The 72,089-nt window shown below is 37.7% G+C and overlaps 4 protein-coding genes across 4 annotated transcripts; 2 read left to right on the top strand and 2 right to left on the bottom strand.

Moving 5' to 3' along the window:
* Positions 1–1,894: 1,894 nt before the first annotated feature.
* Positions 1,895–13,684, top strand: eif3ba (eukaryotic translation initiation factor 3, subunit Ba). The gene is made up of 19 exons (XM_079587341.1): positions 1,895–2,568; positions 2,964–3,156; positions 3,405–3,524; positions 6,771–6,828; positions 6,939–7,067; positions 7,181–7,338; positions 7,736–7,867; positions 7,970–8,036; positions 8,115–8,161; positions 8,814–9,024; positions 9,113–9,185; positions 9,272–9,394; positions 9,489–9,567; positions 9,655–9,793; positions 10,641–10,766; positions 10,861–10,938; positions 11,039–11,147; positions 13,027–13,139; positions 13,226–13,684. Exons 1-18 carry the CDS (start codon positions 2,466–2,468, stop codon positions 13,125–13,127), a joined length of 2,046 nt encoding a protein of 681 aa, XP_079443467.1. The 5' UTR covers positions 1,895–2,465; the 3' UTR covers positions 13,128–13,139; positions 13,226–13,684.
* A 495-nt stretch (positions 13,685–14,179) lies between these two features.
* On the top strand, positions 14,180–20,930 carry chst12a (carbohydrate (chondroitin 4) sulfotransferase 12a). Its single transcript, XM_079613430.1, has 2 exons — positions 14,180–14,339; positions 15,811–20,930. The coding sequence occupies exon 2, from the start codon at positions 15,858–15,860 to the stop codon at positions 17,172–17,174; it is 1,317 nt and encodes a 438-aa protein (XP_079469556.1). The 5' UTR covers positions 14,180–14,339; positions 15,811–15,857; the 3' UTR covers positions 17,175–20,930.
* Positions 20,931–31,350: 10,420 nt separating this feature from the next.
* LOC307003083 (neuropeptide FF receptor 2) lies at positions 31,351–35,079 on the bottom strand. Its single transcript, XM_079621198.1, has 2 exons — positions 34,927–35,079; positions 31,351–34,183 (listed from the first exon to the last, which is right to left on the bottom strand). Exon 2 carries the CDS (start codon positions 34,009–34,011, stop codon positions 32,722–32,724), a length of 1,290 nt encoding a protein of 429 aa, XP_079477324.1. The 5' UTR covers positions 34,012–34,183; positions 34,927–35,079; the 3' UTR covers positions 31,351–32,721.
* Positions 35,080–37,164: 2,085 nt separating this feature from the next.
* On the bottom strand, positions 37,165–42,059 carry grifin (galectin-related inter-fiber protein). The gene is made up of 4 exons (XM_079610144.1): positions 42,016–42,059; positions 39,976–40,055; positions 38,002–38,164; positions 37,165–37,912 (listed from the first exon to the last, which is right to left on the bottom strand). The coding sequence occupies exons 1-4, from the start codon at positions 42,025–42,027 to the stop codon at positions 37,748–37,750; spliced, it is 420 nt and encodes a 139-aa protein (XP_079466270.1). The 5' UTR covers positions 42,028–42,059; the 3' UTR covers positions 37,165–37,747.
* Between the last annotated feature and the right edge of the window lie 30,030 nt (positions 42,060–72,089).

Genomic DNA, 72,089 nt, shown 5'->3' on the forward strand with positions numbered 1-72,089 from the left:
GCCTGGTTATAGTGTTTAAGCAATCGAGAAAAACTGTAATATGCCTGCTAGGCATGTGTTGGGCTTTCAAATACACATCCAAAAGTGATTTTCCCAGAATAAAGAAGTGAGAGAAAATGTCAGCTCTGACATTAGCTGGAAAAGATGTGCCTACGGGAATTTTACTGTTAGTAATCTATTCGCAACTGCAAAAACTTTGCTGGAAGGACACGAATCTGTGCAGATGGCCAGAGTTTGTACAGACAGAACAAATCATCTGACTCTTGTTTGTATGACTGGGAAATCTCTCACCAACCCAACAAAACCAATATGAACTTCAAACACCTTGTAACAAGAGCGCCCCCTATTGGTTATGTGTAAAGAAGTGTCTTTTTTTTTAACGACCCCCACCTTGTCCTATAAATCTCTTTGGTTTTAGAACATGATATTCAATATTACAAGGGAATTTAAAAATACAATGATGCTTGTTTAATTCATTTTTGTTTCTATAAAATTGTTATATTATGTCCAATATCAACTTCATTGTTTTTGCACCTCAGAAAAGAATAGTTGACCTTTCATTTGATCATTTTAATTTATTTATAAAGAAATTCATACTTTTATTCAGAAATGATGCATTGAATAATTCATGAAAGTAAATTAAAATAAAGACATTTATAATGTAAGAAAATAATTATATTTAAAATAAATAGGCCTGCTGTTCTGTTCTTTCAAGCTTTATATTCATCAAATAAATCTTTCATGGTGTGTAAAGTAAAATAATGGATCATGGTTTCCACTAAAATATTAAGCAGCACAACTGTTTTCAACATTGATAATAATGATAAATGTTTCAAATCATTATATCAGAATGATTTCTGGAGGATGTGTGACCCTGAAGACTGAATAATGATGCTGAAAATTCAGCTTTGCCATCAGAGGCATAAATTACATTACAATTTAAATGTCAAAAACATAAAACAAATTTTTTATATTTTTTCAAAAAACAGTATAAAGAGGAATGAGTTACAAGTAGAGTTGATTTATTTGGTTCAGGTCCTGAAATAATAGCTTTTAACAACCAACATTGTTGAAAATAAATTACTGGTATAGGTTCTTTGAGGAGGTTGCTCTGTCCTCCTTCTACCAAAAAGTATTTATGTATCAGAAACTTTTAAACAAGTGTATCTTTACACCCCAAAATATACCTATATGGAACAGCAGCTTATTTCACACAGATGTGAATACAATTCATTAGATGTTGAATTGTGGTTTAGGTCCACAGTTCATGAAAAGAGTAGCATAAGATATATATTTATACTCCACTGTGCTTATTCAATACATAACAATCCCCTATTGTGTTTAATAGTTTCCGTGTGGTGTGTTTCTGACTGCCACGGGTAAGTTTCAATCAGTATAATCAGCTGGAAAACATCCAAATAAAATAGCTTCTTAAGGTTTTGGTAATGAACAAAATCATGTAGACATAAATTGTGTGTTGCTGTCATGCCCTGAGGATGTATTTGAAAAATTACTCTCTTGTAATGTTTCCAGCCCCTCAAAGATTAAAGGGTCTCATTTGTAGATCATTAGTAGGCTTTACCCTCAGTGAATTTTAATGTTATTGGAAAACTCTTGTGCACCATAAATCCTTATCAGACTAATTTACCATCAAATATTATCTATCTATCTATCTATCTATCTATCTATCTATCTATCTATCTATCTATCTATCTATCTATCTATCTATCTATCTATCTATCTATCTATCTATCTATCTATCTATCTATCTATCTATCTATCTATCTATCTTACTATTTAATGTGACATGCGAACCTTTTATGCACCCTTAGTATACTGCAGTATGCTATAATGCAGTACAGCAGTATACGTCCTTATAACCTGCTATTCAAATGCGCTAAATGTGTCGTTTTACTATGAAATGTGGAATGCTTGACCCCTTATGACAAACGTGGTCTGGTCTTTCCATTCGCATATCTCTCTGAACATCCTATTACTAGGGCTTGCAAATGAAGTCCCAGTTTGACATACAGCTTTTTGCAATTGCATTGCAGTAGTGAAGTACGCCTATTCAGATGGGATGTCTTGTCACATGAACAGGAAGTTCCGAGAGATAAGCACAGGGAAAGACCATGTTTGTTATAAAAGGGGTTAAGCATTCCACATTTCACAGTAAAACGACACATTTAGCACATTTGAACAGACGGTATGGATTATAAGGACATATACTGCTATTCTAATTTAGAAATGTTATATTCCTCCTAAATTTGTGTTGTACATGAATACTAAACAGTCACCAAGAGGCTTCACCCGCTCTCCGTACACATGGTACGGTCCTTCTCTCGCTCGCAGTGGTTGGCGCCGGTTGCTTTGCACATGGCCGAGTGAGAAAAATCTCTGGATTACTGCAGTAAAATTTACCACCGACTTCTCACCAGCCCGGACTGACAGGAATCGATCTCTAAATGCGAGATACGGAGAATATGGAGGCCGAAATGGAGTATGACGACGGAGAAGAGCCTTCGTTCAGCGATCCGGAGGATTTCGTGGATGACATCAGTGATCAGGGTAAGAGAGGCCTACGCTATATTAGCCCGCCTGCTAACAGGCTACGAGTCGCACACTAACCCCTAAAGCTGAAAATGTCGGCCTGGAACTAACGCGAACACCATTGGGATTAACTGTTTAGTAACATTTGATGCTGCACTATTACCCTGTTTAAGAATAAACGCGTTTTATTCCGGTTAAAGCGCTCTTATTAACGTTCAGTATGTGCGCGAGCATGACAAAAGCATCGTAGCAGCTTTAGGGAAATAGACGCGCGTGTCACACACAGCATTGAGTCCGCAGCTGTTTTGAGCTTGATTCTAGAAAGTTCATTGCAGTGCTGTAACATTTGTTTACCCATACAGCATGTTTAAGATGTTGACAGGGTCTTTATTGGGTGGTTTATCTGTATGCAGAGCTGCTGGAGGATGTTCTGAAGGATAAACCTCTGGAGGCTGACGGCATCGACTCGGTCATTGTGGTTGATAATGTCCCTCAGGTTGGACCAGAACGCCTGGAGAAACTCAGGAACGTCATTCACAAGATCTTCTCAAAGTTCGGCAAAATCACCAATGAATTCTATCCAGACGCAGACGGAAAGACTAAGGGGTAACGTTACGTTAACTTTTGGTTTGCTTGAGTGATGATATCGTTGTCATATGGCGAATATTATACGTCTATTGCTGCTTGCCCTACTGTTTTAAATGGATATGTTTATATAAAATAAATGCACTGATACTGTACTTGTATAACCTATTATGCTTATACTGACTTATGATTCTTTATTTGATAAAGCAGGGTGGTATTATGTCAGTCTTTGGATTATAATTCATTATCAATGCGCTTCATCTTCACAGGTACATTTTCCTGGAGTATTCTGCACCAAGTCACGCTCTTGAAGCCGTCAAGAACGCCGATGGCTACAAACTGGACAAGCAGCACACTTTCCGTGTCAATCTGTTCACGGACTTTGATAAGTATGTTGTCCTTAATTGTGCTGTTATTGTGACAACATTTGTTGCAATCTAAAATAGTGTTCGACAATACTTTTTTTTTTTTTGGCTGAATCCAGTATTTTAGAGGTGATCGATATTAGGGCTGCAACGATTAGTCGACATTGTCGACAACGTCGACAATAAAAAATTGTCGACAAATATCTTTGTTGTCGAGTAGTCGTTTGATCTCACGTGACCAATGTATGGGCCTGCAATATCGCATTTTGACCGCTACGACGCTGTAGCGCTAGAGTGTAATGCAGCCGTTAAATGCTTTTGCGGTAGAAGAAAAAACAGCGCGAATTACATAGACAGTAAATAAACGGCGAATTATGGCGGAGTGTAAACGAGTTCGGACCAGTAAGGTGTGGGAAAGTTTCACAAAACTGCCAACTAAAAATGCTGTCATGTGCAATACATGCAAGGCTGAGCTTGCGTTTCACGGGAGCACAACATATGTTGGAGCACTTAAGAGAAAGCATCCCGGATCAAAAGGAGCCGGTGAGAGGTGATGTTCAATCTCCAGGTGAAGCTAACTAACTAGTTGTAAATCTCTTTATTAGAGAATGCAATACTACCATTAATAAAAGTGATAATATTAAAAATGATAATATAAATACAGTAATGTGATTATTTATTTTGCATAGAATAAAGCTTGATCGAGCTTAGGAGTCAGGGCTGTTTTTATTATTGTAACACTATTAGGTAAATACGTTAGCTATTACATTAATATAAACACAATTAACTAACATGAACAAAAATGTTAACAAAAATGAATAATGTTACAAATGTGCTGCTCATATTAGTTAGTTCATGTTAGTAAATACATTAATGTTTACAAATTAAACTGTTACCTTCATGTGAATTGCTTCTAGATTTCAAACTAAACACCCAGTAAAGATGATGACTAAATAACAGTTTAACCACTAAGAGAGTTAAAATAAAATGTTTTTTCTTTGCAAAAAAGATCTTTTCTTTGCATTCCTGCAACATCCACTCCAGCAGAACGGATCTTCTCAGCTCCAGGAAACATTTGCTCACAAAAAAGAGCAAGCTTGTCACGTGAACATGTTGATATGCTGACCTTCCTTCATTTTAATTTAGCACTTATTTGAAAATCCAAAAAAGCCAGTGCAGAAAGGACACGAGTTACTTACTGCTTTTCATTAAACTAACTGAACACTTGGTTTTAGAAATAAAGCTCTTAATACTGCTGCCAAGAGATATTTACATTCAAACATATTTTTGTCTGCAATGCAGCTGATTTATTTTTGTTGACCTGTTTAGTTGGAGGTTCATTAAAGTTCATTAAAACACCATTTCAAAAGCTGAAGTGATTTTTTTTTTTAAGATTATAATATGTTTAACTCAATGTTTTAACTTATTGAAAAGGCTGAATAATCATTCCAAACTTACTGATTAGTCGTCAATATAATCGACGATTAGTCGATTAGTCGGTCCAATAATCGTTAGATTAATCGATTATCAAAATAATCGTTTGTTGCAGCCCTAATCGATATAGAAGATGTCACACTATTTAATTTTAAGAGAGTAAAGGCCCGTTCACAACAAGGACGATAACTAAAATGCTAACTATGCAGTTTCTTCAATTTAGACTGATTTTTAAAACTAGAGTTCACAGAATTATAATGGAAATGGCACAGAAGAACGATAATGTTGAGACTATTTCAAAAATGTTTTTCTCCAGCTTATGAGCAATGAATCATTGACAGCCAATCAAAATCCATCTTGCTCGTTAAAGCTTAAGCATTTAAAGCCTCAGACAACAAAACTGCAGTGCGCCCATATAATAAACGGCACATTTACATGCCCACCAATAAGATAACTCACAAAAACAGCTTATTATATAATCTGTCATTCCGGTATACATGCAAACCTGTAACGAAATGCAAGTAAACAGTGTTTACAAGACTTTATTAATAAATCAAGGTATTTCCGGTAGGCATTCAGGGTATTGTATAATAATTTGTGTATCTGACTACAAATACTCCATTTGTTATGTTGGTTGTGATATTAAATAAAGCATTAAAAACAAAAGTGTTCCAACATGTAAGCGGGAAACTTTCGGACATATATTATATTATATAATACATATACGTATATTATCCTCTCAGATGCAGCAGTTTGACTGAACCACTTCTACTTCGGCTGCATGAGATTACAACACATTTTTATCATTTCTTTGGTCAAAAAAGAGACCAGAGTTTGTGATATATTTTTTCGCTTAAATCCACAGTAAGGAATCTTTCCTATCATAAATCACACTTCAATAAGCCAACAGAATGCAGGTTAATGTGTTTACATGCCGTGTTTACATTGGTTTATGCTTAAACCGTTTATGACTTTATGCTGATAAAGGAAAAAGGGGTTATGAATGTCCCAGTACAGTGTCTATATCCCAGCTGTGTGAATAAGTCTGGCTGTGTTCAGGGGTGGAGAGTGTTAAGTGGTTGTAAACAAAGTCACAGTTGTGGTCTTTGGTGAAAAATGACCGACCGTAAGAAATGAATGGGAAATCAACAAAAATTCTGAGTACAATCTACAAATCGGCCACAATGTTGAAAAAAAAAGTGCATAGCAATGAAGGGGTGAAACTCTGAAACCTCAAGAGTGCAAAACACACACACACACACACACACACACACACACACACACACACACACAATAAGAGGTTGAAATGAGATCAGATCCAGATGGATTAAGCTGTGATGATGCATTCTTGTTTATTTTTATTGAATTTTAATGTTACTTGTGACAAAATGCTTTGCATTCAGATTTGACATAATAATAATGCAAAAACGTGAACACTTCAAATCAAAAAATTTTATTATAAACTTTGACAAAAAAGTAGTATTCGAGAATTTCTAAAAAATACATAAACCCACATCTCAAAAGTAATTTTGTCCAAAAACTTCTAGAGGATTCAAAAGCCTCTCCATAGAGAGCTATACAGGCATCTAGTGGTAACACCATAGAATTACATGTTTTCTTTTATTTTCGCTAAACACATGGCGCTAATCCGCCTTCAAAAATTTGATTAAAAAGGCTTAGTCTATATATCAATCTGAATACTGCAAAAACTACCCAAATGAGGAGCACCAATTCCTGATAGAAGCCCTGCTTCTGACACTTATCGGCCAAAGAAAACAAATGTCAGCAAATGCATGATATTGACAAACACTAATCTCAAATTTCTCGTTTCTATAGGTACATGTCAATCTGTGATGAGTGGGAAGCTCCTGAGAAGCAGCCCTTTAAAGATTTTGTGAGTAGTTATTCTTAACTTTTCTGATTGTGTGTAATCCAGTGCTGGCTATCCTGTATGCGTTTAAATCTGATATGCTTCTTGATTAATATTTGGTGTTTTGGTCTCAGGGAAATCTGCGTCACTGGTTGGAGGATTCTGACTGTCGTGATCAGTACAGCGTGATCTATGACTCCGGTGAAAGAACAGGCATTTTTGCTAATGATGTGAAGGAGCCGATTGAAGTGGAGGAGAGAGCGGTGAGTTAAGAGTTTCAACTTTTTTTTAGGAGCGTTCACCCATTAATCTTTAAAATATAACCATGTGACCATGTATATTGTATTCAGTATCTTTTTCTACACTTTGCTTGTAGCGCTGGACCGAGACATATGTGCGCTGGTCTCCAAAAGGCACCTACCTGGCCACATTCCATCAGAGAGGCATTGCTCTGTGGGGTGGTGAGAAGTTCAAGCAGATTCAGAGGTTCAGTCATCAGGGGGTCCAGCTCATTGATTTCTCTCCCTGTGAGAGGTATGTCATATTCCCGTGTTGAAATGAGTTCTTGTATATAAAAAATACAATTGAAATCTATTGTACATAATGTGTTCTCAATTCACAAAAATGGAAAAGCATAATAAATTATTGTTATTATTATTACTATAGTTATTATTTAGAGATTTCGGAACTAACACCTAGAAACTAACTCTTGTTAAAAACGCACTTGCACAATTTAGTTTATGGCGATAATCTGAGTAGCCAAATAATGGCAGTTGAATTGTTCAATCACTACTCCATTTATGTTTAAATGCGTCTTTGAAAAATGTTATGCTAGTTTAATGTTTTATTAAGCAATACATTGTGCATTTAGATGATTCTTTTATTTTTCATGCTATTAAACACACTTTTTTTATGTAATTGGTGTTTTCAGATATGTTGTCACGTTCAGCCCGCTTATGGACACTAAAGATGACCCGCAGGCGATTATTATCTGGGATGTTCTCACAGGACAGAAGAAAAGAGGCTTCCACTGTGAAAGCTCTGCCCACTGGCCAATTTTCAAGTAAGTGTGGTTTGAGTTCATTTTCATGGCACGAGTTACTAATTTGTCTAATTATAGTCGAACTGGAATATAATTACTTAATCTAAAACTTGTTCTGCTCAGGTGGAGTCCAGATGGGAAGTTCTTTGCCCGAATGACGCAGGACACACTGAGCATATATGAGACTCCTGTAAGTATCTTGTGTCAGAGAGACAAGTTTGAAAAATCCATTTGTTTAATTACCAAATCAACTTTTCTCCTTTTGTAGTCGATGGGTCTTTTGGACAAGAAGAGTTTGAAGATAAACGGAATTAAGTGAGTAAAATAAAACAATTGAGAAAATAAATACACTGTCGTTCAAAAGTTTGGAGTTGAAAGTAAGGATTTTCAATGCGTTTGAAAGAATCTCGTAAGCTCACTAAGTCTGCAATTATTTTATCAAAATATAGTCAAAACAGTAATATTGCAACATATGATTTATGAAGAATCATGTGACGCTTATTCCTGAATTTAGCAGCTATTACTTCAGTGTTAAGTGTCACATGAGTCTTCATAAATCATTCTAATATGATGATTTGCTGCTCAAGAAACATTTCTTATTATTATCAATGTTGAAAACAGTTGTGCTGCTTCATACTCTGGGGAAAACCATTATTTTTTTTCTTTCATGATTCTTTGATGAATAGAAAATAAAAAAAACAGCATTTTTTTTTATATAGATTTTTTTGTTGTATTATAAACATCTTTACTACTGTCACTTTTAATCAATTTCATGAATCCTTGCTGAATAAAGGTATATATTTCTTTAAAAAATAAAAAAGCACTATCCCGAAAGTGTAAAAGTTTTGTATATTTTTAAAAGGCTTGCGCCATATCTATCACTGTTCATTACACTGAATTATTTATTTGTTTGATGTGTGTTTTTTAAAATGTATATTTTAATGTAAAATGAATGCAATGTCCATAGGGATTTCTCCTGGTCACCTGGTGATAACATCATTGCATTCTGGGTTCCTGAGGATAAGGACATCCCAGCAAGGGTGACACTCATGCAGCTTCCATCAAGGAACGAGATCAGAGTCCGCAACCTGTTTAATGTTGTGGATTGTAAACTTCACTGGCAGAAAAATGGAGACTATCTCTGCGTGAAGGTGGACCGAACACCCAAAGGAACGCAGGTATAAAAGCTGTCTTGAATTTGCACTGCCAGGTTAAGCTTAAACATTTCCTTTTCATGGATTTTTCTCAATTCTTTTTGTACTTCAGGGTGTTGTCACCAACTTTGAGATCTTCAGAATGAGAGAGAAGCAGGTACCTGTGGATGTGGTGGAGATGAAAGGTAAAGCAAGGATTATGTTGCCGTTTATTCTTTCTGACTGTCTTTTACCCCTACTCTTGGTTCTGATTTATCTACCCATCTTACAGAGGGCATCATTGCTTTTGCTTGGGAACCAAATGGCAGCAAATTTGCTGTGCTACATGGTGAATCTCCCAGAATCAGTGTATCTTTCTACCATGTGAAGAACAATGGCAAAATTGACTTAATAAGTGAGTGTTCACATTGTAAACGCATTTCTCTTGACAAGTAGTTTTTAAGATATGTGCATGATCTAAATATTAACCCCAACATGTATTGTTTCAGAAATGTTTGACAAGCAACAGGCAAACAGCATCTTCTGGAGTCCACAGGGGCAGTTTTTGGTCTTGGCTGGGTTGAGGAGGTCTGTACTCAATAAAATTTGTGGTTTTTGTATGCATTTATCTTTAAAGTGGTTTAATTGTATAATTTGACATGTTTCGTCCTGCAGCATGAATGGAGCTCTTGCTTTTGTGGACACGTCAGACTGCACAATGATGAACATCGCAGAGCATTACATGGCCTCAGATGTGGAATGGGATCCCACTGGAAGATATGTTGTGACATCTGTCTCCTGGTGGAGTCACAAGGTGATTTAACTGATTTAGATTGAAAAATGGCTAAAATAACAGTTGCAGTCAAAAAGTTTGAGGTCAGAAGGAATCGAATAATACTGAAAAAATGGCCACAAAACAATAAATCAGCTCAACTGTTTTCAACATTAATATAAGAAATGTTTTTTGAGCGGCAAACCTGTATATTAGACTGATTTCTAAAGGATCATGTAACACTGAAGACTTAAGTAATGACTGCTGAAAAGTCATCTTTTCCTTCAGGAATAAATTAGTTTAAAGAAGAACTCTGGTCAATTTTAACATAGAGATAATTTTTTTTGTAAATTTGGAGTGCTGTCAGTACAGAGAACAACGACAAAAATCGGTGTTGCCTCCACCGTGTTATCCTCTTTTTAAAATTTGCACCCTGTTGACTTCAATGGGGCAAGTTTTAAACCTGCTTTTAGCCTCTTAACATCCTTGATGTGTCATACAAGTGCCCAGCCATGTTAGATGATTCAAAATTTTTTAAAGAAAATAACACGGTGTAGGCAACACCGATTTTTGTCGTTGTTCTCTGTATTGACAGCACTCCAAATTTACAAAAAAATGAGCTCAATGTTAAAATTGACCGGAGTTCTCCTTTAAAATATATTCAAATAGAAAGTTATTGGTTACCTTGGTGACCGTAAGAAACTTCAGACTAATTTTGGAAAAAAATCGTACCGACCCCAAACATTTGAATGGTAGTGTATATTTAAACACTTGTATCAAAGAATAATGTTTTTAAAATCTATTTTTTACATATTTATTATTTTTGTTTAATGTGTTTGGATTGGGAATGCATCTCATGTGTTTTTTGTATAAAATGTTTTTGATTTAGGTGGACAACGCCTTCTGGCTGTGGACATTCCAGGGCCGTCTGCTGCAGAAGACCAACAAGGAACGCTTCTGCCAGCTGCTGTGGAGGCCCCGTCCTCCCTCTCTCCTGAATCTAGAGGAAATAAAGGTGAGATGGGGTCAGATGCAGGGTCACTTTCATTACTCTTGTCAACTCCCTTCAGTGTGAACTCTAATCCCACCTCGCCTTTTGAAACCCACAGCTCATTAAGAAGGACTTGAAGAAATACTCCAAGATCTTTGAGCAGAAAGATCGTCTCAGTCAGTCTAAAGCATCAAAGGTATGCGATTGATGATGTTGTTTTTCTAGGATGCACACAGTATTTACATGTGGATCAAAGTTCGGTGCTCAAATTTAGATGAGTGACTTGTGCTTTACAGGAACTGGTGGACAAGAGACGTGCCATGATGGATGAGTATCGCAAGTACCGTGAGAGAGCCGCAGACATATACCAAGAGCAGAGACCTCTCCGCCTTGATCTTAGAGGAGGTAACTAACTAATGCAGAGAACCGTTCTGTCCAGCATTGAGTTTTATTAGCTGCTTTTCCACTGTCGAGCCAGGGCTAACAAAGCGCCGGGCGGGATGCATATATATATATATATATAAATCATTACATTTATATAGCGCTTTTCTCGACACTCAAATCGCTTTACATAGAAGGGGGAATCTCCTCAACCACCACCAATGTGCAGCATCCACCTGTATGATGGGACGGCAGCCATATTGCGCCAGAGCGCCCACCACACACCAGCTTACTAGTGGAGAGGAGACAGAGTGATGAAGCCAATTAATATATGGGGATGATTAGGAGGCCATGATGGACAGAGGCCACTGGGCAAATTTGGCCAGGATGCCGGGGTTACACCCCTACTCTTTCGAAAGACATCCTGGGATTTTTTTGTGACCACAGAGAGTCAGGACCTCGGTTTATCTTTGACAGTATAGTGTCCCCATCACTACATTGGGGCGTTAGGACCCACACAGGCCACAGGGTGAGCAGTCTGAGCACCCCCTGCTGGCCTCACTAACACCTCTTCCAGCAGCAACCTGGTTTTCCCAGAAGGTCTCCCATCCAAGTACTAACCAGGCTCAGCCCAGCTTAGTTACAGTGGGCAACCAGTCTTGGGCTACAGGGTGATATGGCTGCTGACAATGATATATAGCTCATGATTTACTCACCCTGAAGCCATCCTTGGTGGATATGACATTCTTCTTTCAGACGAATACAATCAGAGTTGTATTAAAGATGTCCTGGCTCTTCTAAGCTTTATAATGGAAGCCAATATATGATTTTGGAAGTCAAACCCTATCCATCCGTGATAAAAGTGCTCGAACCGGCTCTGCTGGGGGTTAATAAAGGAATTCTGAAGCGATGCGTTCGTGTAAGATAAATATCCATATTAAAACTTTATCGACTAAAATAACTAGCTTCCGGCAGACAACCATACACAAGTCGACATACGCCAAAAGACTAACACTTGAACTTTATGCACAGCGTAATGACGAACGCGGTTGCCCAGCCCTGTTTGAACCGCGAGAGGCGTTTTAAATATGTTTTAAATATGTATATTTTTCTTACACGAATGCTTCGCTTCAGAAGGCCTTCATTAACCCCTGCATAGCCGTTTCGAACAGTTTTATCATGGATGAATAGGGTTTGATGGACTTTCAAAATCATATACCCATTGACTCCCATTATAAGGCTTGGAAGAGCCAGGACATTTAATATAACTCTAATTGTATTCGTCTGAAAGAAGAATGTCATATACACCTAGGATGGCTTCAGGGTGAGTAAATCATGGGCTAATTCTCATTTTTGGGTGAACTATCCCTTTAAGGAATCAAACAGACAGGACAAACCACATCTTAAATTTTAAAAAGATATCTGGGCGATGTCATCATCGGTAATAATAAAACAGTAAAGACGAGGAAGAGAAAAATCATTCACAGCTCTTGAAAGGAAAACGTTCAGGTATACTCTAGCAGTCTTTATTTTATTGCTTTTAATGTTTTATTTTCCCTCTTTATTATTTACTAGTGCATTATTTTGTGCACGTCGTCTTATCAGATAACAAATTGAACCGCCTCAGTTGATCTTAAGTTTATGCACATTTTTAGAATATATGCACTTGTTCATCCAGTATTTTTATTTTATGCAATATCCCATAATGTGCCTAAAAATAGGTGAATGGAAACAAGTGGCAAAAATACATGACAGCAACAAGGCTCAGTCTGTGATGGTTATGACATTTAATTGTCAACAGAATAATTGCCAACATGTAATTATTGTGACAGTCCTACCTAGAGGTTGAGTTAGGCTTAAACACTATATTCTAGTCATCACTGGATTTTCTAATCTTTTCTAGGTGTGGACACTGATGAGCTAGACAGCAACATCGATGATTATGAGGAAGAGACCATTGAGTTTTTCATCAATGAAGAAATTATTCCCATCGGAGATCTGTAATTCCAACAGCAGGTACTGCATGTGCAACAATATTACTCTGATATGGTCTGTGTAATACCTTGGCACATTAGTAATTATATTGTTTTTCTTATTTTCAGTATCCGTTTTTTAGTGGAGGAGCGTGGCAAATTGAGGGATCCCCCCATAAGAGTATTCCTTGTTATCATCAGTCAAGTGCCTTTTAATACTGGTCGCTGCAGAAGGAGAATTTGGTGCCACTGTTGACTGCTGCTTTTTAACAAAATCATCCAGCTGTGGGAGAATCTGCCCTGCCAACATCATCCAGGCCTGCTTTTGGTGGATCTGATCGTAACGTGTTCTTGTTTCTGCCTTTGGTTTGGTCTACCTCATCAAAGGGCGTCACCATGGCACAAAATGCCATAAACTGTTTTTACATCAATTCACCGAAGGAAAACTTTTTGTTTCCTGAGATTTTCCAAAAGGCAAACTTGTACTCTAGTGTGCAAAGATGGCACTACAGTGGTCTGTATCCTCCTCCATTCAGATTACCTGATATTAAATGTGCAACAAGGGAATAAAGTTGAACTGAAATTTAAGTCTTTGTTGTTTTCCTCTATTGTTGAATTTGAAGCAAACATACATGATGAAACTTTTGCTAGTTCTACCTTACTAAACTTTAGTTAATAGTGTATTTTGCACAATAATAGGTTTTTGTGCAGAAACAATATCAGGGATTTTAGAAAATGGAGTAAATATAAAGGAATGATCAATTTAGTATTATGGTTTAGCATTCAGGTTGTCTTTCAACCTTAGTTTGTACCCCCTGCCTTAATTTAATTCATTTAAAATATATTTTATGTGGTAAGATACATGCCTACACATATTAATATATATATATATTGCTGAATATGGTAATTAGAATTATTATCATTTTTGATGCTGGCTAGAAACCAAAATTGTATTGTGGTAGCGTTTCCCACTGTTGCATTTTGCCAGAAACTATTGTAGGTGAAACTCGTTATTCTCTGACACCTTTAATTATCTGATATTTTCTCTATAAAATATAAAAAGCGAAAGAGTGCTGTGTTGATAAAACTATCAGCAGCAGAACCTTGCGTTCACAGTCAGAGATCTCGCGATATCTGCGCGGAGCACTGAAGCGCTGCTGTGTCAACACCCCGCGCGCAGCACATCCCTCCTCAGCTGACGCCGTCTGCCTGCCTGCCGAGAAATATACACTCCTGCTATGAGGTGAGACCGTTATCGTTACAACCACGTTTGGACACGTTACACAATAATTTCGACCATATAATTCTAAACATAGTAACGTTACTCATTTAATTCCGTGTGCTCGAATCACACAACCGATCTACAAAACCCCAGGCATGAGTAGCTTCACGACTTCCTATGGAAAAAAGTGGTGTGGGCACTTGCTCTAGATTTGAATTCATATCGTCATGTTGTCAATTTAAAAAACAATCATCGACACCGTATCATCCAATTTAACCGGAATCAGCTGCTTAGTAGAAAAAGTATCTATAGCTGCTACATGAATGGCTTAGGAGGAGTTTTCACGGATAACCTCGAATGTTTGCAGCTTCCTCCCACAGTCAGAGATGGTGTCAAAGAGCTGCATTGTGTCCAGCTGAATGTGAGGGGTCGCCTTTGCCTTTGAAATGAACGCGAGGGCATGGCAAATGTATACGTTAGCGGTTCACTTTGAGTTTTCCGAGTAATAACGCCTGTATTTAAATAAAAAATCACACATCGAAAAATCCACACGTGTTCTGTAGCTCGTAAACATTTGTCAGTTTTTTTAGTGATTATTATTATTTCTACGCCTCGCTAGCTAACGTTACTATGCAAGCACTGTTTGTAGCCGATATCATTTTGTGTTGTGCTGTGACGCCATTCACAATCACTAAACGAGCCAATAACTGTGCGTTATCAGCCTCTTGTTTTGTCACGCCAAATGTTCCAGAGGAATTTAATTTATAGGTCTGTTGTTCCAACAATACATTCATCACTGCTGTTTCCTATGTAGTTGTGTTCGTTCGTATTCTGTCTCCGCACTCCCTACAAGGAAGATAATAATCATATCAATATTTAATGTAGAAGCCTGTAAACCCCTTCAGGGTGATATGAGGCCCCAGTGTGCCAAAATAACCATTGACAGAGGTTACATTACATTACTTATTAAATAAATCAGTTTGAACTAAAACACCCTCAGTGTTATGTAAGGGATAATGTCAGTCAGTCAGTTATTATGCTCAAACAATCCCTGACAGGATTTAATTTGTGAAAATGGCCTGCTGTCTGAATAAATTGACATGAAGTATCATGTGTCAAAATATGAATATCAAAATATTTATCTTAAAGCATCCAATAAGAAAGATCTGACAAACGTCTGGTCAATAATATGAATTATATGTAAAAGTAACTTTTGCTATGACCGGTTAAATATATACTACACCATCATACACTTGCTGACTGTACATAAATGGTTAAAGAGAAAAACATCATACACTAAATGACTTGTGATCACACTCAACACTCAATCAAGACCAACCAATCAGAAAGAAATGCAAATGTTGTTATGTAAAGAGAATATGAAGTGTTACTTTTCTATTGCATAATGAAAGTCGCAATATTGCAAAACATTGAGCCAAGTAATTTGCACACTCTTGACTTCCCTTTTCTGATTTGTTTTCCTCTACTTCAGAGTATGATGTATGCGGTCTGGGCTGTGGATTATGTAATGGAGTTGAGATGAGAATGGCACTTTCTCAGTCAAAATCAACCAAAATGGGAAAATCGAGACTGTTCCGCATTTTTATGATCTTGGGTGCCGTCTTCATGATCCTTCTTATAATCATATACTGGGATGATGTAGGGGCCTCTAATTTTTACCTGCACACAACCATCTCCGGGCCCCATCCGTCCCGCCTCTCTCCACAGGCCCGTCGTGACCCTGAAAAGAAAATAGAGGAAGACAAAGAGAGCTCGTTCTTGATGGACATAGATGCTTTTGTCAACCAGTTTTTGGAAGGAACCGCAGACCCCACGGAACAGGTGAGAGGAGAACCGCCCCCTGGAGACCCTCACAATCAGTCCTCTGAGAAATCGGATGAGAAATTTGTCCCGAGACGAGAGTGGAAGATCCATCTGACGCCAATTGACCCTGAGAAAAAACAGAAGCAAGAGAGTAGAAAGCAGCTGATCCAAGATGTGTGCAGTAACAGAAGTTTTTTAGACTTCCCTGGAAAGAACAGGACTTTTGATGACATACCCAATAAAGAGTTGGATCACCTCATTGTGGACGACAGGCACGGAATCATTTACTGTTACGTTCCCAAGGTGGCCTGCACAAACTGGAAGCGCATTATGATCGTGTTGAGCGAGAGCCTGTTATTGGACGGCGTGCCCTACCAAGACCCTCTAGATGTTCCTCAGGAGCTCATCCACAACAGTAGCCTGCACTTCACCTTCAACAAGTTCTGGAAGCGCTATGGAAAGTTCTCACGGCACCTCATGAAAATCAAGCTTAAGAAATACACCAAGTTTCTGTTTGTCAGGGATCCTTTTGTACGACTTATCTCTGCCTATCGCAACAAATTCGAACAAGAGAACGAGGACTTCTACAAGAGATTCGCTGTTATCATGCTGAAAAAATATAGCAATTACTCGGATCCCCCGGCCTCAGTCGTGGATGCTTTTGCCGCTGGTATTCGACCGTCTTTCTTAAATTTCGTTCGGTATTTACTGGATCCTAGCACTGAGAAAGAGATGCCTTTCAATGAGCACTGGAGGCAAATCTACCGTCTGTGCCATCCCTGCCAGATAAATTACGATTTCGTGGGGAAGCTGGAGACCTTGGATGAGGATGCTGAGCATTTGTTGCGGATTCTCCGGGTAGACAACGTCGTCGAGTTCCCGCAAAGTCACCGTAACCGAACGGTCAGCAGTTGGGAGCAGGATTGGTTCGCCAGCATACCATTGGAGTTCAGAAAAGAGCTGTACAGGCTCTATGAAGCCGACTTTAAACTGTTTGGATATTCCAAACCAGAGAAGTTGTTACATGAGTGATATGTTCATCATCAGCTTTACTGGGGTGCTGAAATTATTTTCACAGCACAATAAACACGGTGATGGGAGTTCCTGATGCCTGGTTCCTAATGCGCGGCTTTTTCACATTATGCTGTTCATAAAGGCTCTTTCACATGACTCTCGTCCAAAGGATCAATGTTTGTTTAGTTCGCATGGTCCACTTAAGTCCTGCAGGTAGATACTCAAATTGAGTCATCTGCTTTCAAAAAGCATCTTTCTCCACTCAGCCATGCACATTACGTGCTGAGAACGAAAACAAGATATTGTGGTCATGGATTAAGAATTTGTTCTCACATTGTGCAAATTAGTTCAATGTGGCCACTGTACTAATTCGTTCCCTTGTTTTAGTCCAATCTTGGCCATGATTTAACCTGTTAAAGCCAGAGTATGAACGTTTGCCACTGCTAGAAGTCGCTTATTCAAAACAACAACAACAACGACGTAGCTTGATGATGCAGTGACGGAGCGTGGATGTTGTCGGGTTCACCTGCACAGCTGTTTTCGCTTTATGGGGTTATCTTTGGCAACAGAACCCACAGTAAACGATACTGAATAATTGTGGTCTGTCACGAATGTGCAAAACAAACAACTGTGGCTTGGTAGACGTGTCTTTGCTATCACCATAAATGATGTATCATTCGAAAGCTTGCACACTCAATTCATCCTGTGAAAACCGTTTTGAAATTGCATCACAATGGAAATTGTCATTTAAATCCTTTTAGTGGGCTACATTTTTGTGATATCAACCTAAAATTTGGAACACAACTTGGTTAGGCAAATGCCTTTGATTTTCTAGCACGTTAAGAGTCCAAAATATGTTATACATTTTTTTAGTTCAGTACATTTGGTTTACAGTAAACTATCTTTAATTAGTTTAAAGATTAGTTAATTTTTTTGAAGTGATTTCACATCTGCAATAATCGGCTCTGAGTCCTCTTTTAAAAAGCTTGCATGAACTACAACCATTTTCACATATGTTCAAAAAGGTGGGAGACAATTAACAGATTAAATAAATGAAAAAAGAGAGCGAATTAGTTTAACGTGGCCATGGTTTAACTAGAACAAATGAAATAAGAGTACAACATGGCCACAATTGAACTAAAACACGGGGACAATTTGACCCAAATTGTTAAATCATGGCCATAAATTAAGTTTTGGGAATGATTTCTTACTTCATGGCCAGAGTATGTTTCTTTTGATATGTCATGTCCGTACTAAAGTATTTGTTTCACAAATATTTCGCTGTATAACTTGTTTATCACTTTTTAGTTATATTACCATTGTATCACAGGTTTGTTTTTTAATGATTTACCAGTGCCTGTTTTTTTTAACTTTCTTAAAAAAAAATTCTTCAAAACAATGAAATGGGATTTGGATGTTTTTCCTGGACTGCTGCCTTTGAAGTCAAAGCTCACGATAGTCACTAATAAATGGGTTTGTGACTGGTGAAAAAGCATGAAAAGCATAGCTGACTATGTCACTGGCTGCCCTTCGAAAAGATCAGTGATAACCGACACAGCAAACTTTGCGCTTTTAACATTTGCCCTGTCCTGAGGGTAATGCTGTAGCTTTGATGCTTCACACTATAAGGTTCAGTGCATTGAGGGGACGCTGATGCGAGTCATGTGAAAGAGTCTTTAGGTCTTTGTGAAGCTTATGGGCATTGAAAGTAATGCTGTAGTGAATATACATTCCTTGCACACAGGTTACATTTACTCAATCCATTTCCCAGTAACCCCCTAAATGTGTAACTGTTTGTATTTGTATGTGGACCTCATCGTCAATTTGGAGAGACATTTAGATGGTTACCTACTCAGTGAAGCCTGCACAATGTTATTTTTGAATATACCGAACAGTGGTTTAAAAACAAACTCATCACCTTATCAGTATTTTTCTTATAGTTTGGATGGATGTAGATCAGAATGGATGTTACAATCCCAGCAAGAGACATTTGTCCCTCAGTTTTGTAGTTGTATGTATTAATAAACATCCACCAAACGAAAGTATCACAAGAAAAACAAAAAAGGAAGTATTGTACATTAAGCAAGTGCACATATTAGAGTATTTTAGAATATTTTTGTAAAATACTTTTTACAATTAAATGTGAAAAGTGAAGGCACATTTGTCCTTGGAAAAAGCTAGATAACATTTTGAAATGCAAGCAAACATTTTACACATTTATTTTTACAATCATAAAGGGATCTACTTACAGCAGTTTATTTGCTTTTCTTCAAGATGGCACATTTATGTGTCCGTTGTTTCCATGGACAAACCTCAGTTTTTATGTTTCCGTGGATTTCTCTTTTCCACACATGGATCGTTTCAACCATTTAAAGCAGTTCACAGTCTTTTATTGTACAAAATTGCCAGTGTTCTGCAGTGAAGCAACTAAACGGAGTAACTGACATCAGAAGACATTTCTTTGTGACAGAGGCTGGAGTATTATGGCCTGTTCTTGTCAAGGAAATCTTGCCTTTCATCATTTTGATCTTTTTCTTCTATTAGTGTGTAGCAGGGTCTGATCTGCAGCATGCTATAGATGTTAGCATGTGTGCCTTGCAGGCCTTCATAAATATGCATCATTCAAGAATACTGTAGCAAACTATATTCGTTTTTTGCTCTTGTTTGCATATTGTTAGGAATATAATTGAAGGCACAGGGTATTTATTTCTTACTTCGGAAGAGTTATTCTGTGTAATTGCTTTAGAGAGTTGATGCACAGATGTCAGTTTGGTTTATAGTTCCTCTTCTAGTCGCAATTTGAACGTGGGCATGTGCAAAGGTAGTATTTAAGGGTTTGTTATGATCATTTTAAAAGTATTTTCTTTACTAAGAAAGTGTTTCTTGTACTTTCGGTCATTGTGTTTTCGTGCCACATTTTGCACATCCGATTACATGTATAAAACCAGCCTTAAAGGCAGTGAGAGATGGGATTAGATGGTATATTGTCGTAGGATTAGGATTTAATACTGTGGAGCACAAGTGTAGCATGATTGTCGTGGAAGGGCCAAAGGGAACGGGACGCCCCAGTTCAGCCAGCCTTCAGGGGAAGCCACAGTTCTGGATCGCTGCACTGTTGGGCCCATTTGGTTGCAGTGCCTTTGGAGAAAAGTTTACACAAAAAAGTATTTTTGTAAGCGAGTCTCTGACTTGCAGTGAAAACAATCAAAGCTCCTACTTTTTAAAATAATTTAGTAGTGCTTATAATATGTGTTGCATCATGGAAAAGATCTGATTTTTAGACACATTTCTGCCGGTGCTGTTGAGATTTGTCACATTACTTCCACATGTTCTTATTTCATAAACCACAAGATCTGTTGCATGGGGAAAAGTTTTTAAAACACGTGTGCAGTTGCCAATGCTGTTGATTTCTGTTTTAAAATGAAGACATGTGTTTTATATACAGTTGGTGCCACATTGTACAAAGAAAAAAGTGTTGTTTAGTGATTGTTTTAATGCCAATATTAATGTGTTTTTTGTTTTTTTATCTGATGTACTTTTCAGTCATAGGAATTTCTTTGTTGCATGAAATATTTTTCAGGAGACCATGTTGAGTGCAAAAGGGAAACATTTGTTACATTAAATCAGGTCTTAGCCTAAAAATGTTTTCTTGACATTTTGGATTGGTTTGCTTTTCTCTGTTGGCCAATGTACATAGCTTTTCTTTTATTTATTATGATATTATTTAATGCTTCAAAAGAAAAAGATTCAATAAAGATCAGTGCATGGTGCAAACACTGTAAAGCTGTTATCTGCCCTTTATTTGTTTCACAGAAGTGCTGTTCAATAATACAATAACCACGTTTATCAAGTCTCAAGTTTAATTTATTTATAATGCATATTTAAAACAACCTTGGTTGACCAGTGAAAGAGCTCTGCTGATGTTCAGCCTGATTGATTCAAACTATAAGTGTGTATATTCATAAACTGTCTATTGTATCCCACATTTTTCTACTACAATGACGTGTTAAAATTTAGTGCATGTAAGTAGAATAAATAAAAAACGAAATATTCAAATTATCCATTTAAATGCTACAATACTGTAAATGCCATCACAATATTGTAATGTACAGAATTAAACATTTATTTCAATATTTTCTAAAGATTACATTCCGAATTAATTTGAACAGTGTTTTTTGTGATTTTAAATATTAACTGTGAGTGTAAGATGACTGACTGCATGCAGAGGTAATGTAAATATAGAATATACAATTAAATATTCAGTATCAGCCATATATTTATTTATGTAATATAGGCTGGTAGATATTGTGCATTCCTAACAAAAATACATAAAAATTAATTTTGACAGCTTCATAACCACTAGATGGCACAGAAGTACACAATTTCACTCCATGTTCAACAAACCTACGGTCGACAGCAACCTTATGGCGCGCGGAGGAATAATCACAGAAGCGTCTCTGGTCGCGAGAATGGATTGTCGAATCAAGATAAAATCTCACATTGTAATAGTATTTATATCACCTTATTTGATTAACACAGGCTGTGGGACTGTGAGGAATGATTGCCTCAAGATGTAAGTCCGTATGCAAGTGCGAGGGACTTTTTAAAAATTAAATACAGAGGCTACACTTCTTTAGCTATTTTTACGTCACGTGCCAGGGATTATCCCTCCTGGTGGCCATGTTGGTCATATGGGAACTTACATAGGCATAATAGTAAAAAGCTGATTGACTGGTCTTGTTATCAACACAGTGTCTACTTTAAAAAAAAAGAAGATTGACCACTAACTCTATTTAAACTCGCGATGTGGTGTCTTCATGTTGGATAATACAGCTATTATAAGAAAACAGGGGGAGTTAAAGCTGTTAGGACTCACTAGGTGTCTGTGTGTGTTTGCTGTAGGTACGTATTACCAATGTACTGAAGCATAGAATCTGTCTTCCTCTGACTGGGGAAAGATCAGTGTAGGGTTGCCACCTTCAGTGTGGCAAAATAAGGGACACCCATTCACCCCCCCCCCCCCCCCCACCCAAATGCTCAACTTTGACAAAGTCATTTTTATTGTTATAATTGTGATTTCATAATATGTAGATATGAATCCAACTAAAAGCTATTGAAAATATGTATTTTAGTCACATAGCAAATGGTGTAGCTCTGCAGCCATCTACTAAAGTGATAATTTCTTTACTTTTAAAACAGCATTTTCCAAAAGATGGGCAAAAATCTTACACTAAACCATGTCAAATTATCTATATCCATGAACGTTAGAAATGTGGGTCTTTTATAAAGTGAATTTACCTTTTTTTTTTTTTTACTGTTTTTGTTTAAAAAATATTTATTTATATAGCCTAAAGTAAAAAAATATATAATAAATCCTCCTAAAACTATAAATCCTAAAAAAAAAAAATATTATGTTTCAAAATGACATTTTGTTGAAACAACACAAGTGTGACTTTTCCCCCCCCACACTAACATAAAAAACAGATATTATTCAAATTTATTTAATTTTTTTTGTAGATATAGAAAGTGTTGTCAACCGTGCAAAGTCTCACATCATTTGGACAAATATAATGTTTTATTTATTTCAGCAAACGTCATTTGGGGTCAAAGACCCGAACAGCGCGCTACAAGGGGTTAAAAAACGTGCAGGTTTACAGCGCATGTTCACGAGACTCAGTCGCTATAGAAACAAAGACGCTAAAATGCAATCACGCAATGAGCTTCTCTACTAAGAAATTGATTTCTTTATATTTGCTATTAGTATTATCCATACTGCAAAATCCTTATGTTTTTATTCAACTATATGTGGGCCTAATGTAAAATACGGGACAAATCGCGTCCCTTATTGATTTGATACGGGACGCATCATCTTACTTGTAAATACGGGACGATTCCGTATTTTAAGGGACGGGTGGCAACCCTAGATCAGTGTGTGGAACAGTGTGGTCATGAGGGCCACACAGATGGACTGAGCTTGTTTCTTTACGTCACCCCATGGCTACAAGAAACACTCACAAAACTGGTCTTGATTCCAACAGAGATGATCCGTTTTTATTGCATGCTCATAAACTTTTAATGAATATTGGAAGGGATGTTATTAATGATACTGCAGATGTTAGTCAGTCTAGCTGTATTTGGTTCTTCACAAATGAGAAATTTCATTCAGGATCATGAAGGGGTGTAAGCACATATTTGGTATGTTTTGTAATTGTAGTGTAAGAATGGCTCATTTATGTCAGCAAAGACACAATTTATAATCATAATCGAATGTGTACTAATATAGATGATTTGTATGCAGAGCAGAGCTTGCATTTGTTTTCACATTTTATCTTAGTGCATAGACCCTGAAGATATTTTCAATTAAAGATAGCCTAAGTGTAATATGTAAAATGACTCTTTTAACAATTTTCATCTGCAGGCTACCGAAAAGATTAATTAAAACGTCTGTTACCTAAAAACTCAGTATTTTATAATCTAAAAATCAATATTTACCATATTAATTAAGCCTCCAGAGCCGTTTCTGTTTCTGAATTTATGAAACAGCTTTGGCCCGTGGGGAATATGGCTAATTATTCACTACAGATGCACAGAAGCATATTTGAAATAATAAATAGGAAATAATTAAAATGTTTTGAGATTTTAAATGGCAAAAATGTAAACGTACACCATGATCCCGAGAACAAGACCAGTTAGAGCTATTTCAGTCCGACCAATATCAAACACACCTCTCAGGTTGAATAGAAGATGAGATTCTGCCAAGAAGGTTTTGCAAAGTGATTGCCTTTTTAATTTGTTAAACTTCATAACGACATGCAGGTATTTTGTGCTTTATTAATTGAATCAGAACTCCCAATTGATTTCCTGCCTCTCCCTGTTTTCCTTTGAGCAAGACATAGATGTTTTTAATGAATGGAGACACTCTTTTTACAGTTTTTGTTGGGCCAGTGGTGTCTGTGCATGTCACTGTGATCACTTTCAACAGCAGTCTAATGAGAAATGCTAATGAAAATGGTCTGCCGATAGGTCGCGTGGACCGAGGGCATAAAGTCTGGTCAATCACGGTTTTCCTTCGCAATGAAATCAGTGGTGTCAACCCTTTTATCGAATTAGAATTAGATCGGCTGAAAGGGCCTGGCAAGTGTGTCAGCTAGTATAATTTTAGGTGGTATTAAAAGGGCAGGAAAAGATCAAAAGTATTTTAAGAACTATTCTCCTTGCAGGCACACGTTTCATGAGAACGAGGGTTACGGGTTTTTTGGGGGGTTAATCTTAACCCCCGTTCTCCTGAACCATGTGCCTGCTGCTAGTAATTTGCATAAAACAGGCCAGCATATATGATTTTTGTGTATGTGGGGTTTCAGACCAAGGTAAAAAGTATATGCCCATAAATTTGATGGTCAATTTAGAAGAATACATTTCCGTATTAACAATTCTGTAATAATTCTGAGGAATACTGCAGGCAAGATTTCCAGCAATATCTGTGGATGTTCCTTACTTCAAGGTGCCTGTAATAGTGCTGTTAGTTGACCTTGCTGTTAGTAAGTTGTTGTTTTTAAAGGCCAGCTGGCGTGTCCCCAGGAAATAACCCAGGGAAGATGATTGCAGATGTTTAGATGCAGCACTCCTCTCTCTCCTCTTGAATGAATGCTATCACAGCTGAGGCGAAAAGACTGCAGACGGAGGGTGAGCCACACACACATCTGCCATGCCACTAAAGTCAAAGCTTCTGTCCGTCTGCAGAGGAGGTGATAGCATTGTATGGGATGAACTTGTTGACACTTTGCTGTCTCCACAGGACATAAGTGTCCTGTAAACATGTTTTTGAAAAGATGCCAGGCTGGGCTTGATGGCCTGCGGTATAACAGCTTTCTAAAATAAATGCTGAAAATCATGTCTACAGCAAAGAGATCATCCATCCATCCATCCATCCATCCATCCATCCATCCATCCATCCATCCATCCATCCATCCATCCATCTGTCTGTCTGGGTCTGTTCGTCCGTCCGTCCGTCCGATGCTTGATTGGTTGACGGACATTCTAAGGTATGCAATTGTTTTCAGGGAAACGCACGACTAAAGTAGATCCAGGCAGGTCTTAACCACATTACAGTTCCATATCACTTTGCCAAATGATTTCAGTTATTTCAAAGACAGACCACAATAACAAAATAACCAAAACCTACAACAACACTAACCAAGCAAATAAATATAGTAAACATACGGATAAAAATGATCTCCATCTTTTATTATGCACGGAAAGTACATACTCTCTTTCTCCCGCTCTCTCTCCCACTCAAACGCACGCACATACAGTATACACACACACACACACACACACACACACACACACACACACACACACACACACACACACACACACACACACACACACACACACACACACACACACACACACACACACACACACACACACACACACACACACACACTCGCACAAAAACTTGTTGTCAGTGCTGCTCTGATGATTTTATCAGTAAAAAGGCTTAGGAACTTAAAAGCTACAAGACATTTCCCACTAGCGAGGTAATAACGGTGCTGTTCTTGAAGCAGATAAACTTACGGTTTCGCTATTAGAGACGCTGCTGCCGAGCACTGTTGAGAGACACTCAGACGCAGGTAATTCACACACGCTTAATCTCTCTCACTTTCTCTCCTATACATACAAGAACATTTTAAGGACAAACACCTGACAAATGTCTTGAAATTCAAGATCTGAACAATGTCTGGAGGTGTGGTAACCGTGGTAGAAGCGGAAGAACATACTCTGGTTCATTGAATTAAAAAACAAATGCACACCAGAGGAAAATAAAATTCATTTTGATACGTTGGGGTGTAAAGTAAAAAGTTTGGCATAATCTTATAGCCTATATTTAATAATCGTTCATTCAGTTTAATCTTCTTTAATCTTTTAAATGTAATTATATATTACATATATATTTTCTAGACACGTGCTTCAAGCTAGACTTTTACTATCTTTTTATCCTTTTATCTTTGACATTGTAATTTGTTATTGACCCAAAAAAAGTCAAGACCTAAAGGTCTCATCTCTGAATGGATTTTACGCACAGTCCATTTGTGTCACACATGACACTTGGAAACTGTGCAGTGGTTTAATTTATCTGTCATCATAAAGATCTTGTATAAAGATCTAAAAAATCGGAGACAATAGCACTTAAACGGCATTACTTATGATTCATCACTCTAGATGTGATTCAGGCTGGAGATTCAGGTGAACTCTTCATCCTGATGATGAAGTCATCTCACCTGACTGCATCCTGATGTACCGACAGACCAATCTTTATATCCTGCAGCCTCCAATCCTTATATTTATATTCCCTCTGGCCCTCCCTTTGACATCATGAGAGAATTTGTGGGCATAAGTTGATGCGCCACAGCTAATGGATCAAAGCAAAGGAGCGCGAGAGATCCGCTTCTTGAGTATTTGAATAAGCCGTATATCATATATATGGTGTCACTATGCAAGTGGTTTAGAAACAAATCCATCAGAGTATCATGTCCTGCAATTGCATACTTGGAACACGACAAGCGTACTAATGGGCCCTATATGATGGTTATTTGGACCTAGGCCATCATTATTTAGATACATTTTTTTTGAGGGAAGCGGTTACTATGGTGGATCAGCACAAGTGTATCAATCTGCACTCATCCACTGCTGATGAGATCGTAGCAGGTGCTCTTACTCTGCTGACAGGTCTCTGGGATTTATCTTAGGAAATGGTATTAAAGGGAACATTGCAAATGGAGTTAGATATATGACCATCTGTGCTTATTCTCTGACTCACCCTGTGCTGGGGGTAATGGAAGTGGAACCATACCAGGGTTAAAATGAGTCATAGAAGTAACTGCACCGTGAAGGAAGAGAATCCATCACTGGGTATCATTGAACTGATTGTTGCAGGTTGCATCAATGGTTCACATGATAATGATGACCACTGTGATTAAGAGGGTTAGGAAATAGAGGCACTATAGAGACACCCATCATACTCTTCTTTTGTCTTTCCCTTAATGATGACATGACTTTGTGTCATACATTTGTACGTACTTTGGTGTCTTTTACCTAAAGTACATTCTTGAAACTCTTCTGCCATTTGTAGAAGTACATCTGAAAGCATCAAAATAATATATTTATGTCATAATTTTATGTTTGAGGTATAGGCCTTTTTGAGATATTACTACCACTGAAAGCTTTCCAAGGGCTTTTGTCTTTGACATTCGAATTATGCCATTTTGTCCCATTTGTTGGTTGAAAGCACAGGAGAGGATGGTTGTAACCCTTTAGCTTTAATAGCCACTATCTTTCAAAAAAGTGAAGGTCAGTATGTCTTTTTTTATCTTGTTTTCTTGTTTATTTTTGTGAAAAAAATTAATACTTATAATTCAGCAAGGACATTTAAATTAATCAAAAGTGACAGTTAAGACATTTTTAATGTTACAAAAATGTCTATTTCAAATAAATGCTGTTATTTTGAACTTTCTATTCATCCAAATTATCCTGGAAAAATGTATTATGGTTTCACCATTCAATCTACAAACATGATCTTGATTTTATTTCTTCAAAACAATGACATTTTGATAAATCTTGATGAGTTGGTGGCTTGATGTCCATTGAGGGCCTCGAAGTTGTCCGGAACAAATAAATGCATCTTTTGTGAGCACTAGAGACTCCTTCAAAAAACATTTCAGAAATCAGTTTCACTTTATTTCGATGGTCCAATTTAAACATTATACTAAGTAACTTTGCAACTACCTGTAAATTAACTCTCATTAGAGTATTAGTATAGACTGTAGACTGTTAGGGTCAGGGTAAGGTGTTAGGATTCAGGTTAGTAGAATAAGTTACATGAACTTGCAAAGTTACATATAGTCAGAATGTTTGTTGTGGAGCATCAAAATAAAGAGTTAGGTAGATATTAAGCAGACAGTCTACTAATACTCTAATTTACATGTAGTTCCAAAGGTACTTATTAGACTGTCTTAAGTAAACCATCGGAATAAAGTGTTACTAAAAACTGAATTTTTTTTGTTTTTGTTTTTTTTGGTCCATTTATCTCAACCTCTCATTACCTCTCATTGTGTGGTAATATTCCCATATTTATCTGCTAAATATTACAGTAGTTAAAATTATTTAATAAATTAAATTGTACCAAAGTTTAATTATCTTAATTATCTTATTAATTTATTTTGGATCTTGGATCTTTATTTTGGATCTACTGGCTTGCACAAAACCCAGTCATGAACCCCACTGAAGATTTTGTAATGAATTATTAGAATGACAGCAAGCCAGAAACCATCAGCCCCTTGTGTCTGAATGGGAGAAAAGTCCTGCAGTCATGTTCCAACATCTAGTGGAAAACGTCCAAGTAGAAGAGTTGGGAAAACCGACTCCTTATTAATACCCAGAGGGTTAAAAGCACCTGTGCAGTTACAGTTTAGTGACAGATTCATACGTTAAAAATATGTTTTTGGATGCTTTGAAACCTCTGTGAACATTTATACAATAACACAATTGCAATAAACCAATAAAACTATTGAGATATATTTGTACTTGAAGCAGATATGAGTGAGGCATTTCTGAATGTCTCAGTATTTGGTTTGTCTTTTAATTAATGATCAAAATTGATGATCAAACCAGAGGATAATCTTTTCCAGAATGATTTGAGATTTTTCAAAGAAAATCTTGAGCTTCAATTGAAAACATCTGACCATCTGTTCAAAGAGTCACATGATCAATGTGGTCACACGTTTTCTTCTTTCATTAGTGACCCAGAATCTAAAAATCTGAATTCATTGTGTCATGGCTTTTCCCCCCCAAAAAAGTGGGTTCCTTGATATGTTTGTAAAGATTTATGTAGGGAACATGTAGGGAATGGGGGAAGGTGCCCCTCATGGGGGGAGATGTTATCTAGACGTTAGACATTATCCCCCCTTAAGAATAATGTGGATTACGTATTTAGATAAAAGTTTAACAAATGGTAGGACAATGATGCATCAGCCAATGTGTTATTATAGGACATACAAACATTTGCTAATTTATTTGTTATAGCAAGACATGTGAAATATTAAAAGAGGGGTAAGATGGTCCCTACTGGGTTAAGGCAATAATGTAAAATACTAAATCAACTATTCTATTTATATAATAGAATAAGTCCCTTCGATTACATAAATAGAAAGGGTTAAGTATTTTTTTCTACTTCAAAATAAAAACGTTAACTGTTACTCCACAAATCTAAAAACATTGATGTGTCCACAAATCCCTCATTAACAAATAGACACAACAAACTTTGATATTCAACATAATTCAATGTCATAGATCACTATTTTCCAGAGACACAAAAATAGATCAACTAACCTCAAAACTGGGTTGGCTGACTAAATCTCACAAATGGTGATATTCAGATGGAATGACAAAATTAAACAAATATTATAGCCATGTATCAGTGCTGAGATGAGATTTTGTGTCATATGGTCAGGATGTTACCCTACACATTGTTATTACATCACATGTACGGTTTGCAGTTCTTCATTACATTCATGACCATGGCTCTCATCAGATTTGGATTAATGTAATTTGAATTTTGTGTTTGAGTTGTAATTGGCACTTAATTGGTCATATTCAATTGAGTTAAAACCAACAATTTTATTTGGAATATTATTTAATGCAAATATAAATGCAGAAAGTGTCTGATTATAAAACATGTATTTGATGTCAGCGCATCTAGACTAGACAGTAGAGGGATAATACTATCTTCAAGATATTCACTGATTCTGGGTTGTTGTTGTTGTTTTCATCCAAAAAGTGCTCCTTATACTTTCTATAACACCCAGTTCCCGTGAAAGACGTGCTACTGAGCTCGGGTTAATAACTGCTGCGGTCTGTATCTATAGTAATATGTAACAAAATTACTATTCATCAGCTTCCAAAATCTGCTCTCAGTAGTCTGTCGTTCTTACTAAAGTGAAGTACCATTATTGCGTATTATAGGCTAATCAAGCCCTATTCTGCGGATTGAGTGATGTGACAGTTGCTAATCAGAATTAGCATGAATAGGACGGGCAATGCTATTGTCTGTGGAGGGCAAAGATGGAGCTCTTGCTGAGACGAGGATTCATGATTATGAATAGGCTACTTGAATGAGGATATGAAGTCTCTATACGGCTTCATGTAAACTCTTTTGTTATTGAAGTGTTACCACTGTAATTTTATGAATTCTGTTTAGTCCATCTTTTGCTTTTGTAAATCTGACAAAGTCTCATGAAAACAGAAATGAAGAGGCAAAGGTTGTTTAATTTATTGTATTCTCTTCTTGTGTGTGTGTGTGTGTGTGTGTGTGTGTGTGCGTGCGTGCGTGCGTGTGTGTGTGTGTGTGTGTGTGTGTGTGCGTGCGTGGATCTGTTCCCATCAAAAGATCTGAGGGCAGTTTAACTTAGTGAACCATCTCTGATACTATTCACGTTGGCTTCCATTAAAAAAGGCAAGAACAAATGATTATTCACAATCAAGCACAGTACATTTAATTAAAATCGAATTGCTATGCATCTTTACAAGGCATACATTCTCTCTGACCATTCATGCACCCATGAAAATTACAAATTTGAATGAATGCAAATGTACAAGATTTATAGAGAAAGCATGAGAAATCGATGTAATGCACTGTACATTCAAATTTTCGTGTCCACTATAATTAAAAACAGGGTTTTCAAAACATTTTGAAGTCAAGGACCTCAATATGGTGATGTTTAAATGGGCAAATGCTTGTCTATGATTGGATCATTATTGCTGTGATTATTATGTTTCTAGCATGTTATGTATGGCAACAGTTCTTCTAACCCTAACTGATGGAGTGTGAAGCTTTTCATTTTTTAAATAACCATGTAAACAACATATTCCAGGATGACAATGACATAAACTCTTAAGCATTTGCCTATGTAAATCCAAAAAGCGAGCCATTTACACTTTATGAGAAAATATTAAACATGATATTAAGAACAATTAAATAATTGGCTTTTATATTGTATTTGTTCTGAAGCCACAGCAAGTGATACAAATATCTGGAAAATTCACAATTAGTTGACATTGTATTTTTTCTAACTGCTATTAGAGTACAGTTAGATGCATAACCTAAAACATTTTAATTTTTATTTATTTTTCTTTTCAATGCAATAGCCGTTTTCACAATCACAACAAATATAATTTTAAACAGAGCTTTATAAATGAGCTTATATTGCCTTACAACCAAGATAAAAGCAACAGAGGCAAAGAGAATCTCTGTAGAATGACACAAACACAAACTATTCTTTAACATATTTGTAGGTGTAATGGCCACTTGGAAATACATATATTTTTCACAAAACAATGCAAAAATAGAGAGAATAATGAAATAGTAAGAATTCAATTTGGTGAATGTGTTTAAAATTACTGTGTTAAACATGTTTAATTAATATACTGTATTTAGTTAAGATATCCTATACATTTAGAAAAAAAATGTTTTTTTTTTTGGTTGTCAAATATATGGTCATATATGGTTGTGTTTTTTGTTTTGTTTTTTATTCAAATGTTCTGTTTAGCTCCTAATGGCCTTTGTGGGGCCCCGGACCCCAGTTTGAAAACCCATGATTTAAAATACATCTGTCCTGCTTTTTAGCAAAGGCCTGTTCACACCAAGAAGAAAATATGTAATTCCGCATTTCCAAAGAGTAAAACAAAAATGAAAACACAGACAGATTGACAGTAGATGGCGCTTACACAAAAGTAGAAAGCAGTGCCGCACAACTTTCCATTTCTGACACCTGTCTGTCACAGAGAAGAAACGAAGTTTCACTCAAACAGCCATTCAGATTTTTTTTTAATTTTTATTTTATTTTATCAAACCACACCAAATACAAGAGTAGGCTACAAAGAATGAGCGCCAGATCTGGATCCTTTCTGTATACTATTCACTGTCACCTTGAAAATAGTCTGCTCAAGTCATAGCTCTTTGATGTAACAGTCTTTGCAGTGCAATGCATACTTGTTTTCAAGTAGCTAAACTTTAATGAGTGTTGATCATTGTTGTATTGGCTGCTTGCCTAGTGTTATTTTTCTAATAATGCCTATAATGTGCAATTAAATTGGACGAAATGTGAGTCAAAAGAGTTTAGAACAACATTAACTGCATGTGAATGTTCGACATTGGTTTTGCATGGCCTTAATTCAGAATTTATGTACAATCAGTGATGTCTATACAAAACAGTGCTCTTCATTTACAGGAAGTCACACTGTAATGTAACTGTGGATGGTAACGGACACGAACTCTGCTACATGTTACATTAGAATCACATGCTTTTTGACAGTACTGCAAGACAAATGAACAATACTTAAAGAGATAGTCCACCCAAAAATGAAAGTTCTGTCATTATTTACTCACCCTCATGTTGTTATGAAACCTGTATGACTTTCTTTCCTCTCAAAAGAAGATGTTTTTGGGTGAACAATCCCTTTAAGTGCTCTGTGTCCTTTCAGGTAACACCAAGTTACACTGTTTTTACTACAAGTTCGATAATTCAAGATCGCTTGTAGACATTATCTTCTCTGAGAGGCTTTGGAGAGAAACCATCTGGCTGTTGTTGGAACACCAATCAGAAAGAGTCTCTACTGACACCTGGCTCACGGCACCTTGTCGCCGGACAGTTTTCTGCGTTTTGAGAGAGAGCAAACTGGACAGTTTAAAAGAGCTGGAGGATCTGAAGACAGAGAGCATCCTCTGATGATACTTGGACCTGACTGCTCTGGCAGAACGGTACAAATCGCCCAAGAAACAATAACAGATGGGATTGAGGCTGGAGTTAGTAAGGCCCAGCCACTGTGCGAAAGGCCGAGTCTGCAGAACCCAGTGAGGGGGATGAACCTTGTGGTCAATGAGGATGTCTGCCACGTAAAGCGGGAGCCAGGAGCCGGCGAACAGGAGGACCAAAGTGACCACCACCTTGGCGATCTTCTTGCGCATCTTCAGACGGGAGGCGTGTATGGCCAGGCTGTGCGGATCGAAGTCAGCGAAATGTTGAGAAGCCCTCCAGAGCTTCCGGCCCGTCAGGAAGCTGATGATGAGGTTAAAGGTCACAGGGATGCAGTAGAGAGCTACGAAAAGGAGCACGTTGTAGACCTGCTTGAGTCTAGCCTGCGGCCACAGCTCTCGGCAGATTGGCACGGCGATGTCGATCAAGTGGATCTTGTCCAGCTTGATCATGAAGAGCAAAGGCGCACAAATGGCAGAGGACAAGACCCACACGCACACGATGGTGATGTAGATCTTCTTCTGGGTGAAGTACGAGAGGGAATTCAGCGGGCTGTGAACGCTGTAGTATCTGTTGACGCTGATGACGGTCAGGCTGAGGACGCTGGCTGACACGGACACGGCCTGGATGAAGGGAACGGCCCGGCACAGGAGGTCTCCGTACACCCATGCGGTGTAAATGGTGTGGCCGAGGGTGATGGGCATGCAGATGCAAACCACCATCAGATCACACACTGCCAAGTTCACGAGTAGATTCCGGGTGGCACTGATGCTCTGCAGCCTCTTACTCTTCTGGCAGGTAAGCATTCGAATGGCCATTAGATTTCCAATGAATCCCACCACGAATGATAATGAATACATCACCGTGAGAGCGATAGTGGTGGGCTCTTTGATCGTCAGCAGAAGCAGTCTCTCCAGCTCTCCACTCTGGTGGAGGTAAACATCGCTCATGAAGTCCTCGGCCCCGTGGAAAGAGACATTCAACGACAGCAAGGTGTTTAAGAGCATATGCTCCTTTTTCAGCAAGCCTGCAGTGAAATTCATATTCCTTTTGTTTCCCTTAAAGATTCAGGAGATATGTGATGTTTTGATATGCAGTTGTTGGCTGCCAAAGGCTGCTTCAGGCATCCCAGAGTCGAGTACTTAAGCTTAAGGCATCTTCATCTTCAGCCAAAACGAGTAAGGTAATGAAATCCATCATTTAGCCAACCGCCCTCTACGGAAACATGGCACACATTAGGAGGGAAATTAAATTACAAGATAACAAGAAATCCAAAGCAATTGCATTGACTAAACTGTGCGCCTTAAAATTGACTGCCTGATCAATGATTGATAACTCAAATAACTCTTTTAATATCATATTTTAATTTTCTTTTCTATCTTCTCTTTTGTCATGCAAGATTAAATTGTGAATTATGCAAACCACAAAAAGTCACTGTTACAATAAATCAGCTGCTTAAGCAGAACAAATAGTGTGTGATATTGTGTGATGTTGCTTAAGGACACAATTTAGCAAAATTATTCTAATTTCAGACAGTTTTGAGCTATGTATTTGCAATAACAAGAAACAAAACCACAAGAGAAAACAAGCATTGTGTAATTGTGCTTCGGAAATAATTTAAACAATGAACTCTCAACACAGGCTAGTATTAATAATAAGTCTGTCTTTTAATATTGCATGCTGATTTTTTCCCTTCAAAATCAGAATTAAACTGTGAATTACGTAAACTCTCGGAAATGAAGGGTCTGAGCAACAATACATCTATCTTTACTAGCTGCTTAAACATAATAAATTGAATATGTAGTGTCGTAAATCTAGCTGTTTTTAAGTACTACCTATTAGCGATTTTCCACTAACATATTACGCATGTCACTTTCTCCTTATTTACTTCTGTCATGCATTTGAGTAATTATTTAATCTACAATGTAAACCGCATCAAGAGAAATATAAGTACATACCGATGTGTGTGTGCAGTAGCAGGTGCAGTCAGAGGACGGACTGTGTTCAGTATGTTTCTCCCTCATCTCCAGCTGAAGGGAAGAAATGAGTGTCTGCGGATGTGGCTCTCACACACACACTCTGCTGACGGAGGCGATGCATGTCACTGATGTAATGGGAGCAGTTTTCTCATTCACCTTATGGCTCCCGCACAAACAGGCTGCGTAATTAAAAAGCCACTCACCAATGTTTTGCTAATTAAAAAGTTGTATACATAACAAAATGAACAACACTTTTGAGAAATACCATTAAATAATGTGCACCCTATGAGAGATTTTGTAGACACTACAATTACAAAATACATTTTTTAAAGAAAAATCTGGTTTATTTATTCTACACAGAAAAGGTCGCCACATCATGGGTGCACGAGATCACATCTGTGTAATTCAATTGAATAATAATAAGAATCATGTTTACCTGATATAGCTCAAAAATCCTTAAAAAAACAAACAAACAAGCACACCAAACAATTTGATCAATGGAGCTGGAGTCAATAGCGTAGTCCAGAGTGACGGTATTGATCAGCACTTGTGTGATCCATGGTTCATGCGTGGGAAAAAATGTCCATAAAACAACCCACGACAGTTCTTAAAGGGGTGGTAAAATGCCCTTTTCACAAGATGTAAAATAAATATCTGATGTCCCCAGAGTGTGTGTGTGAAGTTTTAGCACAAAATACCCCCACAGATATTTTTATATAGCATGTTAAAGTTGTCACTTTTTGAGGGTTTGCAAAAAACGCACCGTTTTGTGCCTGGTCCTTTAAATGCAAATGAGCTGCTGCAGAGGGCGGGGTTTCAAGAGCTTGTGTGTGTTAGCAGCTGCGATTACCTCACACAGACACACTAAAATGACAGAAACTGTTCTGTCTTTAATGTTAAAACGGAGTCAGACAAAGATGGAGAGACTCAAGAAGAAGTGACAACATAATGCAACAGGACGTCTCTGAATGGTTAGTTGATAAATTTATGTTGCTAATGTTGAGTTAACTATCTTCAATTAGGATATTCTGTCATGGTTATCTATAAATCACTCGTATAGGAACTGTCGGAGATGCACACAGAGTGACTTTCTATTGCATGTGAAAAGATGGATGCTAAAGTTTGAGCTGACTCACAAATGTACTCTTATACAACAACTTTTCCTCTTCTCAACATGGACTGCGTGTTCCCGGGGGAGGGGTTTATGTACATTTTAGGTTTGGTGATGTCACTAACCCGGGAGGAATGTCGTGTAGTCCCTACCAGCCTTTTGTTGTAGTTAAGCAAATATCTTTCTTTGCTTTGAACTTTGAGCGTTGTAACTTTGCAGATGTTGTTTATGCTCAAACAGAAACATTTCACACTAACTAAAGTTAGAAAAGTGGAATCATAGAAACTGAACGCTGCGCCATCAAGCACAGAGTGCAAATACAAGCACAGCCACATAAGACTCTTTTTTTTAAATGACCATTTCTAGGATTATTTTTTAAAGTTATTTTTTTTCGGCACAGCTTAAAATTTTTGCTAAAATCTATTGAAGAAAGTATACTTTATAGATATTTTCTGCCATTAAACAGCCTATTATGAGCTTTTCAGGTTATAAACAGCATAATGTGATGTACTTTGTTAAACCTCTATATGAGCTATATTTAGCCTGCCTGTGGCTGTATGTATCTGCCAAAAAATGGGAACACATTGCATTATCACTGATTAAAAAAAGTTTTTGACCATTTACCACCATTCAAAAAATTGGGGTCAGTACGATTTTTTAAAAAATAGAAACTTAGCTATTAAATGTTATATAACTTTTATAATGTTGCAAAATACTTATATTTCAAATGCTTTTGGACTTTCTATTAATAAAATAACCTAAAAAATGTTTTATTACAGTTTCCCGAAAAATATTCAACTGATCATAATAAGAAATGTTTCTTGAGCAGAATCATCATATTAGAATGATTTCTGAAGGATCATGTGACACTGAAGAATGCAATAAAGTACATTTTAATACGTATTCACAAATTATTCTAAATCTAATAATATTTCAGAATATCACTTTTTTTTTACAGTATTTCTGATTAAACAAATTAATTACCAATCCTACATTTGTAACTGTAAAGCATAAAACTCAATACATATGTATTTAGTCATATGAATTTCTGTTAAAGAGAGTGAAAAAAATCCGAAGTTAACCAGTCTATATTTTTTTATTTATTTGTCATTTGTACAGTTTCTACATATAGTATATGAATTAATATTCGTTATAAGATTTCTCTATTGGAAAACTGGTTGAAGAGTTTTGTGTAATTTTGGCTAACTGTAATGTATGTCATTTTATATTTCTCTTCTACAGTAAATGCTTCCGTGCAAAGACAATAGACAACGAGACTATTGATGTTTGTGTTGTTATTCAATGAGATGTGAGCATATCTTTGGTATTGATTTCTTAGGACATTTTCTCATAAGTCGGCCCAGATAGATCTCCAGATTTTCTTCTTCTTTTTTGTCTCGTTTTTTTGGACACTGATGAAACCAGGAAGTCACCCAGAACACTCTGACCAGACGAGTCTTGTATGAATCTTTTTTTAAGCCTCTCATTTATTCAGAGATTCATATGAATATGAAGTTCAGCTAAGGTATGTCAATACCATTATTCACACCTTTACAGGCAGATGAACTCAAGAGGCATGAAAGGTGTGTAAACAGAAATGCAAAAAAAACAAAAAAAACAATAACCCACCGTAAACAAAGAAAAGGCTCATTCCAAATGAATCGCCTTGCTTGTCCTTATTGGCCACCCTCAGAAAAAGGGTTTTTTGGTGATCTCTATAGAGGAGATATTGACGTCGTTCACCACTTGTACTTTTGTGATGGTCTTCAGCTCTTCCACACGGTGTTTATACTTCATCACCTTGGTTTCATCAATGTAAACATGGAAGTGATCATTGTCAGAGTAAATTTCAATCTGTTGAGAGACAGGGAGTTGATGCTGATTAAATAACACTCATAATCAAACAGAATGTCAATAAAAATGTTCTCATGACGCTTTATCACCTGGAAAGGCTCCTCTACTCCGAAGGGGAAGTTGCTGCATCTCTCCTCCTTCCCCCAGTGGTTGGCCAAGTAGGAATTGCAGACGATTTCTGACTCAGTGAAGCGAGGGTTGAAATGGAAGGCTATTCTGTCATCGTGCTCACACAGGAAATCGATCTCAAACCTTGAGGACAGAGAAAGAAACACACATATGCTAATGAACCAATCATTTTGGCCAATACTGAACCTGAGACAGCTTCTTGTGCTAAAATGAAGCCCTTGTGTTTGAGCGATTCTCCATCACTCTCCTACAAGTGAATTTTTATGCGAAATGGTGGAAGAAAATCACGTTTGACCCAGTTTATATTTTAGCTCGTGTTTGTCTCTAAAGGAATAATAATTGAAGCACATCTGGATTGATAAATCTGTTCTGTTCAGCATTCGCAAGAAAATTGCACATAAATGACATTGATGCGTGTCTCCTATTGACTTTTATTATGTTGGCTTTCTGATCTACTACTTAAGCTTTTTATTATTATTCCTCCACGACTAAAATTTCTAAATGCATTTCTTTCTTTTCGAAACTTCTGTTGAAGCTCTCAAATCACTTATGAATGACTCATTAATCAGGTTGTTTATAAAGAATAACTGCAATGTAAACTATTTCATAATTGAAGAGTATTGCATAACAACTATTATAAAGTTTGTAGATAAACTTTGATGTTGGCTTAAACAACCCTTAAACAAGCAAGAGTGGAAAATTATCAGCAAAAATAAATAAATAATAATAATTTCATGTGGAATTCATGTCATTTCAAGGAATTTTTTAAATATTTGACATAATTAGATTTTTAAGAGTATCTCAGTTTCCCTATTTGGGTATATATGAAAAAGCCAGTCATCAATATTTCTATATTTTATATATATAAAAAATATATAATATGCAAATTATACTGCACGTATGATATGTTCAAGTGTCCTAAAGTTGAGGCATACACATTTCTTTTATTTTTACGCTGCTGAACTGACTCGTCTTCAAGCTCAGGTGTGGGAACCTGTAGCCCTTGAGGTCCAGTGTCCTCCAGGGTTTAGCTCCGTCCCTAATCCTATAGTCATATATAGTGCAATTTATGACACAGCTCATTTTCTAAGTAATCCTGAAGACTTTGATTAGATTTCTCTAAAATATTATATATTTTGCATATTAATATTTTTTTTTGTATCAAATAAATCGTAGAAATATTGATGACTTTGGCTTTTTCTATACTCTAATATACTCTCATAAAATCCAAATTATATCAAATATTTTAAAAATAATTTGGATATGTTTAACTTAAATCCAGATTATATAAAAAGTCAATGGTCAAAGCTGTTAAACCTACACTTTCTAGCTAGGCTTTTTCAAGACAACATACAAGTTTGTCAAACGTTTGAATCTAGTTGTTATACTACTCTTCAATTATGAAATTAGTTATTCTTTATAAACAACCTGATGAATAAGTAATTCATCGTTATGAGTTATTTGAGAGCTTCTGGAACTAACAATGAGCAATACATTTGTTACTGTATTTGTTAATCTTTGTTAATGTTAGTTAATAAAAATAAAGCTCATTGTTTGTTCATGTTAGTTCAGTGCATTAACTAATGTTAACAAGATTTCAATAAATTATTAGTAAATGTTGAAATGAACATTAACAAAGATTAATATATGTTATATAAATTCAGTTCATTATTAGTCCATGCTAAATAATGTAGTTAACTAATGAACCTTATTGTAAAGTGTTACCAAAAAGAATATTGCATCTGATATTTTCAATCTCACAGAAGTTTTGAATGGGCCTATAGACTCTCTCTTCTGTATCTCATTGTTCATTCTTAAGAGCGATAAAAGAAGCAAATATTATCTATGGTTTGCCATTAGCACAACACTTCAAGTTTTCTTTAGACAACTCCTTTTCCATTTGGCATTGAGCTTTAGAGAGGCTGATGACTTACTTGTTGGCCGCTGCTGGAGTCTCTCCTTTCAGGAAAACACTCCATCCCGGACATAGTCCATTAGGACAGGACGCCTCAAACTGATTAAAAACATACAAAATAACAAGCATAATCAATTTCACTAAATAGTACAGAGTGGGGGTCAATCCATTTAGGGTTTTTCAAAGGCTGATGTTTATGACGATACTGATAACTAGAGCAGGGTGGTTGATATAATTCGACTATATAAAGATCAGGGGTGTCAAAACCTGCTCCCAGAGGGCCACAGTTTAGCTCAACCTGATCTCACGGCAATTCGTACCAATTCATACGACCTCACTTGTACGAATTTGTAAGATTTTTGCTAAATTGCACATATTTTACGAGTTGCCAAATTCGTATGAAATCGTACGAATGACCTACCCCTGACCCGCCCCTAAACCTACCCGTCACAAATCGTACGAATTAGCCACCTTTTAATCACTACGAATCGTACAAATTGGTCGTGAGATATATTTAACAAAATATTTTAAACATAAAATATATATGTACCAAATGTATAATATTTGGGCTTTTGTCTATTGACAAGGCTGTTGGTAAATTTAGGAACTGTACCAAGTGGAAGGAGATGCTGATAATGTCTGAATGACCAAATATCAGCAGATTTATAAGTCTTTCATGGTCTAGTCTAGGGGCCACAATTGTGCAATTACGACAGGCGCCCATTCTGTAATCTCATCTCTGACTTTATCAGGAATGAATAGACCTCTTTTTACTGCCCGGCTATTGCCATTTAAGAAAGAAATGAAGATGTTAAAGCAATATTCTGTGGCCTGAAGCTATCTGTGACATTAATAATCTAACAAGCAGTTGTATTTCATGAATTGCCCAGTAAGGTCAGCAAAATCCCAATTCACAAATTGCTAAATGTACACTGCAAAAAATTCTAACCTCTACAACTAAATTTTTGTTTCTCTAAATTTTTCAATTGGCCCAAGTGAATTTCTGCAAATTGATCAAATAAAATGTGAAGAATTTCACTTGGGCCAATTGAAAAATTTAGATGTGACCAGTCACTAGAACATTTTGAGTTGGAGAGGTTAGAATTTTTTTACAGTGAAGCCATACTGCCATAGCATAAACAAAAACAAAGCAGTTTAGATGACACATGAACAGGGAAAATAAGATACTGGGCTAGCTGGTATAAATCAGGTAGACTGAGAATAAACTCAGTGACTGGAAAAACACGAGTGGAGAGAGATGAGACGCCGTATCAATTCAGCTCCATTGGCCAGCACCTGTTTGATCTGAGACTTAGATGTGCTTCTGTCCTGTGCCACATGCTCTGTTATCTGACTTATGAACCACGTTTATAAAAGCTTGGTGCCACAGGGTTTTTGGGAAACCGAAGGGAAATTGCAAAAATCATCACTCTTCCACACATCAACGCTGAGCGTCACGCTCCAATAACTGGCTGCAAAGATATGCGCGAGATGTAATGCAGCATATATGAGCATGCAAGCAGCAACCAGTATCTGTGAACTTTTTGCTTTAAAAGTGCAGATTTGGAGCTGCGCCAAAAACCATTGATTTTTGAAAGTCTCTCAATGACTTTAGAAAGGAAAATGAGCTGATTTCTGGTGTTTTACAGGTAGTGATGGACCGTTCTTTAGATCGAAACTGAGCCTATTTTAATGTCCCCATTACTTTGAGTGCAGCCACTTGGAAAATAATTAAAGCATCATTAGTTTAGCTTGCAGAGAAAGAGAGCGAGAGTGAGAGAGCGGGCAATGAGCTATGCAGAAGAGTTAAGAGTCACCTTGTCATCTCATTGGAGAAGAAAGTGCACATTTCACATCAAATATTTATCATCTAAACCTGCTCCTGGTTTAAGTGATTAAAATTTAAAATGCCAGACCACAAACTGCTGTAATCACATCAGCACCTTTCTGTTTAAATGCTTAAATGCATTTTAGCATCAGTAAATTTTGGCATTGTTCAACACAATAAGCAAACTTGAGCTGACTCTTTTCGCATGATAGCGGAGAGTGTTTTGCTTACCCGTAATGCCATCTCGTCTGCAGTGCCGTGTATCGATCAGCTTCCAGCTGGATGTGTTTTGGCGGTGAGGGGTCATTTAAAGAGAGTGGGACACCACGTGAGGGTGAGCTTAGCAGGAGAAAGGCTGCAAAATAGGCTTTTGTGTGGCAGGTTCATGCATAGAAAATATTAAGTGTAGAAATTCAATGCAATACAATAGATTTGCCTTTGGCCACATGGGAGGCTCATGATAGACAACCAGAAATAAATAACGTTAGGTCAAAATCACCGGCTGAGAATTTCAGGTACTTCACCAGTTGCATAAACACGATTGCAGATATAATGGATAAGGAAATAATGATGTGGTTAACGATCCATCGCTCATTATGAAACACAAAACATCACTATTGAAATGAATCATGGGATTTGTTTTTCAGCCAATGGAGTGTATACATTATCCGGGGGAAGATAATGTGATTTTGATGGACCGTATGTCAGCCGTTCGGGACTCCCGTAGGAGCTGGCGCAGAGGAATTGTTGACATCAGCAATGAGCGAGAGGTGCCATGTGACTTTTTTCAAGTGTTTTTTTTGTAACAGTAAACGATTGGCTGCTGATCCTGGGGATTTAACAACTATCCATGTGGGTGTCTGTTTGGGCTTTATAGCCTATCAAATATGCCAGCCCTCAGGAATTTCCTGTCTGCGTTTAGTCACAATGGCTCACTAAAGCTCATCAGGGCCGAGTGTATGTCCCTGCTTACAGCTGCAAAATACTCAGAATTTCTATACCGCCTAGGCCAGAACGATACTAGGAGTTCAAAAATAAAATATCACGGTTTTGTGTACAATGTCTGTCAGTCTAAAGCAAAGAAAAAACTCTGGTAGATCTTCTAAGCGGACTCTGGCCTTCGGAGACTGGAGAATGTCCAAAAGTAATCTACTCTCAACCAGATCGTATATATAACTTGCATAGTTCAGTGTGTGTGTGTTTACATACATGGCCCCTGGCTCCTCTGCAGTTTTCATCAGTTGGCCAGGCACCCCCTGTACCTCTGAGATATAGAAGAGAAGGACACAGCAGCATTCTGATCACAGCACTGTCATCTCCATGCATGCCAGGGGCTCCGTCCTGCTAGATTACATCTCATATGAGGCGGTGAAGTGCCTCTCGGGTAACACGAGCCCAGACTCACAGTGACAACAAATGGCTTGTAACCGGGTGGGGGCCTAAACAGAATGCTAATATGAACTATCAACTACATTGAACTATCACAAAGCATCGTGACAAATTGTGTCGCTTCTAATGTCGGTGCTGTAGTGACATATTAAATACTCATGGTGAAGTCAGCTTTACGCTTGTAGGAATTTAGAAATTAAGTGTGTGTGTCTTGTCTTCTGAAAAAAAATATTAATATTTACTTAGACAGACAGACAGACAGACAGGCAGACAGATACATTCACACATAGATACATTCACACAATAGTGTAGTAATTAAACAGTTGAAAGCATTACATAAAGTGGATATCTGAATACACATGCATGAATGCACTGGGTCAAAGAGTGTGAAATGAACTGTCCAGTGAGGTTATGTTGTGGAGGATGGGGGAAGGTTGTACTGTATGATGCAGTGAGAACAAATGATCCACCATATCTCTTTTTAGAATAACGTTATTTATAATAATCATGGTTTAATTAGGTAATTACCTATATATTAGTATGGTGTTTGTGTTGCCTGCCCTCTTTCTCATTACAGAAAATCACTTGTGGAGACACATCAGCATGGACTGAAATTTCATTCTCCATTTATTACCATACATGCATTTTTATTGAGAATCTAAGCCACCGGGGGAATTCTGTGGAGAAGATGAACGTCTGAGTCACATATGCTAACATTACACATATGCTGTAGATCTCCGTTGGCAACCTTCATATGTTCAGATTTTGCTTAGCATCATTATGTGTGTGTGTGTGTGTGTGTGTGTGTGTGTGTGTGTGTGTGTGTGTGTGTGTGTGTGTGTGTGTGTGTGTGCGTGCGTGTGTGTGTGTGTGTGTGTGTGTGTGTGTGTGTGTGTGCGCGTGTGTGTGATCACAATATTACATATTTCATAAGTGCAAGGCTGTGCACATAAGCCTTTACTGACCTTTATGGTTAGCATCTTTATAATCTCAAGAAAACTGATCACAAACTTGATAACATGCTATATCTGTCTGGGGTCTCAGTGAATCTGGATATAAAACAGGAATAAATGCAATAAATATATTTACATGGCAAGACTGTCTTACTGGTGCTTACTTCAATGAAGACTATGTACATAACTGACCGTTTATTTCGTTTATTTATTATACTGTGTGTATTCATTCATTCATACTGGCTTTTTCTATGTTTTCATTTTCAGGGGACACTTTTAAATTGTCCTCAAACACAAACAACATTATGATGGTTCAGTCACATTTTAAAAGTGCATATCTTCTCTAAATCTGTAATTCGTCAATAATATATGGTTTAAGTACCTTTAAATAATTTAAAGGGAAAATTAAGGTTAATTTTGTGAATGTTGCATGCAGCCCTGCCCTGCAAGAATAAATAGACAGTCAATTCTGTCAGAATATTAGAGTTATGGAGGTATACACTTGGCCAGGAGAGGGCGACAAAGACTAACTTACATTCATAACGAGTACAGGAAAGACCCATTGTGTGAAATGAAAAACCCTGCTGCTGTTGGTAATCAAACCAAAATAGACACCACAACACTAAGGCATTGACACGACAGCGCTTGGTGTTGGGGTTTTCAATAGAGGTGGCATTCAAAAGAGTGCCTGCCCTTTTATCATTATCAGCTTCACCGCCATTTTCTTTCTCCATTGGCCATAAGATGCACATACCCATAACCCAATGCTATTATTTAAATGGGCAGCCAAATCTATGCTTTTTCCACTTTAATAGGCTTTTACTCACACAAGATGGAGCTTAATAAGGAATAACTCACCAAACGTAAGGGCCTGGGAGAAAAGTCCTGTGAACTACGTCCGTACTACTGATACTCCCACTGTACTAAAAGCAAACGACCCTGGTCTCCACTGAAGTGATATTACGTTCCATAAATAAAAGTGAAATCTGAAAGGACCCCAAACAAATTCTACTTCCACTTACAGTATAAACAAGCAGGCTATACATTATACCAGTATATGTCACAGATCAGTTTTATCCCTTCATAAAACACCCCATAAAATGATTCTCAAGGCCTGATTCCTTCAAACCCCAGTTCGTTGTTTACATCTCAGTCCTGTCTCAGGGTTTAAAGCTCTCATTCCCAAGAGAGTCTAGACAAAAAAAGACAAACATGCATCAACCATGTCTCCATTTTTAAAAGGCCTCCATTATTCACTGCGTCATTAATGCCGTGTCTTTGTTTGCTCCGTCCCGTGTGCATAATAATGAGAAGAGGCTGATGTTTTGGCCTTGTGTGCAAGGCCCCCACCGATCTCAGCATCTCCATTTACATATTGATGCTGTGCGATGCAACTCTCTCAGAGCCTTGTGAATATGTGCCATATGGTGCAGATGGGAGCAGACTACAGCATGACTAGCAGGGCAGCCTGATGGAGCTCTGGCAGCATTTTCTCACCCTTCGCCTGACAGAGGTCACACAACAGGCTGCTCTTGTGGACCCTTCTTTGTGACAGTCAAAGCATCATGAATCATCCCACTTGTGAATCACCCATATGAACGATAGGATCCTATGATTTTCAATGTGTAGAAGGACAGACAAGGAAAAGTGTCGGGCTCTGGTCTATTTTGCATGTCTTCATTTTGCGGATAAACATTGTTTTTGTCGTGCTTTGGCTCTGTGTGACTGTGCAGATGAATATGATTATCTTACTGCTCATAAAACATTAACTACTAGGCTTAATAGAAATAACCATGCAGTTTAGATGGAAAGATACTCAAGCTGACTAGCTGAAAATGTTAGATTTACCCATTAATAGATATGATACTTCATTGAAAATAAATTCCTATAACACTATAACAACCATAATGAAATGACCCATCACAATAGATAATGCTTTGAAATGAACTGTGTTAGAGAGATACAGATGGTCATTTATCTGTTCAATGAAATATCTTACCAACTGTTGAGTAATAAAAACGTCTTCAAGTCGCTTTTACAACATTTCCAATCCCACCATCTCCGTGAAGCCAAGTCAATGTTGATTCTTGTTCTATTACGAGCTCTGTCACGTTCTCTTTTTCCCCAGCACACTCTCCTCTGTTTGGTGTTTGTTTTTAAAACGGCGATTCCATGGAGGTTTGAGATTTAGCAGCTACATGTCAACTTTTCTTGGTCATTGTGACAGCTAACCTATGTCACTCACACACCATACACACGTCAAAGTAACCAGAGAAACGTTTCTTTATTTACATATATGGGGCCCTATCTTGCACTCAGTGTTCCGACGCAAACGCTCCCTGATGCTACTTTTCAGTTCCAGAAAACAATTTCGCCACTGACCAGGAAAAACCCAGTCTAAAGACAGTGGCGCGTTGCGGGTTAGTCATATGCTATTTTAAGGGCGCATGCTTGGGGAAAAATATGAACACACGAGGGAAATCATTGTTGTTTCCATGAAGATGTGAAAAAAATAGGCATAAATCTAGATTACACATTTACCCAAATTATTATACGCCTGTTTAACCGAAGCTGATTTGGGTGGGTGTCTCCCATCATCCCCAATGTCACTTCTCTGTGTTTTACGGCCCTGACGAGAACGTCGGTCTCCTCGGCTGTGAACCGCTCCTGGCGTGCACCTGGCAAACCCGCCGTTATAATAGCAATCCGCCATGGAACAAGCATGTCTGCTCTTAAAGGGAATGTGAGAGGACGCTCTGATTGGTTTATTTCAAGTTACGCCCAAACCACACCTATGAATAATGAAGCTACTTCAGATCAATCCCTTTTAGATTTGCGTCGGGCGCAAGAGATCCGCCCACAAAGCTCCTTGCTTTTCGCGTTTGATACTTGCGTTTCAGATCATTCTGCGAAAATCATTCTGACAGGTCTAAAATACAAACACTTATTATAGGCTTACGATAGTGAATCAAGACAAAAACATAATTTGGAAGACAGATGTTGTTATTGTATTATTTAAATTACAAAAAGTTACATACCTCCAACAAACATTGAGCAATACATTTGTTACATTTATGAATCTTTGTTAACGTTAGTTAATTAAAATACACCTGTTCATTGTTAGTTCATGTTAGTTCAGGTCCATTAAGAGGTTAACTAATATTAACAGATGCAAATTTAGATTTTAAATGTAAATATTAAAAATAACATTAAATAGGCCTAATATTAATAAATGCGTTTTTCATTGTACTTCTCATTGTTAATTCATGTTAACTAATGTAGTTAAATAATGTTAGCAACTGAAACCTTATTGCAGTTACCAAAATTTACAACAAAAAAACAATTAAATATGTGAGAAAACATCACATTACACCAGTTGTTACCAAATCCACTCAGATGCCAGAGTCGACAGCAAATGAAGCTATTTATGAGTATATCCTCTCCAAAGCAACTTTATGACTCAAATTCGGGTTTAAAACACACATTCATGTGGATCTGTTTTTCACAAAAATCACAGATTCACACAAGTATATGTGCGCTGCTCACACGCATATACATGTACAACAGATGGACAGATGCATCAATACAATAGGGTAACTAAGTCCAGATGGGAGCCATATTAGCTCTACTAGCCCCAGCTGCTGTCTGAACATGACTATGCAAAATCCATCAGCTGCCCTATCCTAACAGACAGCGGCCTGTTCATAGCCATGGCAACAGCTCGCCTGCCTCTGCCGATACCTTCAGATGTGCCCACAGAGAAAGGGGCATGCATCGAGCGATCTGATTGGGCCTCCTGCTCCTCAGCTCTGTTTGTGTCTCTCTATGGGGTAAAGTCTGGGAATCCTTTGAGGATGACAGTTCTTTAACCTCTCATGACACGCAGAGCGAAAGGGCACCAGAGCTGAATTTGAATGCTTGAAGGTTGCTCCTTTATAGCTCACCTGACTAATTTAAGTTATCAGATAGGTTTCATTTAATTATCAACTTTGTCTCAGATGTTTTTCCTAAAAATCTGTAGCAGAAATAAAAGCAGATTAGGATTAAAGAAAAAATTGCAGAGCTTTAAAATGAATGCAGATAGCATAGTTGAAATAATTTGGTTTTAGAAAAATTTGAGTTCATGTTAAAATGTATGAAAAGGCTCTATTGTCAATAGCGTAGAGATGTATGAAGCATTGCTCACACATGTCACTGTCAAACCAAGCTACTTTCTATTGGTAAGCCTGGTGAATTTGTATGACCAGCTGGAACATGAGTGAAACCTGTGTGGTGAACTTTTTGCCCTCATGCAAAACTGGATATCACCTGTAAAATTTTGCAGAGCAAGGGTAAATGTGACTACACCTTAAACATGATTTTAGATGTAATCTGGACATTTGCCATGCTGTCATTATCATGTGACCTACCAGCCAATGGCTGCATCCCAAATTACATACTTCCCTAATATATAGTAGGAAAAACAGTATGTGACAAAAGAAGTATGTAAGAATTCACAGTAGGCTACTCATAAAAGAGTAGGCATAAAGGACCCAGATGACCTACTTCTTCCGGCAAGATTCTGAAGTGTGCATATGATGGACACTTTACTATCCCATTAGGCCACAGGAGAGGATTTATGAATGGCAGTGAAGCAACACAACTGACGCTGGTAGGTCATATGAAAATGACAACTTGGCGGATGTAGTACGTCTAGATTACATTGCAATTTCACTGCCATTAAAACAACAGAAAAAGCAGGTGAACACTTCTGCCACCTACTGGACTGGAGTATGAAGCACTGCATGGCGCACAGTAGAGAAATGTAATCTGTTGTGATTTTACTATTAAAATTACTTAAATATATATTTTTTCCAACCATAACCAATCTGAAAACTTGGAAAATTATCAGCAAGCTGCATATACTTTGTTGCTGACAATCTTGGGTGCTTTATTAAGCAAGTCACTATGTAGCAAATATTCAATCTCTTCTTTTGTGTTCCACATCAGAAGAAAGTTATAGGTTTGGAACGACATGAAATGATGACAAAGTAAATTATGACAGTATTGTCACATTTCAAGCTAAAGTCTCTCAGTGCTTTCTAAGGAAAACAATTGAGATATTAAAGAGATGTCTTTCCTATTGACTAAGCCATCATGAGGGCCCAGTAAAAGGGCAGCATGCCGGCTCAGCTACTGTTTATGTAGAGACCGCCCCTGACCCTCACCAGGTCACACACTCTTGACTCCTCACAAATCACGGGGCAGAGGAAAGGAGGGCTTATGTGTGTTTGTTTGTCCGCGAGCAGCGCATGTGGCATGCCTGCCCCTCACAGATGATAGGCATCCCAGGGGAGACCCCCCCTGCAGAAACACATTCCTTCAGCTGCAGAGGCTGTGGTGAGTCTTGTGACCACAGCTCTGATCAAATACAGACCCTTTGATGAGGAACTAAGCCCTCCAGAACAACCCCACAAGCATAATGCAGTAACTGTTCACATCTTCAGACCACTGAAGAGCTGTCAGGACTTCTTAAAGCAGATTTATGATATTCTGTACTCATTTAGATTACGACTTAACTACCTTGTATTACTGTATTATTGTCCATTTAATGAAAGACAATAGGGACCAAAACAACATTGAACCATATATATATATTTTCTAAATATCTTTGTTTGTGTTCCACAGATCAGGGCCCTCATCATTTAAGAAGTGAAGGGGGACAAACATGTTAAGTTTTATAACAGTTTTTTTCTGACCTTTGTAATTTTGTATTTTTATAATTTAATTTAATTAAAAAATGTTTTACTGTATGTCAACAACATTGCTAAGTCAATATTATTTGTTTAATTTTTATTTGTAAGAATTTTAAGAGAAACACCTGAGACAAAGTCATAAAGACCATAATGAGACATTACTGGAAATGGGAGAAAAAAAACTCCAGTAATATTTGCTGGATTTTTCAAAGATATACTACATTTGCTTAAAGAAAGTATAAAACGTCTGGAGACACACAGTGCAAAATATATCACATTTTAATTTCCATTGTTTTATAAGGAGCCATAAACAGCCCTGGCTCCACCAATAAAGACCTATGGCCTGCTCAGGACCCATGAAAGGAAATGAACGTCTTTGTTCTTGAGGAGGTGAGATAATGCGGCACAGTTAACATTTCTTTATCATAAACCGGGTTATTTGCACAGGTGTCTGATCTTACGGGTGTGTAGTTTTGACTATATACTGTAAATCATAATAAAGTTGTAAGTGTTCTTGTTTATTAGCGGTCCGCCTTATCTGTTTGGACCAAAGTCTTGTATTCGTTATGCATGACAGACAATGCTTTTACAGTCAGGCTCTGTTAGGCTCTCTGCTTTGAGGTCAGCTCAATAAATGCAAGACAATGACAAGACAATGTTATAAACTTCGACAGATAAAGCAACACTTGAACGGCAGCCCAAGAACACTAATATTACACTGTAATTTGGCAGGAACAACTAAATATTTGGAAAACCGTTATATGGTGTTCACTGAAGTTGTGAAATAATCACATTTGGAAGTTCAGATGTGTTTTGTGTTATTTTTCTCACTGGGAACAGCTATAAATCCAACACACGTTTTTGCACTTAAGGAATAAGACACAAGGTTGGCAAATGTTTCCCTTCTATTTTAGTCAGTGTTACTCAGTGAAGATGTAATGCTCCTCTGTGCTCCCTTCTGTTTCAAGGGAATACTGTGAGGGGGAGACAGAGACCCTGGAGTAACTTTCTACCTCATTCATTTGTTGACTCACAGGATTTGAGGCTCTAAATCTCAGTTAAACAAACTCCTTCGTGGTCTGGTGAGACTTACAGACCCTATCTGTAGGATCCATGGTGTCTTACTACTGAACCAGTAAATCCACAAGACAGGAGAGGAGAGGGACAGGACGGGACGGGAGGGAAAGAGAAGAGAAGAGAAGAGAAGAGAAGAGAAGAGAAGAGAAGAGAAGAGAAGAGAAGAGAAGAGAAGAGAAGAGAAGAGAAGATTCAAAAAGATGAATGAGACGAGAACAGGCGAAATGAGAAGAGACAATAAGAGGCGAGAAGAGACAATAGGAGATGAAAATAAATAACAAGAGATGACAAGAGGCAAGAAGAGAAGGAAAGAGAAGCAAAAAAAGATGGGATGAGACGAGAAAGGGCGAAACGAGAAGAGTCGAGAAAAGACAAGAAGAGAAAAGACAAGAAGAGGAGAGACGAGATGAGCAAGAAGAGAAGAGAGATGAGACGAGGAGAGAAGGAATGATGCAAAAAGAAATAAAACAAATTGATAAGAGAAGTGTGAGAACAGTGAGAAGAGAAAAGAAGAGAAGACTTCAAGCAAGATAAAATAAGAAAAAACAAAGTAAACTGTGAATGTTTGTAAGAGCCTTTTATGAGAGAGAAAAAACATTTGTGTCATGCAGTTCCCTATAAAGGTAAAGCAGTTTGAGGGTCCTGATCTGAACCAATAAGAGGCATGTGACCTGCCCTCTCGTCTACTTCCAGACTGCTGTCTCAGGCGGGAGGAAACATTAGGATCATTAGGACTGACCTCTTTCCTTTAGAAACTCTCCTGTCCTCACAGAAACCCAGAACCAGCACTCTCTGTCATAACACTGACACTGAGCACTAATGCAGCACTTACCATAATCACCAGTCCACATCTATCCTGCTCATAATTCTGCTCATTTGACAATCTGTGTTTAGTGAGTGAGTTGTTAGTACAGGGGGGCTGCTCTGTGTTTACTCAGCTTTTATTGGGCACATTTCAGAGAAAGAAATGGCAGGAAACAAAACAGAGGCCTTATGGTGCCCAGCAGGGCTCCTACAGGAACAGGGACAAGTGGCTTGTGGACCCCGTTCTGTTTATTCTGTCTTTCTTTCGTACTATTTATTTTCAATGACCCCGGGCACATGCAAACTGTTTTCTGGCAGCACTGCCATATTAATGCCATTTACAGATGCTAGAGCACCGGGACAGCAAACAGCAGGCGTTGGGATTTTGCCAAGACATGTTGACACGAAATTTTAGTCCTAATTCTATCCCTACAGCTAAACCTAAACCTATCCATAACTTATCCCTAACTCAGAGGGAAATGATGAATAATACTGAAGAACCTAACCCTGGTTGTAAGCCTAAACTTGACATAAACTGTAAACTTGTCCCTCAAATCTGATTGGTTGATTGAATGTTGTTCCAGGATCAACAAAGAGGTTGATCCAGGAACATGTTGTACTTGGTGAAATCACGTTCACCTCATAAACATGAGCCGACTTCAAATTGAGGGAAAGATAATGTCAAGGTCAAGGACATGAGGCATTTTTCATAACGTAACATGTAGATTTGATTACATTCAGATAGATTATTTTTTATAGATTCTTTTTATTTTATCAAATGGGAATTGTGTAAATGGCTTAAGAAAATTTAAACCTTCATTCGGTAATTCAATTTGTATTTCAGAAATCAACTGTTGCATAATACAGCAAACAAGGCAGAGCATGGCAAAACTGTAAACTAAATCTCCAAAAGTATAGCATAGGTTTTTTTAAGGACTCCCAGCCACAACGTGTCGAACATAACGCTGTGTTTGTGACATTTCACACCCGTCGAGACAGTTGTAGTGTCACCCGGCCCTCTATTTTAAGTTCTTTGATAAGATTAGGCCTCTTAAACCTGACAAGTCGACTTGTTCTGTGTCCGAAAGCAGTGCACGTCTGTCACTGCTGTCTGAAGATATTGTGTCTCTTCAGTCAATTCCTACAACCAGTCTTGTGCAATGAGTCAACTGATCCTTTACATTTAGGCTACATTAAATCAAAATTCTATACATAGAGTTTTGATTTAATAGCATACATGTAAAGGATCAGTTGGCTCATTGTACAAGACTGGTTGTATGTATATGAACATGAGATGATCATCATATTTTCCTTAAAAAACATAATAGCTATCTTAAATAATATAGCTACTAGAGGCTGAGAGTTATAAAGATTTTACCACTGGTAAAGCGACCAAGAGTCATACAGAGCTGGTGATGTGAGTGTCCAAAAAGTCTGATAAAAGACACCAATTTTATATACAGTTTAGTCATGATAACTATCGGGATAGTTTATAAGACATTTTATTAACACTTAAAAGCATGAATGTTTCTCCAATAATTTTTACATACTCGGGTCTTTAGCAACCCAGATCTATCTAGCGCGGATGGATCTCTACCTGTCGCGAACTCTCCTGACATTAGAGTAACAATTACAGAAGAATAACAAACATTATTTTGTTACCTTTTGGAGCTTGGAAGAATTCAGTTTGAGCAGATGTTTATACCATCATCACTGTCCTCGTGAGGGCTCATTTCCCAGCAGGCTATATTCAGCATCTGGTTCATATTCGCGATCTCAAACATATTCTCAGAAAATAGAGAATATAATTTTTAGCATCTTCAAAATCAATATTTTGGTCACTGACAGCTTCTTCACCTGATCCAACAATCAAGTGACAGTGACACTAATATTTGATTGCGTTCAGTACTTGATCAGCAGTAAATCGCTGAGCCATTTGAAGTTTGGCTGATGATACTTCCTATTCTTTTGTGAAACATCACTTCATCGTTGTGAATCAGACATCTGCCACATTGTGGAATAGAGGTGAATTGCACTTATTAAGCCATCAAAGATTCAATTATTGTTGTGTGCAGAAATATACTTAGGCCGTTACACACACAGAGAGAGAGAGAGAGAGAGAGAGAGAGAGAGAGAGAGAGAGAGAGAGAGAGAGAGAGAGAGAGAGAGAGAGAGAGAGAGAGAGAGAGAGAGAGAGAGAGAGAGAGAGAGAGAGAGAGAGAGAGATAGTGTGCAGAGTTAGTGCATTCATTTGGATATGTCGTGACTCGTGACTATAAAGGGATGGTAATGGATATGTGAAATGGATTGGCTGTGAATGTTCCATTGAAACAACCAATCAGAATGTGAATTTCAAGAGTTTCATGGCTGAACTATTAATTTCTGCTTAGGCTATATATAGGTTAAGTTTACATATCTCTTGTAGAATATGCAAGATTATAACAGAGTAAGAGGGATCATACAATTGTATTACTGAATTTACATAAATAAACAAGTTTGAGAAGTTAAACATCTGTTGTGAAATAGCTTATTCAGACAGTACTAAATAAAAAATTGAAATGGAATTTATATGATCCCTCTTAATCGGCTTAGTAAGTTCATAAGCCTGTTTATGGTTGCCACACATCATAGCAATTTGTGTAAAATAGTATATACCACTAAGATCATTTCAATAATATGGTCCTAGTTGTCTTATCTGTTACCCGTTTTATCGCTATTTTACAGTAAAGTGTCAAATGTGGCTCATCCAACAAAAAGTTGTAATCAGACCTATGTGAATTAAAATGAGTTATTTTTGTGTATTATTCTTAGATTATGATAAAGAACAATGTATTAAGAGATCTTTATATAAATGACAACTGGCATATGTTTATAGTCTGTGCAGTGCCATTCCTACGCTAATGTGCTGTGCTGCTTTAGCCCGTGCTGAGCAGTTTTGTTTACCAGACGTGCATAAATCATGATATTGGAGGTCTTCTGGGGGCGTAGGGCTGTGTTGAGGGTCAGAGCAGGGTCATCTGCTAAAATCATTAGCCTTTTGGACGTGCACAAGCGCATCTCTAGCATCCACCACTCATGCGACTAGCCGCTTATCCATTCACCCATTCAAAACAAGCAGATATGCCATAGACAAGCAGGCACTGCAAACGCCTTGCCATTAGACATGTTTGCAAGATTAATGAATGGAAAGATGCAGAGAACACTCTCAGGATATATAGCGACATGGTTCAAATGTGGGATATGTTGATAATTAGCATTTCTAAACATGTTAGCCAGGGTTCAGGGGTCACAGATCAGGTTCGCGGTGTCTGTTACTGAAGAATATACCATGTGTGGAAGCATGAGGTGAGTTGCTTTAATAATTTTTGAGTATTTTCACAGATGCATCCCTGCCACCATTTTGTTGCACAATTTTGGGTAACACTTTGTGGTAACACTTTACAATAAGGTTCATTACCGGTAGTTAACATTAGTTAATGTATTGACTAATATGAACTAACAATGAGCAATCCATTTGTTACAGTATTTGTTAATGTGAGTTCATAAAAATCCAGCTGTGCATTGGTTGTTCATGTTAGTTTGCAGTGCATTAACTAATGCAACATTTGATTTTAATAATGTATTAGTAAATGCTGAAATTAATATGAATGAGATTAATAAATGCTGTAGAAGTATTGTTCATTCTTAGTTCATGTTTACTAATGTTAACTATGTTAACTAATGAAACAATATTGTAAAGCGTTGTTTTACAGTTTCATTGTTACACATGTTACATGTACTAGTAATAACTAATAAATAATAAATAATTACACACAACTAACCCTAGCCCCAGTAAGTACATGTTGTAAATTAATATTACTCAGTACTTAAATGTATAATTACACAGTAACAAGGACACCATCAAATAAAGTGTAACCAAATTTTGGTCTTGTAGACAGCAAGTCTGTAATTCCTGGATGTTTAGAAAACAGTAAAAATTGACTGAGAACAAGAAAAATGTGCACGGCATGTTGAAAGTCAAAACAGGTAAGAGCACTTGCAGCTGTTATGTGAGATCTTCAAAGGGTATCATTACGACACATCAGAAGACAGTGTTTTGACAGTTTTTAAAGTAAAGTCGCCATGTGACCATCATGTCATAAAGGTCCCACGGTGGTTTTGGAAGTTATGTTGTGATTGTCCACATGGAGAGATAATGACCCTCGTGCTCTGAAGCCTGCAGGCCAGACGGCAAGCCTTAATTCAATAGCCCTGAAGTTCTGCATGTGTGTGTCATGTCTGGAGTGATGGTCCACACGTGTGTTAGAGGAATCATCTCTGATTTGACGCCTTGGCCTCATATCAAAGGTAGGCCAGGACTAGAGGTCTGGCCACAATGTGTACAAAGCAGTCCGTTGACAGATTCACGGTCTGACCAGCCGTTCTACCTGAAGAGAAAAGGCCTGTGCAGGATGAGTCACGAATTATACTGAGTGACACCCATGATAATTGGATCCATACACCAAAAACTGGAGATGAAAACCACCTTCATCTCAAGCATAACAAAGGCTCATCTACAGTATTTCAAGGGGGTTTCAATCTTTTTTAAGCCTAATGAAGAAGAGGGGCCACCTTCCCAAAATATAAAGAAAGCTATGTATTAACATGCACAAATATACACTACAAAAGGTTAGTAATTTTATATATATATATATATATATATATATATATATATATATATATATATATATATATATATATACACTATATACAGTAGTACTTTTCTTCAAGTAGCCTATACATTCAATTGATCAAAAGCAACAGTAAAGTCATTTATGTTGTTTTTTTATTTTATTTGATTTACCCTTTATTTTACCAGGTGATGTCCAATTGAGATATTCAAATCTCTTTTACAAGGGAGCCCTGGGGCAACAAATTACACAAGTCACAGAAATGGACACAACAAACAAAACAGATTTACAGTACATGTAAAACAATTTAAAATAACATAAAGGGGTCATTGAAAACATGTGCATTGTTCAAATTTGGAACATTTAAGTAATTGTTTAAAATGTTCAAGTGAGATAAAAACAGAAAGCTTCAAAACTTTTTGGAGCAAATTCCAACACCAAGAAGAAGCAGCATAACTAAAAGCAGTCTTACCAAATTCAGTTGTTACACGTGGGATATTTAGAGCCAGAGGGCACTATCTTGCACCCAGCGCAATTGACTTTGAACACTGACGCATGTATCATTCCTATTTTGCACCCGCGCACAGCGGACTTTTCCCTCCACAGACGCACGTCGGTAAATTAGGGAATGAACTTGCGCTCGCGGGGGCGGTTCAGCGCAAAGAGAAGGCGTGTTCCGGCGCAAAACTTCCCTGGTGCTATTTTCCAGTTTTAGAAAGCAATTGCACCACTGACCAGGAAAAAAACAGTCTAAAGACAGTGGCGCGTTGCGCGTTAGTGATATGGTATTTTAAGGGCACGTACTTGGCCATAATGTAGCGTGTTAACGCACATCCACTTTGATTCTCTAATATAAACAGACGCAGCAAATTTCATTTGTGCAAATCATACATTATTACAAGGAAAAATATTAACACACGAGGGAAATCGATGTGTCCGTGAAGATGTGAAAAAGATCTATCTAGATTTAAAAAAAAATCTAGATTAGGCTACACATTTACCCAAATTATACGCCTGTTTAACCGAAGCTAATTTGGTTGGGTTCCTCCCATCATACCCATTGTCACTTCTCTGTGTTTTACGGCCCTGACGAGAACGTCGGTCTCCTCGGCTGTGAACTGCTCCTGGCGTGCACCGGGCAAACCCGCCGTTATAATAGCAATCCGCCATGGAACAAGCGCGCCTGCTCTTAAAGGGAATGTGAGAGGACGCTCTGATTGGTTTATTTCACGTTACGCCCAAACCACACCTATGAATAATGAAGCTACTTCAGACCAACCCCTTTTAGATTTGCGCCAGGAGCAAGAGGCATTTATCCCGCCGGTATAATAGCAACAGCGCCGGGATCCGCCCACAAAGTTACTTGCGCTCTGCGCTTTGACACTTGCGTTTCAGATCGTTAAAATAGGGCCCAGAATGTTAACGGAGCGAAGATTGTAAATGGAATGTTTCCAGGTCAACAGACTGTTAAGATAGCTGGGTAAATTACCGTTAATAGCTTTGTTAATAAAAATATGCCAGTGCAACCATCTACGCAGACCTAAGGAGCTAAAACCAGTCGCCTCATAAAGACGACAGTGATGAGTGCATGATTTGGCATTAGTAATGAACCGTAATGCATCATGGTAAACAGTGTCAAGTGTATGCAGTGAGGAAGAAGTAGCATGCATATAATAACATCCCCAAGTCCAAGACTGGTAAAAAAGTGGCACTGATCAATTTCCTCCTAGCTTGGAGAGTAAAACAGGATTTATTTCTAAAGTAAAAGCCAAGCTTCACTCTCAGCTTTCTCACCAATTTATCAATATGAACTTTGAATGTTAGCTTTTCATCAATCCACAGACCAAGATATTTATAAGATGAAAAATTTTCAACACACTTCCCATCCAGTGTGGAAATGGCTAGGGCGGTTGATGCGGGTACTGTGTGAGACTTTGTGAACTGCATCACCTTAGTTTTACCAGCATTTAATACCAGTCTAAGTTCAATGAAGGTGGCCTGTAATAAATTAAAAGACTGCTGTAGTGAATGATAAGCTTGAGCTAGGGTGGGGGCGGAACAATAGCAATAACAATATTTATGTTGTTACAAAATATGTCTATTTCAAATAAACGCTGTTCTTTTGAACTTGCACTGCAGGTTTGACACAAATATTAAGCAGCACAACTGTTTTCAATTGTGATAATAATCAGAAATGTTTCTTGAGCACTACATCATCATATAACAATGATTTCTGAAGGATCATGTGACACTGAAGACTAGAGTGATGATGCTGAAAATTCAGCTTTAACATCACAGGAATAAATTACATTTTAATAGGTATTCAAATAAAGCAGCCTTGGTGAGCATAATACTTATTTCATAAGATTAAATAGACATACCAACCCCAAAATTTAAATAAAATAAAAAGAGGCCAAAAGTAATCAATAAATAATATCTGGAAATCATTTACTTTGTACTCTCATTATTAAATATGTGTTAAGTTTAATAGGAATATCACATTTTCTAATTTACATGCGTTGTAATATATGCATTCACTATTCATGATGATAAAATAAAAATGTCCCTTTATGTTTTTAGTACCCACGATCCCTGAGTCCATCGACTACCTGGATTTCAATTGATTTCTTTAACCAGTTGGAAGGTACGACTGACAGAGATATGGTGTTCCTCTGATGTTTCCAGGTGCTTTCTTGTCTTCACCCTGTTAGCCATTTGAATGTAAATTTTGGCCCTGAAAGCCTCCTCCTCCACACATTCTCACATACTTTTGTTTGCATTATTCTATAATGGTCTTTCACTAAGAGTGCTTCCTTTTCCCTTAACTAATTGATTTCCAATCAGACAATTATTCCACCATTCAATAGCTCGTTTGAAAGCGACATGGTGTTTTATAGTGTTTACAGGACATTTACAATTAAAATAGGGAAAGGGACTTTTTCCTTTTCTCTCAACGACATGTGAGCATGGTGCTAGTTGAAAAAAGTATTATTCAGTAATTGTTGTTACTTTCTATCGATCTCTCTCAAGTTCCAGGCTGTCTGAAGTGCTTTTAGGATTTCATTTTCACTATTTTTGAAACTTAATCGGAGGCAACCTAAGAACAGACACAATCACTATATGTTTCCCAACAAGAGCCACAAAGAGAACAATGGCGGAAACAGGTCAAACTGCAACGAGAGGCTTTATGTGGCGATATTATTTACAACTTCCTTTATCATCTACTGTTCTGATGTTGTTGCTGTTCCTTTGTTATTTGACGGACAGTATTTGTTTCAATGAACAAAAATCAAAAGAGATAGACCAGGTTCAGAAAAAGGAGAGGCTCTGTAGAACCAGATGTGCTTAGATACAGGAAATTAACAGACCTCTCGTTTAATTTATCTATGTGTACAACTTGATGACACAAAAAGCGATTGCAAATTTGTCATACTTTTTACTCAGAGCGACCAATGGGACATTGAATGCATATGTGCACAGAGCATGTCTGAGGAGCGAGGGGCAGAGAGAGAGAGAGAGAGAGAGTCAAAGAGAGAGAGTCATGGCAGATGGTGGGGCAGGGCCCCTGAGGCTATAGAGCAATGCTATACCCTGAGACCAGGACACCTAATAATGCCCTGTTGAGCTTCCCACCTGCGGCTCCCCAACGGACAATGTTATCTCATCTCCCTGACCTATTGTGCATCTCATTGGCTGTAATGATGGTGGAGAGATCCACTCTACAATCCAGATCTCTCCCTGGAGAGATGGACCCTGGGAACGGCTCTGCAATCAATCCATTCTCCCCATTACACCCGACCATTAAAACCCACCACCAATGCACAGACATGATAGAGATCTTTGAGGGTCAGTCATCTATGAAGAGCCATGCAAATTGCATATTCCTGAACAGTGCTTTATACATGGTTGGTTGTGATCCAAAAATGACCAATTGCAAACAATAAAATGCAACCAAATAATCGTGGATTAGGATAGCATAATGAATAGGATTGTCAATCATTAAAGGATAATTCCGGTATTTAACACTTTGAGTCTATTTTGTAGTTTGTTTTGGATGAACATGAGTGGTGGACAAATAAATTTTGACAATGGTTCCTGTCTCAACTTTTTGACTATTTTAGAATTGCACATGACCGCTTTAGAATGGGAGTCTATGGCCATGCACAAACATGTCCTCAAAACAACCCTTAAAGGAACACTCCGACTTTTTGGGACTTTAGCCTATTCACCTTATCCCCCAGAGTTAGATAAGTCCATACATACCTTTTTCATCTCCGTGCGTGCCATAAGTCTGTTTGACGCACCCACCGCTAGCCTAGCTTAGCACAAAGACTGGAAGTAAATGGTTGCAGCTAGCATACTAATCCAAATAAGTGACAAAATAAAACAAACATTTTCCTATTTACATGTTGTGATTTGTATAGTCACAGAGTGTACAAAAAACAAAGTCACATGAGACACAGACATATTTTAACCGTATAAATACTGGGAACTATATTCTCTGAAGGCGAAGCACTGCTACTTGGGCGGAGTGATAACCGCAGCACCTGAGACGCGCCGTGGTGAGGAGCAGAGAGTTCGTTCTGAGTTTGGGTAACAGAGTCAGCAATTTATAAATAGTAAAAGCATAGTTTACAATCATGGATTTTCGCTGTAATGTAAAGAGTTGTGACAATAAACAAGGGAGACCAGGTAATACCATGATGTTTCATAGAATTCCAACTAAAAACGCTGACCGGATGAAGAAATGGCTAACGTTACTTGCTCTGGATATTGATCAAAACACACCTAATGAGATTATCAAGGGGCATTATGTTTGCTCGGTACATTTCACTGAGGACGACTATTTAAAAAAAATGGAATTTGCCACAAGGACCATGAAACGTGTGCTGAAGGATACGGCCATCCCATCGATATCACATAACGTTACAGGACAAAGTGGAGCGGCTGCGGTAAGTGTTCCGTTATATTTTTTAACTGTTTAGCCTAACGTTACTGCAACAGTGCCATTAGCTAACTTAGATCTAATGTAACGTTAGTGACACTATTATATGAATAGGGTGGTAACTACTATTGCAGTTGTTTACGGGCTCCATGTATCCCCTGTAATGTTAGTATTGTTGCCTCGAACGCGCTCTGTCGTCCCAGTGACACTTGAGCGGAGCTAGAGCTCACGTATAGTCACGTTGGTTTTGTTGACAGAAGAAACAACGGCGCGTCTCAGGTGCTGCGGTTATCACTCCGCCCAAGTAGCAGTGCTTCGCCTTCAGAGAATATAGTTCCCAGTATTTATACGGTTAAAATATGTCTGTGTCTCATGTGACTTTGTTTTTTGTACACTCTGTGACTATACAAATCACAACATGTAAATAGGAAAATGTTTGTTTTATTTTGTCACTTATTTGGATTAGTATGCTAGCTGCAACCATTTACTTCCAGTCTTTGTGCTAAGCTAGGCTAGCGGTGGGTGCGTCAAACAGACTTATGGCACGCACGGAGATGAAAAAGGTATGTATGGACTTATCTAACTCTGGGGGATAAGATGAATAGGCTAAAGTCCCAAAAAGTCGGAGTGTTCCTTTAACGTTCGTTTTCAAAACTGTGCAACTCACCGAGTGGTTAGTGGTGTTCGTTGATGTTCCAAAACAAATATATTGGCGCAATGTATGATTTCAATCCGTTTATTTTTCTATAGTGGAACTATTTTTTCAAAATCCTCACAACCGCGTATAAACTTCCGCTCGATATTTGAGTCTGAAGCGTTGGCACACTCCCGACCACTTGATGGCGATAACCACTTTGCCGTACGTGGGTCCTCCAGAATCCACCTTTCATAATCTATTTTAGATGTAATGATTTTTTTGTTTGTTTATTTCGCTAACTTACTCTGGGAACACAGTTGCTTTGCTCACGCTAGCCTTCTGAGAGACAGAGAACCGAGCGAAAAGACCATAAAAGACTACAACCAAATGTAAACAGCCCCCTGTCTGTTTCCGGTAGCGCATTAATATCAACGAGCAATGAGTCCTCCAACGGAAATCAATGGGATTTTACAAAATGGCAAATAAAACACGACAGAAACTGTATTTCGCTACGCTACTTGTTTTGGAACATCAACGAACACCACTAACCACTCGGTGAGTTGAACAGTTTTGAAAACGAATGTTAAGGGTTGTTTTAAGGACATGTTTGTGCATGGCCATAGACTCCCATTCTAAAGCGGTCCTGGGCAATTCTAAAATAGTCAAAAAGTCGAGACAGGAACCATTGTCAAAATTTCTTTGTCCACCACTCTTGTTCATCCAAAACAAACTACAAAATAGACTTTAAGTGTTAAATACCGGAATTATCCTTTCAAAGTATGAAAAAAAATGCTTCTCGTATCAAATAAAAATCAAATTTATCTCAGTCAGAAGCAGTCAAATTACAGACACTGTAAAACTGCGACTTTGCCAAACTCAACGGCTCTGGCCAAGCAAGCTGTAAGATAAACAAAATGCTATTTCTTATTTCAGTGGAAATTACATTAAAAAATATTAATAAAACAATGAATATAAAATGTACTTTAAATTAAAACTTTTAATTTTACAGTATTACAAAGTGTACTTGTTAAAAGTGAATTTAAGTGTGTTAACAGTCTGGAAAGTGTATTCTCTTTAAGTAATAAAGTGGTCTTTTATATCATTAATATTATATTATCTGCAAATACAGGTTTTTTTATATAAATATTTAAGCCTTGAACTACACTACAAGTACACAATCAATACAATTAGGAGCACATCTTTTTCACAATGGTTAATACATTTAATATGTTTATGTTTACTTTTGTATTTTGGTCCTGTGTTGTGTCACCGCTTGATGTCCCACTGTAAAATCTAAAGCAAAAGCAGACTTTATATGCATATATTTGAATGTGTATGTAGAGATATGGATTCATATGTTGATATAGCAATTAGTTGTCTCAACATGACCACCAGTTTATGTATTTGTTTTAATTTTGGGGCCTTTGCCTTTTTGATTGGACATCAGTTACAGGAAACAGTGGGAGAAGGAAGGGGCGAGATCAGGGAATGACCATAGCCGGGTTCGAACTCAGGTCACCAAAACACAAGCTACAATGTCGGAGCATGTGAATTACCCCTAGGTCTCTGACTAATTGTTGTAATACTTTCTGAAGTCTGAATATATAATGCACCATGAAGTCATTTTGACAATCATAAAGTTAATGCACCGTTTAATAATGATACAACTTTCCAAAGACGGACTACACTGTTGTTAAGTTTATTAGCTAACATTTAAACCAATCTGAGGCTGATTGTTTCTGCATTGCAATGGACAGAGACACATATCGCCTTAACACTCGCCCTTATCAGTCCAAACACAGGCACTGTCCCAAATCCCTGCACTCTCCCCACTGACTTAAATCCACACAAGGAATGTGACTGACCCTGCCTGGAATGTGCCAAAACAAGGGTCCCCTCGGATATTAAATGGCAATCAAGTAAACTTTCACATAATCTGCCAACACACAGAATATCTGACCCTCGGTTTTATTGGGTGTATCTCTCTTGAATGATTTACAGTGTTATTCTACTGTAACACAGCACCAGTGCAATGCTGAGAGAGTCATTTCCAGCGGCTTCTGGGGAGGTTTTCTTCACGGGTCCTCCTGATAACAGTGCTAATCATTGTGTTAGACTTTAATCTGCAATGTAGCTTTGCCAAACAAAGACGCTCATTGTTCTTCAACAAAAAAAGAGGAAACAAAGTGGTTCAAATGCTTTCAATGTGCTGAGGGGTTTCTTGAGAGCACCTGGGGCACTGTACCGTTACCGAGAACAAATGAATCATGAGACAGGTGGAAAAGGTACTGCCTGTTAACAGAGACCATTTGTAGGACTTGTTTTAGGGGTTATAAAGAGAAAAGCATCTGTATATTTCACCAACTTAGTTGGTTTTGTAACAAAATTGTAATTTGTTTTGTTAATCTTGTGGACTGGAATTAATCTTGCTATTTGGTCTTAAAAAATAAGGTTGAAAAATCAGTTCCCCAAAGAACCTGTTTCACTTAACAGTTTTCTTATTGCAAAGAACATTTTAATAATCCAAAGAACCCTTTTCAACTATGAAGAATTGTTTGTGCAGTGGAAAGGTTCCATTGATATTAAAGGTTCTTCATGGAACTAGATTCCAAGAGAGAAGGCTGCATTTTAGTTATAGAACAACACAAGCTAGTACAGCTCTACTAAATCTATGAAAAGTCTTTGATCTTTAAACCCTTCCACCTCAAATAGTTAATGTAATGCATATTTTATGACAGGCTACACTCCAATAAAAGTGAGATAATTACAGGTAGAACTGATACTGCCCTTACCAATACACATCTAAGCACACAAAGAGGAAACGTTCTTAGGAAACTGGAACCCAGAGCTTTGTCCGATACCTCTTATCTAAATGTCTCTAGAGAAGACTCTTTCCTGCAACCCTCTGCCCTTTCCCTGCCTTACTTTACATTATCCTTCCCATAAGGGAAAGCCGAGAAATCTGAGTTCAGCAATCACATCTCAAATACTTTCAGATCTAATCAATCAAATGGCTCAATAAGCACTATATTGATTTGTAAATGTGCTTTTAACAACATGCCATTGTATCTCATTTACATTATAATGGGTTTGCAGATCAGCAGTTTTACAGGTCGTGATTCACCCATGCATAGGATCATTATGGGCTGGGAATGGAATAAACAGATGCGGACGTGTAACTAGTTCCGTCAGCTCTTAATATCTCTGGCTAAGTAAAGGCCTTCTCAGTGAATATTCGCCGCAGTGAAACTGAATCAAAACAATGCATCCCTGTGGATTCACACAGAGGATGATAATTCAACTGACAACAAAATGAGGACTGGGATATTGTGGTTCTTAAACTGCCTTATTCTCAGAGATATAGTTTCGATGACATTTCTAAAATGGCTATCACGGTCACATCTTATAAAGCTGTAATGCATCTTTTACTGATACAGGCCCTGGTCCTGTGCGATCAGTGTTGGGCTAATACTGTACTAATTACTCTCTTTAAAAAGTTTTGGATTACTTATTAATTACTTTCTAAATCCCATATCGACAACCTCGACCAGTTGAACACAAGGATAGACATGAAACTGCACTTTAAAATAAACAATATAATGTACGATTGCATAGCTTATTCTTGAACTGACCAAAGTGTGGGGTGAAGGCTACAATAAAAACATACATTTTAACATTAAATTTTGATGTTAAATCCACTTTTGTTTTATATAGAATTTTTCTATCTGTATTAGTATTAGTTATAGTCCAGTACTGTATTTAATACAATTACATCAGCAGTGACTGTAATTAAAGTACTGAAAATTTTAGAGTATAAATCCCTTTAAATGACAGTATTAATTATATTATACAGTAATCTAATTACTAAGGCCTCAGATGAAAATGAGAGCTGTAGTCAGAGCTCAATGCCATGCTTTGAAGCATGCCTGACATCAGCCCAGCGTCTCTCCTGCTACCAGAAAGGCCTCGACGTTGAGGTGAGATCACTTGTGCCTCTGTGCCAAACCATGCTGTTGCTGACAGCGGGACATTTCTCTACCGCCCTCCGCTCAACTGTGTGGACAAAAAACAAACTCATGGCAAACTTGCTCGAGAGAGAGCAAACAAAGCATTGCTCTTTTCTGAAGTCAAAACAAACATCTCTCCCTGTTACTTTTAGACGATAACATCTACAAACACACTAAATCAAACAGTAGGATAAAACGGTTCCTGTCATCTTAATGCAGTACTCAAGGGCTGCTGGGCACGTAGAAATGACCTCCATACTTGTGTATCTATCTTAGACTGAATCTCAAAACACACAAAACTCACATATCAAAAACAAACTTAAGTTGTAGCCAGGAATGTGAAGTATTTAAAAAGTGCCTTATGCATTTAAATTTTTAGGTGAATTATCTCTTTGAACAAAGTGTAATTGAGAAAATGATGATTACACAAAGTAGCACAGCCTGTCAATTACAAAAATAAATACTTCAGTATGATTAAATGTGCATACAATTTTTTTTTTAACTGTCAGTGTGATTTGTTTTAGGCCCGATATTTTTAATTGAGTTCATGTCTGAACATGTTCATGTTGCAAAGCAGCAACAGTATCAAAAATACAATTTCTTAATAATACAAGATATACAGAAAAATAATCACAATGCAATTCTAGTGAAAGCAAAGCCATGAAAAAAGAAGGCAGGAAAGGGAGAGTAGAGAGGACTGGCGATTGTCTCACAGACTGACAATGCAACTGATGAGCTAGAGCTTTAAGACAGGAAGTGGGGCTCAGTCAGACTCTCTCTGCTCTTATCTCACCCAAGCCAGGAGCTCTCATCCCGCCCGGAGCAGTCACACATGCTCTCAGTCCGTGAGCCAGAGCACTTCTGTTTACACACTCTCCCTAAAGCTGTCACAATGACAATTAGTGAAGATTTACACCACTTTCTAAGGAGAGCTATAATCTTAGGACCCCTAAACAGCAACCGTCTGAGACTAATCAGTACAGATAAAGAGAGCAGGGACATTCTACTAATGAGTATTTCTAATAAGTAGCCATTTAAAAGTTGCTTTGGATACTATAAGGGTGAATTCACTAAAGAGCTGGTGGCATTTCAGGAAAAAAAACACATATTCATCTGTGCTGGTTTGTACTATGACAGGGATATTTAAATTTAGTTCAAAATGTTTGTTTTTTTAGAAGGTGTAAACATTTCTTAGTTTGGAGTCGGTTAGATTTTTGAAAGAAATCTCTTATGCTCACTAAGGCTGCATTTATTTGATCGAAAATACAGTAAAAACAGTAATATGATATATATTCATCAAATCATGTAGACCAAGGACATTCAAACAGCCACTTACCGCACTCCTTCCAACATTTCTTCACCACATCAATTCCACCTTTATTATGTATTAAATATTATTTAAGTATTATACAAATCTTAAAGCTACACTGTGTAGGAATTACACCCATCTAGCGGTGAAATTGTATATGACTACCAACTGAATATTACTTTCTAGCCCCTCCCATTCCGAGGGCGTTTTAACTCCTATGGTGGCCGTATTATTTAAAATCTGCTGACAGTCGCCAGGTATGTCCCTCTTTGGCTAATGTATTTTCAAGGTGGAGGCGCAACATGGCTTCCGCCATTCGAGCAGCTCACCCGTATGTATTATAAATGGCAGATTTTACGCTTACGAGAATTCTTGATTAGTTGGTAGAAGTATAATTATACGTTAATGTGCACATATAATTTTGAAAGAACAAAGTGTTTTTTTTTGCTAAGAATCAACTTAAAAAATTACACAGTGTAGCTTTAATTAAATAAGTGGTGCAGGAGGTATTTACAAGTTTAGTCATGTGGTCTAACATGTCCACACATAGCATACTAACAGTCATGTATCACTGACAACAAGTCAAATATGTTTACCTTCATCTTAATGATGTATCACGAAACTGTAAAGTCATTCATGTATTGTATTTTTTTCAGCACAGACACGTTCTGTCAATTAAAAGGGATAGTTCGCCCAAAAATGTACATTCTGTGATCGTTTACTCACTTTTATGTCCTGTGTGACTTGTGTCTCCGGAACATAAAAAAAGTTTTGAAATTTTGAGTTTCAACTGTCCATACAATAAAAGTCAGTGGAGTCCAGAGCAACATTGGACCCCACTGACTTTCATTGTATTGACAAAAAGCACAGAGTCGTATTTTAAATAACCAATCTTCATTCCATACAAGACATTGAGTCATACAGGTTTGGAATAACATAAAGATTAAATAATAACATAATTTTTCATTTTTGGGTGAACTCTTTGGATGAACTATGATGACAGAATTTTCACAGTAAATTAAATTTTATTAAAAAGATGTTTGGGTACATTTTCTATTGATCATTGCAGCAGTTATTTATGGAATGATGAAGGCACTTAACCCTGCATATATTAGTAAACATTTTAGGAGATTTTTAAGAGCACACAGAACCGACTCCTCAGAACTGATCCGCAAGTTGGGGAACTGCACTGTGCAAACTGTCAGATGACTGTAGAAGATTTCCGATTTCATGCTTAACCGACAAATATGCTCAAGCTTTAATTCAGCCTTTCAGACCAGCGTGATTAGACGGCAATGGACATTCAATGAAGCATTACCAATGGAAACCGAAAAACCCCCTAGATGTTCCACAGCACATCCTGTGTTCTCTGCATATCTGTGTCCAGCAGCGCTGCTCTGTTTGCTTAGCGGCTATCTATCGAGTGGAAAAACTGACTCATGGTGTGGCTCGGGGAGCCCGACGCTATTGGCCTCGCTGCTGAGCAGGCCGCAACATAAACACAGATCCCTTCAGCAGCCCTGCGTCAATCTCCCACTATCATTGATGCAAAAGCATTTCCTGCTGAAGGAACGTTCAATTCCTAGCACTGATTCTCAGTCCATTTGACTGAACTGGTGCTTCAGACAAATAGATCTGGTGGGAAGTCATGATTACAAGGATGAATGGAGGTTATGTGCGCCGAAAAGACAAAGTTAAGAAGCTTTTCAACTGCACTTAGCAGGCTATCTAAACACTTGCCGTGGCATGGGTGTTTCAGGAAAGTGCACTTTAAGAATATATCATACCACCAGTAGGAATTACGATTTGTTTATCTTCAAATGCTTCGCTTTATTTAGATTGCTGCATATGTTGGAGCACAAACAAGCCCTTTTCAACCGAGGTCGATCTCAAGGGCAATTTTCACTTTATTAATCAGAGCTTTTAAGTATTTTGCGGGGTTATTTTTCATTTCCCGTCCAAAGAGGCAGTTTCATATCAGATATGGCGTAAGCCCAACTGAAACAAAACTGACATGTTTTCCCTCCGTATCTGCGGCACGGCGGACGATACGATCTTCAGCCCCGATTCCACGCCACTCGCCGTGTGGGCCCTACCCAGAAAAGTCAGAGTTCACGGCTCGTGTGATTAGAGGAACAATGATAATGTTCAGTATGAGAGATGGTGTGTATGGCTCTGGAGGCCCGAGGGAGTCCCACCCATGGAGAGGGAAGAGGAAGAGTGGAGGAGGGTGGTCAGGCGCGCCGGGCCCTCGCTCACAGTGCTCGCTCTGTTTGTTCGCTCCTTTGCCAGAGACAGACAGTAAGACTTTATTGGATCAAAGCGCACACTAATAAACGTACGCCATGTTCCCACACATAGCATCAGCAAGCAAAAGTCAGATAATAAGGGGAATAACTTGTCTTTTTCTTAGCTATAAATGGCTTCCACTGTTTTCTCTGATGAACAATCACACACACACACAAAAGCAGTTATAGATGAAACCACATTTATAAACCATTTTACTTCTATAATGTGATGAATTTCCAAGTGAAACAGGATATTCAATGAGAAAAACAAACGTAGGACGGGACTTGATTTTATCTAATGGGAATTAATTGGATCATGAAAAGTGGGCATTCTGCTGAATTGCACAGATTGCAAAGGCAAACAATTTATTTCCTTTAGAATAACATGCACTGACAAAATGTGCACAATAAGACCAGGAATGTGCATTAATAAAGTAAATAGAGACAATTTTAAACTCATGTTGACTTTAGGGCATTTAGATTGCTTACCACTCTTGAGAAAAAGAAAGGTTTTTAATTGTGTTGATGAATGTACACTTCAAATCTTAAAAGTATATTTCTATAAAAGTGTGGCTGGTCTTCCAGCCTGGTCATAGCTGGTTTAGCAGGCTGGGTTTATAGGGGTTTTGGCCAATCCTTCAAGGCCTTTAATACATTGCCAAATAGGATTTATGTTTCAAGCAGATATGTTTAAGCCTCCATGTAAGCAGTCCAAGAGACAGTAGGGATGTGATAAATAACACCCATTATAGCTCATGAAACACTGTGGACAATGGTGGGAATCTTCACCGTAGATGATGAAGCGCTTATGTGTACGAAAACAACTGCCCACACCAAAAAGCATGACAGCCATCCAAGTTCTCTGTGAGCTTCTGTCTCAGCTGAGGATGACTGATATTATGATTGTTGCGCGGTAGGAAGCGCATGAGGAATGTTTCTCTGACATCAGAGACCTCCGAGTGTCCTGCTCCACGTCCCGGCTGAAAGGGAAAGATGGGTGGAATCCAGTGCAAACGACTGGGTGTTTTTGTGATCAGGGGTCTTCCTGGAAATTTAAACACATTTACATTCCTCGGGTCAGAGGAGCAGTGGCTGGTCAGGTTGATATGAAAACACAGAGCTTCCTGTGGACACCCCATAACCTGAAAGGAAATGGATGTTTTTCATTTTACCCCTCAGAAGAATATAAAGAGATGTCAGGGGGGGGGGGGTGTGACTTTGCCCTAATAATCAACCTCTGGCTGGCTGGAAGGAAAAAAACCTCCTCCCAAAACATGGACCCCCACCCTATGATAAGGTCTCTACATTTATCTTGGCTTACAATTGAAAACATGGTGAAGAGGATTGATTGCCATATCCTGTAGATCTGCTTATGTAGACAGTCTATGAATGACTGAACTGTGATCCCTCTCAATCTCTTTCAAATCTGTCACATAATATGTGGACTATTAGTTGACCAATTGAAACAATTTCACAAGCTTAGTGTGTGTTGGCATATACTTTTGTTTGTAATATTAGATCAATAGAGCGGATACAAGAATTAAGGAATTATTTTCAAAATATATGTGTTGTACATTTTTACATCTCAAAATTGATCACAACCGATTTTATGTTTTGAAAAACTTTTCTCTTGTTCTCTTGCCCTTGTGAAAGAAGTTTACTTTAGCATACTTAAAAAAAAGTTGAATGAAAAATGAAACCTTGAATTTAGTTTAAATTATGGTTATTGTATTATAGTTTTAATGTATTAAATGTAATCAACTGAACTTTACAGGGCTCTTAACACTCTTAAATAGGACTTAATCATATCTTGATGTGTGTTTTTGAAATATGGTTAAAGTGTGCCGAATATACTGGCAAGCATTTATGTTAAACTAAAATAGGCCTATACATAAATGTCACTTGTATTAAAACTTGTATGACATGTATTTAAATCAATGAGTAATTACACACATAATGAAGTTGCACTTTAAAACATTATAAACAAGTATATTGCATTTGATTTAGTATGTTAGTCAACACATCAAAATAAGTGTACGTCTTTAAAGCATGCCAATTATGAAAACATAATGATTTAAAATGTACAATAGATGAAATTTTTTAATTTGACATCACAACATGCACTTTTTAAAAGTGTACTTAAGTGTTAATAAACCTTGTCATGAAAGTTTACTCTCTTTAAGTACACCTAATTGGCCTTTTATTCCATTAATATTACATTATCTGCAAGTACAGTTTTTTAAAAAATATCCAAATGTTATGCATAATAATAGGTTTCCTCGTGCTTATGAGGTTTTCTTATTTTTCCGAATGCACTCCAAATTCCTCACTGCAAAAAAACGAGACGTGTCCTTTTTAATCGCACATGAACACATTTAAACCTCACTGTCAGTTTGGGTGATTTAGATGTGAAAAGCAGCACATGCAAGCACACTCGCCAATAAAGCAGGGTGAAGTTCATAAAAGAGGCCTGAAGCGTGTCAGATAACAG

This window comes from Phoxinus phoxinus (genome assembly GCF_949152265.1).
Source record: "Phoxinus phoxinus genome assembly, chromosome: 1".
Lineage (NCBI taxonomy): Eukaryota > Metazoa > Chordata > Actinopteri > Cypriniformes > Leuciscidae > Phoxinus > Phoxinus phoxinus.

Bases quoted from the DNA above. Each gene is read 5' to 3' on its own strand.
- eif3ba (XM_079587341.1), top strand. From the start codon at position 2,466: ATGCGAGATACGGAGAATATGGAGGCCGAAATGGAGTATGACGACGGA. The intron at 2,569-2,963 runs GTAAGAGAGGCC...ATCTGTATGCAG, and splicing joins GGATGACATCAGTGATCAGG to AGCTGCTGGAGGATGTTCTG. The intron at 8,037-8,114 runs GTAAGTATCTTG...CTCCTTTTGTAG, and splicing joins TGAGCATATATGAGACTCCT to TCGATGGGTCTTTTGGACAA.
- chst12a (XM_079613430.1), top strand. From the start codon at position 15,858: ATGAGAATGGCACTTTCTCAGTCAAAATCAACCAAAATGGGAAAATCG.
- LOC307003083 (XM_079621198.1), bottom strand. From the start codon at position 34,011: ATGAATTTCACTGCAGGCTTGCTGAAAAAGGAGCATATGCTCTTAAAC.
- grifin (XM_079610144.1), bottom strand. The intron at 38,165-39,975 runs GTAAGTCATCAG...TCTGTCCTCAAG, and splicing joins ACTCCAGCAGCGGCCAACAA to GTTTGAGATCGATTTCCTGT. The intron at 37,913-38,001 runs GTGATAAAGCGT...GTCTCTCAACAG, and splicing joins GAGTAGAGGAGCCTTTCCAG to ATTGAAATTTACTCTGACAA.